This window comes from Raphanus sativus, chromosome 7 (genome assembly GCF_000801105.2).
Source record: "Raphanus sativus cultivar WK10039 chromosome 7, ASM80110v3, whole genome shotgun sequence".
Taxonomy (NCBI): domain Eukaryota; kingdom Viridiplantae; phylum Streptophyta; class Magnoliopsida; order Brassicales; family Brassicaceae; genus Raphanus; species Raphanus sativus.
Window position 1 is genome coordinate 22,403,468 of NC_079517.1, and position 72,089 is coordinate 22,475,556.

Genomic DNA, 72,089 nt, shown 5'->3' on the forward strand with positions numbered 1-72,089 from the left:
TAAAGTCATGTATGATCGGAGACCGTGGAAGTGGACCATGGATTGCTGGGAAGTCACTGGTACAAAACCTAAGTTTGTGACTCAATCGAAAAGAGCCAAAGAGATGGTTGTGGTGGAGGTGGAGGAGGAGGAGGAAGACAATCAGAGACCTCGGAAGAAAGCTCGTAAAGAGGCTCCTAAAGAGGCTCCTAAAGAGGCTAGAGAAGAGGCTCCTAAAGAGGCTAGAGAAGAGGCTACAGAAGAGGCTAGAGAAGAGGCTAGTTGGCTAGTTGGGCTACAGAAGAGGCTAGAGAAGAGGCTCCTAAAGAGGCCGGAGGATAAAGCAGATGGTGTCACCTCCAAAGAGATTGTTCCTCTCACTTCCACTGACCAACCGAGCTTCGCTTCCAACGATCAACAACCGAGCTTCGCTTCCACCGATCCAAGCGTTCCAGTTTCAGAACCGAGCCTGGTTGTATTGGACAAAACAGCTCCCACTGCTTCTGTGCGTGCAAGGAGTGAACGAACGAAGAAACCTGCTCCCACGCAGATATCTCCTTATACGGCAGAGAGAAGGAAACTCCTTAGAGTGGGAAAGTATAATCCATTTCCCACACTAAACAGACCTAAGATGAAGGAGCTCGCTGATTGGTTGAAAACTGATCCGTAAGTGATTGCTTTACCCATAATAGCTTGATTTAGTCTACCAAAACTGATTGCTTTTTTTTTGCAGTGATTATTTCACTAAGCAAGAGGACAAACCACGTACATCACCAACTTGGTGGTATCAAAAACTCCGGACACCCAAAGCATGGCTGGAAGACGTAGTAAGTCTTCTGCTTATCTTTAAGTCGTCTGGTAACTTGTCTTTGTATAGATTTGTAAATATATAAGTCGTCTGGAAGGTTCTAACTTGTATTATTTTATATGCAGCATATAGATGCTTGGATGAATGTGCTGAGGCAGAGGTATCAGGAGAACCCACAAGCTTTCCGGAGCGAGCGAATGTGCTTCCTGGATCACAACTTTTCCCAGTCTTGGAGAGACCAGTATCTGTTCTTCAAAGCATCGTCGTCTGATCACAATGGTTTAGGAAGAATGCTACCTAGTGGGGCGGCGAGTTTGTATGACGGATCATTGCCTTCATTTTGCCAATCAAACAAGAAGTGGGGGGAGGACATTGATGATATCTATGCGCCACTGAACTTGGACAACAAACATTGGGTTGCTATTTGGATATCGATCCCTAAGAGGCACATAGTCGTCTAGGACAGCATACCTTCATCTACCATACCAGAAAGATGGGATGATATAATGGAGCCTTTTCTCGAGATGGTCCCTTATCTGCTTGTTGAGTGCGGAGACCAGATGCATGGGTTGGAGCGATACACATATGAGAGACTGCTGAAAGATGTACCCACGGCCAACAATGGTGATTGTGGCGTGTACGCTGTAAAGTACATTGAATGTCATGCTCTCAGGGTCCCCTTTAGCCCTAAAGACTTTGCTAGGTCCAATGCAAAGACTATGAGGGATAATATGGCTGTGGTTATATGGACGGAGCTTGTTGATCAGCATTTGAAAGATAATGAGGATGGTGGTATGTTTGTGGGTATGTATGATTAGATACACAAATCTAACTTGTATAGATTTTCTAACTTGTATAGATACACAAATCTATTTGTATATTTGAACTATTTGTATACACAAATCTATTTGTATATTTGAACTATTTGTATACACAAATCTATTTGTATGTTTGTGGGCATGTATGATTTATTTGATTTTCTAACTTGTATAGATTTTCTAACTTGTATAGATTTTCTAACTTGTGTAAGGTTTTCCAGCTGGACGACTTACAAATAAGTCGTCTGGAAGGTTTTCCAGCTGGACGACTTACAAATAAGTCGTCTGGAAGGTTTTCCAGCTGGACGACTTACAAATAAGTCGCCTGGAAGGTTTGGACGACTTACAAATAAGGTAGTCTAAAAATAGTAGAAGGTAGTCTAAAAATAAAATACACTGGACGACTTCGTAAAAGGTCGTCTAAAAAAATACACTTGAAGGGATAGTAGAAGGTAGTCTAAAAATAAAATACACTGGACGACTTAGTAGAAGACTTAGTAGAAGGTTATCTGGTAGACAAAACACTGGACGACTTAGAAATTAGTCGTCTGGACGGGTAATCAAGACTGGACGACTTAAATTTAGGTCGTCTGGACAACTAGTCAACTGGTTGTGTACATTGTGGTTTCGTATGGCCAGTTTCCTTGCAGTTTGAGCATCTCTGTGCCCTGTGTTTCTTCCTGGGTTTGTGTCCTCTCATCCTAGATAGCTCCAACCAAGATTGCCATCTTGATTTCTTCTGTCTCCCCGGACCACGCTTTACGTTTGGAGGAAAGCATTCTCGTTCCTCAATATGTTGTGACACGATAGGATATATATTCTCTCAGTATCCTGCATACAGATGATTCTTTGAGTAAAGTGAACATACAAGTGTGTCGATATGCACACCAGCATGTGTTCCAGCTGCTATAGCATGAGAGCAAGGTATTTTCTCCACTCCATAGACACCACAATCACACTTTACATGTTCCAAATCAACCACACAGTCCATTTTGCCACCTTTGACAAAGAAACACCATCCATCAATTGGTTCGACCGTCATCGTATCCGCTATCTCTGATCGAACAGCAAGCAAGTATTCAACACCCCGGCTATGTTCAGTTGGGAGACTCAAAGCATCTTGTCTCCTTTTCCAATACCATTTTCCTAACTTCTGCCTTATGAACTCCAGCAGGAACGGAATCGGAAATCCTCTTGCTCGCTTCAGTGCGGAATTAATAGATTCAGCGATGTTGCTTGTTTTTATGTTGAACCTGTTCCCCTTACAATAAACCCTTGACCATAGCCTGGCGTCGGCCTTCTCCAAATACGTTGCAAGTTCCGGGTTTGCACTCCGTATCTCAGCCATGTACCGGTCAAAATCGTAAACCGTGTGCGCATAAGCAGCCCCTTTCACCAAGTACATGAGATGTTTCCCTTTAAACTTTTTGACAATGTTATCTTGAAGGTGATAATAACATATTCCTCGGGTTGCCCAAGGAAACACCTTCTCACACGCACTTTTAATGGCCGCGTACCGGTCAGAGACTATCACCAGAGGCTTGTCATGAGATATACAACTAGCCAATTTTGTGAAAAACCATTCCCAAGAAGGTTCATCTTCAGCATCCACGATCTCAAAAGCCAATGGGAATATCTGAAAATTGCCATCTTGTGCGGCTGCAACTAACATAACACCTCCATACTTTCCACTTAGGTGAGTTCCATCCACCACAATGACCCTTCTCTGATACTTAAAACCTTTGATAGAAGCTCCAAAAGAGAGAAATATATACTTAAATCTTTTCTTAGAATCAAGTTCTATAGCCGTGATAGAATCAGGATTTGCAATGGAGATTTGCTCGAGATATGAAGGCAGACGCGAATACCCTTCTTCTGCTGATCCTCTCACCAATTTCTGTGCATATAACAGTGCTCTGTATGAAGTGGTGTAATCAAGCGTCATGCCAAACATGTTCTTCATTGCATCAGTGATATGCTGTGGAGTTATCCCATCAATGATCCCAACACGATCAATGAAAAGACTACCAACATACTTTGGAGTACAGTGTCTCCGCTGAGCGATTCGGTCTCCAATTGAGCATAAATGTTTTTCCACATACTTTGTTACCCAAAACGTGTTTGGCCCATGTTTCACACTCGCTCTGATCTTCCATCCACAACCGCTAACCCGACATATTGCCACAAGGAGAGTTTTTGTTGATTTGTATATTCTGAAAGAAAACTTACCCCTCACTGCTGTCAACCGCAGCTCTGAAAGCAGTGCATCCTTGCTAACAAAACTCTGGTTGACATAGATGCTGGTACAATCCGATTTTCCTCCTTCAATAGCATTTGTCTTAGCATATGTCTTTTAAATTTCTTCAAAACAAATATTATCATCATCTTCCTCGTCCTCATCTAGAACCTTTCCATAAAGACTGTAATCCCCACCATTCTGATCCGTTTCACCAACAATAGTGTTATCAGCATCCTCCTCCCCATTTTCCTCCTCCCCATTTTCCTCCTCCCCATCTTGATTTTCATCTTCAACAGACTCATTATCACCAACATCTTCAAAACATTCATCAGCTTCATCATTATCACCAACATCTTCTTCCCATTCACCAGCTTCATCATTATCACCAACATCTTCTTCCCATTCACCAGCTTCTTCTCTTTTCTCTGAAACCGTTTCCACCTTGCTGCGGCTTGATACACAAAGACATACTCTATGCGTTTTGAGTATCTCGAGCAAGTTTCGAACTTGTCTATCACTTGTAACATGAATGGGAGGACTGCCTGGAGTCATCATCATTTCTGCTGGTAATGAGTAGCTAATCTCCACAGTCACTGATCTCATGTCCAGGTTATAATCTTCTTGAGCCATTGCAACAAGTTCAGCATGTGTTGAATCTTCATTCAATAAAAACAATCTTGCTCCTTTGAGATCATCAACCACAAAATCCCAACGGAAATCTCTCAACAACCATTCTCCATACACTGCATGTAACTTAAAAATCATCTGCAAATATTCAAAATAAAACACATTAGTAAACATAGAGAAAATGAAGAAGTTCAATAAACATTATCGCAGACGACTTAGATTTAAGTCGTCCAGAAGACTTAAAGGTAAGTCGTCTAAAGAGGTCACTTTTGCAATTGAAAATTAAAAGGGACGACTTAATTCTAAGTCGTCCGGCTTTGTTTGTTAAAAAAAAAATTTCAGACGACTTAAATATAAGTCGTCTACGAAAAACGGGCTAGTTTTGCATTTGACCGAATCGTGTCAGATCTTTGACTATTTCTGGACGACTTATAATTCAGTCGTCTCTGGAAAGTAAAAATTTCAATATTTTATTCAAACTAGACGACTTACGTGTAAGTCGTCCTATGTTAGTTTTGTAATTGAAAAATAAAACTTGAAATTTAACTTTCTCCAGACGACTTAACTAAAAGTCGTCCAGCTAGACGACTTAATTTAAGGTCGTCCGGGATAATTAAGGTTTGACCAGAAAATTGGGAAAAATTCTGGACGACTTTGCTTTCCCCGGACGACTTTAAATTAAGTCTTCTGACGGGACGACTTTATATTATGTCGTCTGGTAAAAGTTAAATTATGAAGTTTTATTTTTCAACTACAAAACTAACCTAAGACGACTTACACGTAAGTCGTCTAGTTTAATAAAATATTGAAATTTTAACTTTCCCAGAGACGACTGAATTATAAGTCGTCCAGAAATAGTCAAAGACCTGACACGATTCGGTCAAATGCAAAACTAGCATGTTTCTCGTAGACGACTTATATATAAGTCGTCTGGAGTGTTTTTTTTTCAACAAACAAAGCTGGACGACTTAGTTTAAGTCGTCCGTTTGACCAGAAGACTCATCAGTAAGTCTTCTACATACAGATGACTTACTTGTAAGTCTTCTACGCGAACAGATTTTGAAAAAAATTCAAATTCGTACCTTAAACTAGGTGAGATGACTTCGTTTGCACACAGGGTCTTCTCCAACCACCCAGAACCTCAAACGAAAGCAACCGTAAGTCAAAACGAAAGAAATATGGCTCTGTCAACCATCGCCCATATTTTGAATCAAAAGCTTCAGTTTTTTGGATGAATATGGAGAGAAAGTGAAAGAAATGTTGTTTTTAGTTCATAACAATTGAAACAGAGAGAGTGTAAAGAGATTTACGTGCATCAAACAGTTCGTACAAGGTTGTTCCCACTATTCATGGCAGTGGCAATATTGTAAATACTTGAAGAAAATGAGGTTGAGACAGTAAAGAAGCCATTTTCGAAAAGAAAAAAAAAAGGTTAATGGCATTTTCGTAGATAAAATGCAGATGTGGGGTTAAAAACTCAAAAAAAAAATGAGTCAAAAGAAAATGTTAGTTTTCTGTTTGACTTCAAGTTTTGAGTCACTTTTGCAATAAGCCCATTTTTTTATTAATAACTTACTTTATTTTCATTGCGGACTACTTGCGCAACTTAGTATCATATTTATTGCTTTGTTTAAATAATTTAGCTTTAGTTAATTGGGTTTTAATAACTTACCTTATATTGAATATAGATTACTTTGGCAAGTTGATATCATATTTACTACATTCCAATTTATGACAATATAATAAGTATTTTAATGTTGTAAGATCACTATTATTAGCCCATATAGCCCATCTTTTAAATATTTTCAATTAGTTAATTTATTTATAATAAATTACACCGGTTGCATAATTTGAATCCCAAGAGTATTTACTTCACGATTTTAAATGTAATTTATTAATTTTTTTTATTAATAACTTACCTTATTTTAATTGTGTATTACATTCGCAACTTGGTATAATATTTATTGCTTTGTTTAACTAATTTAACATTAGCTAATTCGGTTTTAATAACCTACCTTATATTGAATACGGATTACTTGGGTATCTACTGCAGACAAATTTATGACAATATAATAGATATCTTAATGTTGTAAGATCACTATTATTAGATTATATAGACCATCTTTTAAATATTTTTAATTTGTTAATTTTTTATAATAAATTACACTTGTTGCATAATTTGAATCACATGAGTATTTACTTCACGATTTTAAATGTAATTTACCACGTTTGTAATTTCTTATTTTTTAATAATAACTTACCTTATTTTTATTGAGGATTACTTGCGCAACTTGGTATCATATTTATTGTTTTGTTTAAATAATTTACTTTTAGTTAATTTTGTTTTAATAACTTACCTTATATTAAATACAGATTACTTGGACAAGTTGATATCATATTTACTGCTGACCAATTTATGACAATATAATAAGTATCTTAATGTTGTAAGATCACTATTATTAGCCCATATAGCCATCTTATAAATATTTTCAATTACTTAATTTTTTATAATAAATTACACCAGTTGCATAATTTGAATCTCAAGAGTATTTACTTTACGATTTTAAATGTAATTTACCATGTTCATAATTTGTTAATTTTTGTTAATAACTTACCTTATTTTGATTGCGGATTATTTGCGCAATTTGGTATCATATTTATTGCTTTGTTTAATTAATTTACCTTTAGTTAATTCAGTTTTAATAACTTATATTACATTGAATACGGATAGCTTGGGCAAGTTGATATCATATCTACCGCAGACCAATTTATGACAATATAATAGGTATCTTAATGTTGTAAGATCACTATTATTAGCCCATATAACCCATCTTTTAAATATTTTCAATTTGTTAAATTTTTTTATATCAAATTATACTTGTTGCATAATTTGAATCCCAAGAGTATTTACTTCACGGTTTTAAATGTAATTTACCATGTTTGTAATTTGTTAATTTTTTTATTAATAACTTAGCTTATTTTTATTGCGGATTACTTGTGCAACTTGGTATCACATTTAATTCTTTGTTAAAAATAATTTACCTTTATTTATTTGGTTTTAATAACTTACCTTATATTGAATACATATTACTTTGGCACGTTGATATCATATTTATTGCAAACTAATTTATGACAATATAATAGGTATATTAATGTTGTAAGATTACTATTATATATATAGCCCATCTTTTAAATATTTTCAATTAGTTAATTTTTTTATAATAAATAACACTGGTTGCATAATTTGAATCCCAAGGGTATTACTTTCATGAATTTTAAATGTAATTTACCATGTTTGTAATTTGTTAATTTTTTTATTAATAACTTACCTTAATTTTATTGCGGATTACTTTGCGCAACTTGGTATCATATTTTTTGTTTTGTTTAAATAATTTACATTTAGTTAATTCGGTTTTAATAACTTACCTTATATATTAAATACAGATTACTTGGGCAAGTTGATATCATATTTACTGCAGACCAATTTATGACAATATAATAAGTATCTTAATGTGGTAACATCACTATAATTAGCCCACATAGATTATATTTTAAATATTTTCAATTAGTTAACTTTTAATAATAAATTACACTGTTTGCATAATTTGAATCCAAAGAGTATTTACTTTACGATTTTAAATGTAATTTACCATGTTTGTAATTTGTTAATTTTTTTATTAATAACTTACCTTATTTTCATTGTTGATTACTTTTGCAACTTGGTATCATATTTATTGCTTTGTTTAAATAATTTACCTTTAGTTAATTCGGTTTTAATAGATTACCTTATATTGAATACGGATTACTTGGACAAGTTGATATCATATTTTCTGCAGATCAATTTATGACAATATAATTTTACTATCTTTCTTTAAACTAATTCATTATTTATAATGAAAAATCCCTCTATATATTAAAAGAGAAGTCACTTTGTCAGATGACACTCATACAGAGCTTCTGAGAAGAATTCTCTTAATCTTATTGGCTGATTTTTTAGATTTTTTTTTTTAAATTTTAATCATCGACTACACTAAAAAGGAAAGTAACACTAAATACTAACATTATTATATATTACTTGCGCAAGAATATTAATTAATACAAATGTATTAATAAGTTTTCTTATTACAAATATGGTAAACCATTCACTCTTGCTATCATATTGATTACATTGCTTAATGTGATTTAACGATTTGTATCTAACTAGGTTGTTTGTTTTTATTAATTTATCTTAGTAATATTGATTACTTGCGCAAGTTAAAATCATATCATATGCATATCATTTTATGACAATACAAATATAATATATTTCCCTAAACGATTTCGTTATGCAAATTAAATATATAATTTTAATTATTTTATTACAAAATAATTAATATATAATTAAAATATAATTAAATATAATTAAAATATTTTTAAAATATAATTAAAATAATTATTTTATTAAAATTTAATATGCCGGTCCCGCGGATTACCCGCAAATCTGGGTGGGGCGGGTGCGGGTATTTTAATCTTTCATTGTGGATCATGCGGGTCGAAATTATGAGTCAAAAAGCTAGGTGATCCGTGGGTTGACAGGGCAGGCGGGGCGGGTCGACCCGCAGACCCAGCTCTATCCGCACAGGGTGCGGGCCGGTCACTTATAAAATTTGTTACTTCTAAAACTTTTTACTATTTAATCCATAATTTGAATCTGTACAATGCTCGCACAGGGTGCGGGCCGGTCACCTAGTTGACTAATATAACAAAGTGCAAGATGCTGTAAAAAAATAAAACTTATTTATATGAAAAAATATGAAAAATAACTCGTAGTTGCTTCTGGGGTTGAGATTGATGCAGTCGGACTTGGTAAGACAATCGAACATGCTGTAAATTACAGTAGAACCGTCACTGTTTGATGGTTTAGAATCCTCAGATGATGGAGATAACAGAGGTGCACTTGACGGTGATACAATATGTAACTCTGACAACACAGGTGCGTCTGATGGTGATACCAAAGGTGACTCTCAAACCAAAGGTGACTCTGAAACCACAGGTGCATCTGACGGTGATACTAAAGGTGACTCTGAAACCAAAGGTGTCTCTGACGGCGACAAAAGCTCAGCTGCAACATACGAGAATAGTAGTAATACAGTAAATAAAATAAACAATTGCTTCATTTTTTCTTCTCTTTGGAGTATTCGCTTGAAATGTTTTTTGGGAAGAGTTTAACAAGAACTGAAGAATCTGACGTCTATATATTAATACCGACTATGGAACTAGTTACTTCTCATTCATTTTTAATATAGTTATGGAAGTTAAGTTTTTTCTTTTATTTGGTATTATCTGTAGTTACTAAAGTAAATTTTCTGCATTAGATAAATTTTAAAATTCAAAATATTTTATTTAAATGCAATAATTTAAAATATAATTTTCTATATTTATCAATTATTAAAAACTAAAAAAAATCATTTATTTTTCATTGTTTTTCTCTGTTATCAGCCCCATTAAAACTTCTTACTATTAGACATAGGTCTAAGTGGATGTATTCAATTTAACATTTGATATGATTGATTTCTAATAAGGTTTTAGATGATGATTTTTTTTTTGCAAATTTGATTCAAAACTCAAAGTCAACCCTAAAACTAACCCATGATTTTTTTGAATTTTTTTTTCTGCCATATTCACCCTACAAGTTCACATCATTTACGAAAATGTCATTAGCTTTTTTTTTCTTTTTTACGAAAATAACATTTTTACTCTCTCAACCTCATCATCTTCAAATATTTACAAGATTACCATGTTTGTAATTTGTTAATTTTTTATTAATAACTTACATTATTTTCATTGCGTATTACTTGCGCAACTTGATATCATATTTATTGTTTTGTTTAACTAATTTTCCTTTAGTTAATTTGGTTTTAATAATTTACCTTATATTGAATACGAATAACTTGGGCAAGTTGATATCATATTTACTGCAGACCAATTTATGACAATATAATAGGTATCTTAATGTTGTAATATCACTATTATTAGCCCATATAGCTCATCTTTTAAATATATTCAATTAGTTAATTTTTTTTATAATAAATTACACTAGTTGCATAATTTGAATCCCAAGAGTATTTACTTCACGATTTTAAATGTAATTTACCATGTTTGTAATTTGTTAATTTTATTATTAATAACTTATTTTATTTTCATTGCGGATTACTTGCGCAACTTGATATCATATTTATTGCTTTGTTTAAATAATTTACTTTTAGTTAATTCGGTTTTAATAAATTACCTTATATTGAATAAAGATTACTTGGGCAAGTTGATATCATATTTACTGCAGACTAATTTATGACAATATAATAAGTATCTTAATGTTGTAAGATCACTATTATTAGCCCAAATAACCCATCTTTTAAATATTTTCAATTAGTTAATTTTTTTATAATAAATTACACCGGTTTCATAATTTGAATCCCAAAAGTATATGATTCACGATTTTAAATGTAATTGACTATGTTTGTAATTTGTAATTTTTTTAATTAATAACTTACCTTATTTTCATTGCGCATTACTCAACTTCGTATCATATTTATTGTTTGGTTTAACTAATTTACCTTTAGTTAATTCGGTTTTAGTAATTTACCTTATATTGAATACGAATTACTTGGGCAAGTTGATATAATATTTATTGCAGGCCAATTTATGACAATATAATAGGTATCTTAATGTTGTAAGATCACTATTATTAGCCCATTTAGCTCATCTTTTAAATATTTTCAATTAGTTAATTTTTTCTATAATAAATTACACTTGTTGCATAATTTGAATCCCAAAATTATTTACTTCACAATTTTAAATGTAATTTAACATGTTTATAATTAGTTAATTTTTTATTAATAACTTACCTTGTTTTCATTGCCGATTACTTGCGCAACTTGGTATCATATTTATTGCTTTGTTTAAATAATTTAATAACTTACCTTATATTGAATACATATTACTTGGGCAAGTTGATATCATATTTACTGCAAATCAATTTATGACAATATAATAGGTATCTTAATGTTGTAAGATCACTATTATTAGCCCATATAGCCCATCATTTAAATATTTCAGTTAGTTATTTTTTTATAATAAATTACAATTGTTGCATAATTTGAATCCCAAGAGTATTTACTTCACGATTTTAAATGTAATTTATCATGTTTGTAATTTGTTAATTTTTTTATTAATAACTTACCTTATTTTCATTGCGGATTACTTGCGCAACTTAGTATCATATTTATTGCTTTGTTTAAATAACTTACCTTTAGTTAATTCGGTTTTAATAACTTACCTTATATTGAATATAGATTAATTGGGCAAGTTAATATCATATTTACTGCATACCAATTTATGACAATATAATTTTAATATATTTCTTTAAAATATTTTATTATTTATTATGAAAAATCTCTCTATATATTAAAAGAGAAGTCACTTTGCCAGATGGCACTCATACAGAGCTTCTGAGAAAAATTCTTTTAATCTTATTGGTTGATTCTTTAGAATTTTTTTTTAATTTTAATCATCGACAACACTAAAAAGGAAAGTAACACTAAATACTAACCTTATTATATATTACTTTCGCAAGAATATTAATTAGTACATGTATTAATAAGTTTCCTTATTACAAATATGGTAAATCATTCACTCTTGCTATCATATTGATTACATTGCTTAAACTATTTGTATCTAACTAGGTTGTTTGTTTTTATTAACTTACCTTAGTAATATATTGATTACTTGCGCAAGTTAAAATCATATCATATGCATATCATTTTATGACAATACAAATAGAATATTTTTCCTTAAACGATTTCGTTATGCAAATTAAATATATAATTTTAATTATTCTATTACAAAAATAATTAATATATAATTAAAATATTATTAAAATCTAATTAAAATAATTATTTTATTAAAATTTAATCTGCGGGTCCCGCGGATTACCCGCAAATCTGGACGGGGCGGGTGCGGGTATTTTAATCTTTCATTGCGGATCATGCGGGTCGAAATTATGAGTCAAAAAGCTAGGTGATCCGCGGGTTGACAGGACGGGCGGGGCGGGTCGACCCGCAGACCCAGCTCTATCCGCACAGGGTACAGGCCGGTCACCTATAAAATCTGTTACTTCTGAAACTTTGTACTATTTAGTCCATAATTTGAATCTGTACAATGCTCGCACAGGGTGCGGGCCGGTCACCGTTGACTAATATAACAAAGTGCAAGATGCTGTAAAAAATAAAACTTATTTATATGACAAAATATGAAAACTAACTCGTAGTTGTTTCTGGTGTTGAGATTGATGCAGTCGGACTTGATGCAACATCTGCAAACATAATTTAGAAAAACAATAAATATATGAATTCATTCAAAACTTAACCAGACAAATAATTAAAGGGCTAAAAGAATCAAAGAGTACTACCACAATGAGGATTAATGGGAATATTGCAAATAGAAGGCATGGCAAGAGCTTTTCTATTAATTAACTCAAATCCCATGTCACGGCTGCTCTCCAATGCTATGCACAGAAAATTAGGATTATATTCAAGAACTATTTTAACACCATCACAGCACGATTTAGTTGGACTTAGATCCGTTGATCCGACTGTCAAGAAGGAAAGACAATCGAACATGCTGTAAATTACAGTAGAACAGTCATTGTTTGATGCTTTAGAATCCTCAGATGATGGAGATAACAGAGATGCACTTGACGGTGATACAATAGGTGACTCTAACAACACAAGTGCGTCTGATGGTGATACCAAATGTGACTCTGAAACCACATGTGCATCTGACGGTGATACTAAAGGTGATTCTGAAACCAAAGGTGCCTCTGACGGCGACAAAAGCTCAGCTGCAACATACGAGAATAGTAGTAATACAGTAAATAGAACAAACAATTGCTTCATTTTTTCTTCTCTTTGGAGTATTCGCTTGAAATGTTTTTTGGGAAGAGTTTAACAAGAACTAAAGAATCTGACGTCTATATATTAATACCGATTTTGGAACTAGTTACATCTCATTCATTTTTAATATAGTTATGGAAGTTAAGATTTTTCTTTGATTTGGTATTATCTGTAGTTACTAAAGTAAATTTTCTGCATTAGATAACTTTTAAAATTCAATTTATTTTATTTAGATGCAATAATTTAAGTTATAATTTTTTATATTTATCAATTATTAAAAACTAAAAAAAAATCATTTATTTTTCATTGTTTTTCTCCCTTATCAGCCCCATCAAAACTTTTTACTATTAGACATAGGTCTAAGTGGATGTATTCAATTTAACATTTGATATGATTGATTTCTAATAAGGTTTTAGATGATGATTTTTTTTTGCAAATTTGATTCAAAACTCAAAGTCAACCCTAAAATTAACCCATGATTTTTTGAATTTTTTTTCTGCCATATTCACCCTACAAGTTCACATCATTTACGAAAATGTCATTAGCTTTTTTTTATTTTTTTTCGAAAATAACATTTTTACTCTCTCAACTTCATCATCTTCAAATATTTACAAGATTACCATCGCCATCAGTACACCAACCACCATGAACAACTAATTTAAAGCTCTTAATGCACCTCAAATTGATTTACACTTATTATTTCTCAATTCTTATGAACTAAAAACAACACCTCTTTTACTTTCTCACCATATTCATCCCAAAAGACCCAAGATTTTGATTCTAAATTTTTTATGGTTCATAGAGCCATTGAAGCTTACAATTCTTGGTGGGTCACTTTTGTTTGAGATTATGGGTGCTTGGAGAAGACTTTTGTGTGCTAAACAAGTTATCTCACTCGTTAAAACTATGAAATTGAGTTTTTTTTTTCAGATCTGTTCGTCCAGACGACTTACCTTAAAAAAAATATAAATTTTTTTTGATATCTCAATTGCAAAACTAACCTAAGTCGTCTAGAAAATTAAAATATTATTTTTAAATTTTCTACTGGACGACTTGCAAGTAAGTCGTCCTAGAAAAGTCAAATTTCTTACACATTCCGGTCAAATGCAAAACTAACCCGTTTTCCCTAGACGACTTACATATAAGTCGTCTCAAGTTTTTTTTTGTTTATCAAACAAAGTTGGACGACTTACATGTAAGTCGTCTAGGTTAAAAATCAATTGCAAAACTAACCTAAATTTACGACTTCCTAGAAGTTGTCCAGACGACCTCCAATGTTTAATAAACTTTTATTTTCTCTAAACCTATAAAACAATTTTAATATTTCTTCCTAATTCATGTATATTAGTCAATATTAGAGCTACTGAATGAATATAACTTAATTGGTGATATTTATGAGGTTACCAATTTTCATGTTAATTAAAGTTTTTAACTGATCCAAGAAGACTTCCACGGAAGTCTTCTATGCTAGTTTTTAACTCTTCTACACTAGGTTTTAAGTCTTCTACTTTTGAGAAGCTCTGTATGAGTGTCATGTGGCAAATGTACTTCTCTTTTAATATATAGAAGGATTTAAAGTTAGATTCAGTAAAATATTAACTTATAAATCACATATATATATATATATATATGGTTAGTATAACTATAACCACTATTCGTAAACTAACGTATGGTTAGTAAAATTCGGAAAGCTCCTATCTTTTTATTTTCCATAGAATATTCCCAATATGTATAATATAGTTAGTTTTTAACCGTCAATTTACCTAATTTATAGCTACCGTATAAATTTATAAGATTGCAATCTTTCATTTCCTAAAATAAAATAAAAATATAAAAGCAAATGATTGAATATTATTATAGGAATACCAAAACATAAACATGTAGTCTTATTGTATTTCATTGAATTAAGAATTAGTTACAGAAAAATCAAAAGTAAAGGCAAATGATTGATTTTCTTTTTTGTTTTTTATAACCACGGGGATCCCAGCGACCAATGTCAACCGAATCCAATGAGTCCCGCATCAACCATATATTCTTAACATTTAATTTTTTTTTGATAAACAGTGGAAACCAAAATACGGGTTCGTCGTATCGGGGACAAGCCCACTGATTTAAATGATCAAATATTTTAATACTAATAACAAAACATATTATTTATCAATTAAATTATATATTCTTAGACAAACCATATATGATTTACATTTATTAATAGATTAATCGATAATAGGAAAATTTAAAAGTACTTTCAATAATAATGTACATGAATTTAAGAAAAAATATTTAAAATCTAAAAAATTATCTAAAACTAATTAAGTATTTTAGTTAAATATTCTATACAAAAAAATATATAAGTAATAAATGTTTTATAGATAATTGGCCTCTATACCATCATTCCTTACCGTAATTTGCAGTCTACCCTCCTCTTTCTCTTCACTGATTTCGTTCCGATTTTACCCCTATCGCAATAGACTCAACCCTCATATAGGGAGTCAGAGGGTCAGGGAGTCAGAGAGTCAGGGAATCAGGTGTATAAGTCAAGTTGCATGTGTACATAAAATAAAGTAAATTGTGTAAATTGATGCTTCATCTTTATTCCTTCTTCTTGTGCTTGTTGAAAATAACATTGTGTTTTAAAAATTAAAGAACCAAATATAATTTTTATTTTCTTCGTAACCCAAATAAAAGATTTCTTATTCTAGCAGAAAATAATTCATTGATTTAAAAATTTATGAATTTCATTTTGAAGTTTGTACTCTTTCAGTACACAACAAAATGTATTGCATATATAAATTAATATTTTTTCTATATGCATTTTTTATTTGTGTCTTGTATTTACAAAGGACGTTTGTACATGGAATTGGCCATATTCCATCTTCTTATTTAACAGATTTATTCAAAATTATTTTTGTTCTTTTTGATTTGCAAGATGAAGAAATGTGGGTGTCTATGAGAATATTCACATCAAAGAACTAAGCCACTGAAGAATAGAGTCAACTAGTACCCCAATTACAAAAATCAAGTTCTTTTTGCGCACATAAATCATATGATAAGCTTTTGCTAAGTTTTTTTATCACTTTGGTTGAATATTGTAGCTACTTATTTTTTCCAGTTAACATATGTATTTATATGCTACTATTATTATTAACACTCTAACTTATTTTATAACATACTAAATTCTTTTTATTTTGCTCGTTAAATTTAATATTAGTTAGTTAACTTTATGTTTAGCAGTTAAATAACGTGTTAGACCAAAAATAATATTGAATTATATAGTATATTGTTAAGTTACTGACTTGTTTAATGCGTTATAAATCAACATAACTCGATAATAACATTTGTAACATGTTAAGAGTTTGTTAACTCGCTAACAAATTATGTAACATGTTAAAAAATTTGGTAACTCGCTAATAAATTTTGTAAAAGTGATGATGGTCAAATTTATTTATGAGTTCTAGTGTGGTTCTTTAAAAATAAAAAAAAAATTGTAGTTCATCATGTTTTCATTTTTTTCATAATTTCACTACCATATGTTTAGCTTTTCATCAAATGCTACAAAGTTTAAGGAAAAATCAAATCTCCATCTCAAACTAAAATGATATTATGAACAAAAAGAGAAAATGCAGTGTTTTACAGACAAAAAAAAATATAGGAAGAAAAAAAATGTAAACAAAAAGAAGAAATAAACCGGTGGTGGTGGCCTAGTGGCGCTTGAGGGAATTGAGAAACCCAATAAGGCGAACCCGGGTTCAAACCCCACCGGCCACACGGATATGAGTTATTGCTTTCGACTCATTTGAATGCCCAGGAGAGAGTCTATCTGTGGGCTGTACCTCCACCCGGGGTTAGGCTTGTGTCATTATTGACCCGGGTTTAACCCTTTTTTTAGCAAAAAAAAAAAGAAGAAATAAAAATTTGAAGAAAGATAATATCAGAACAAGGAAAAGAATGCAGAGGCAAGAGAGAGGAAAGAGATTGCCGGATGAAGGAATCAATATTAGGATAAGAGAGTTAGTGACAGAGAAGAGATTATGGGCATTTGGGGCAATCCAAGGCATAAATGGTAATATGGTATAGCATTTTGCCTGTGTTAAATCATGTATAGACTCCTAATTTTGACTTTGATTAGGGGTATTGAGCAAATTTTCCCAATATTTTATAGTGTTGTTTAATGTTTCATGCATATTTTATATAATTACTTGCCAATGCAAAAATGATACTAATATATATAAACAAACGACTAACGTAATTGACTATTCAAAATAAGAAATTACTGCATATGAGCAAGAAATTAGTTTTGTGTAGATATCCCCTAGACATTATTTGCGAAGTGATTTACCACATGTCTTCTCTACAATCGTTTTCACAAAAAAAAATGTGACGTGTCTATTAAGATTGATGACATGTCATATGGTTAAATATGACATGGACAATTACATTTAATGCTGAAATATATTTTTGGAAATCTTTGTTAAATATGGCAATAACTCATATATTACGTATAATATTGATTTATATTTTTGTAAACTTTGTAGAAAATGGTAATAACTCATAAATCATCACTAAAATAAATATATTCAAATATGACATTTAGAATTTCGAAATATTATATAAGTTTACTTTTATAATTATAAAATTTTTATTATCTAAAAGTTTCTAAATTTTCTAAATTAAAAAAAAATTAAATCGTAATATCATTAGTTTCTTTTAGATATCTACAAATTATTGTAACTATACAATTTTATATGATTTTTATTAATTTAGTACAAGTTGATTTAATACATTTAACCAAATGAAATAAATAATTTTTTTTATCTAAGATTTTAACTTTATATATATACATATATATTCTTAAATATAATTTAAAAAAAATATTTTCTCTTAATTTTATGCTTAATTAATGATATTTATATTAATTATTGATAAAAATAATAAAATATATAATATTAATAAATTACATTTGAAAATATAAAATTTAACTTTCGAAATTCTTTCTTCTTTATTTTATTACAATATATATAGTAATATATATAACTATAGATGTACATGTAGTAAATTCATCACTACACATAGTGCAGGAAAACACCTAAATTAATAATTGTGACATGGCTACTAAAATTGTTGACATGTTTTAAAGATTAATATGACATGGAAAATTATATTTAATGTTAATTTATATTTTTGGTAAAATTTTTTAAATATGATAATAACTCATATATTACATTTATTGTCGATTTATATTTTTGGACTTTTTTAAAATATGGTAATAACTCATAAATCATCATTAAAATAAATATATTAAATTATGGCATTTCAAATTTCGGATTATCATTTAAATTAAAAATATTTCAAAAATATATACATATTTTTAGAAAATTATAAAAAATCTTAAAATCAAATTAAATCGTAAAATCATTAGTTTCTTATATATATCTACAGATTTTATAAATATTTTTAATTTTAATTTTTGACAATAAAGCAATTTTACATATTGTTTAATATATTTAATTAAAATAAATAGATAGAAAAATCTACCTAAGATTATAATTTTAAATATATACATGCACATTCTTAAATATAATTCAAAATAAATAAAATTGTTTTTATCTTAATTTTAAAGTTCAGTTAAATCAAATTTGTATTAAACTATTTATAAGAAAAAGAAAATTTATAATATTAATAAAATAATTTAGACATTTTTCTATAAGATAATGATATTTCTAGAATATAAAAGATTGATTATACATAAACATATATAAATTATCTATCAAATTTTAAAATATAGACTTATATATTTTATCAAAAACATATATAAATTATACATAATATATTTATGAACCTAAGGTAAACTAAAAATAATGTAATTAGCAAAATCGTTTTATTTTAATCTAATTATAACCAAAACATTATGATTAAAAAATGATATAGCCCAATATACCAAATGCAAGTAATGATATCAATCAAAATATGAACAACTAAATCAACCAATTATTATGACGTATCTATTTTGCATATATTCATATACGTGAATAAATTTTCAATATTTTACAAGTTATGTTTATTAATGAATATCTGACTTACTTTTTTCTATTTTCTAAAATAAGATATATCAAATTATACAAAATTTTATGAAATATATTTACAAATATAAGAGGATAAACTGAATTACCTACTAATACGATAATTTTAACCTAATGAGAAAAATTATCATTAATTTAACCGTCTATATACAACTCAAAAAAAAAAGTTGAAATAATACAAAATATCATACTTAAAACATAAAGATATTTAATACAATTTTTTATACATACAAATAAAAGATTACTTAAAACATATAAACAAATAAAGTAAAGTACTTATTTGTAAATATTTATTCCCGTGCATGAGCACGGGAGAATCACCTAGTGTCATATTAAATAAATATATAATAGAGTGTGTTATAAATATATATACTACCAAAACTATATTAAAAGGTATTGATTTTTATTAGAGCAAAACATGTATTTGTTTTAACAATATAAGTGACAAGGGTTTAATACCAATTGAAATGTATTTGTCTAATCATGTATTTTTTTTTAAAAAAATCAAATAAAATAAAATATGACTTTATATATAGATTTAAATCAAAATGTTTGAAATATAATTTAATAAAACTTAAAATTATATTTAAATTTTTTAATATTTACATTTTAATGTTTAATATATCAAAATATTAAATAGAAGTCCTGAGAACACGAAAAAATCTCATATATTAGAAGTTTCAGATGCTAAATGCAAAACATATCAACATCAAAACTAAATAACATATTAATCTAAATACAACATGAACAAAAACAATCAAGGTGATAGGCATTTTCAAAAGTTAGAAATATGAACAAAACAAAAATCTCCGCGCGGACGCGCGATTCAAACTAACCCGGCTACTCTTCTCTCTCGTATCCCATAGAAAAAAAAGAATGAAGAAGAAAGCGGTTGGTTGCAAAACTTCTGACCGGATTCTTTGAGTTTTGCTCAGAGAAAAAAGAAGCGAGAGTTTGGATTCCGTCCTACGAAGAGGAAATCGTTGGTTACTATCTCCATCACAAAATTTTGAGAAGCAATATAATCTCGTCGATGGAGTCAACACTCAACAGAGAGATCAACATCTGCAGCTTAGATCCTTGGGATTTTCCTTGTAAGTTTCCATCTTTTTCCAATTTATGGTTTTTTTTATTTTCTCTGTGACGGCTTTGGTTCCTGATTTAGGGTTTATGTTCCTTGTCTATGTGTCTGTTCAATCGAAAATCGAATCCAAAGATATTGTTTGGTATTTCTTGTCCCGTAGAGAAATCAAGTACGGAAACGGGAATCACCAAAACAGGAGCAAGGATTAGTGAAGACATTTGTCTGGATTTTGAGGTTGTATTGGTCATAAAAGAGTTTTGGTGTTCTTGAGGGAGTCAAGCGACATCTCCTCTAACCAAATCAAATCAGAGTGGGTGATGCACGAACTTCACTACACCCTCTTGCCTAAAAATAGGTATTCTCTTCTTTAATGATCCTCAGTCCTCATGTTTGTTGAATGAAACTGTTTGTTGGTCTGTATTGTTTCTAGACTGTATCTCTCTGGTTTATGCTCTGATTCACATAGTTTACAATATGACTTGCTTTTGGATTGGTTGTTCGTGTCAATAGGTGATGTGTTAATTACCCAGTTATGTTTTAAATCATATATTGCGTTGTTTTGTTTCAATATATATGATGTTGCGAAGGTATGTATGTATCGACAAAACAAAGTTGTAGTTTTAAATCTCTGTCTGACTTAGCTTTTGACGCTGATAAATCTGATGTGCTTTGTTACTGGATGTTTTGTACAGAGGACCTATAGCCAGTAGGGCAAGCTCTGTGGTTAGTAATTCTCTTTCTTTGCTCCTCTTTAACTTTGTCTCTGCTTGAGCTTTGGCGAGATGAATTGTTAGAATCTGGATATGATATTAGTGTTGTATTGCTATAGTTTCCTTGTTGATACTCTATTTGAATCAAATATATTAAATTTTGTGTATCATTTACTAAATGGATGTGCCCTGTTTGTGTATCATTTACTAAATGTTGTAAGATTACTGAAGTGAGATGTTTTACTTTCGCTTTCACTGAGATTGATAATAATATCATGTCTCTAACTTCAATATCATCGACTTTGACTTTCAGGTGGATGTCCAGTGATGAAATGAAAAAATGGTTATCCACGAGATGGTTCCACGTCCACGAGTTCAAGATCTAAAATAAAAAGAAAAAAACTGAAGAAAAGTCAAAAGAGAAATAAAAAAAAAAGTAATTGATGGAAGAGGGAAAAAGGAAGATTTTTTTATTGTTTTGTACTTTGTCTAAATGTATGAAAAAAAAAGTGGATGACAAAAAAAAAGAACTAGTCTAAGTGTAACTTAAATTTTGGATGTTTGATGTTTGTTGTTTAGAACATCTTGGTTTAGAATATTAGTTATTAGTATGTAGAAAAAAATATTTGGTAATTTAGTTTTCCAGGTATTACTAAAAAAAACTAATTCTTTAAAACAATGTATAAAACTTAAATCATATTGAGCACATTTTAAAAGAATTATTAAAAGAATTCAGAAATTTAAAACGTAAATTCGTTATATACTTGTGTAAATAAGACCCCTGAAACATGTAAAACATATTTAAAAGGTGTAAAATATATTTAAATACATGTTTGAAAAAGTACTTATAAAATATTATATTTATACTTAGTAATACTCAAGAGAGAAATTTACTTCTTAGGTCATTTTTCTACTTGTTAATATCAAGTAAGTCACTTTCTTCTACAAAGACATTTTCTTTAACAATATAGCTGATTCTTAACTAATTTAGGGGGTGTTATTGGATTGTTAATTTACAAAGAGTTATATAGATTTATAAGTTTTGATAATTCTAGTGTTATTCATTTACAACTTCTCAAAAATATGTTGAAGTATGGTGTTATTGGTTTATAAATTTGTAATAAGTAGTTAAAAGTTTATAAAAATCTAGAGTTATTGGATTCATTATTTTACATAGTCATTACAAGTCTTGTGTTATTCAAAAGAAATGAAAGTTAACTGATTATGTCATATTTTGAAGTCTGTCGTTATTGGATTATTGATTTGCCAAACTTTTCTTCATAAAATCTGTTTATCAAAGTATTGCAAGTTGATCAAGATTTCCAAAGTCTTTTTTTTAACAAAACACAAATCTGTAATTGTAGCACGTCTATTTCACTAGCCGCCGAAAAATTGTAAAACACCACTTCCTTTTTCCCTCACCCACTCACCCCCACCGTAACGTGTAGACAAATATATGATCTAATTAGTGAAACCACCATTTTTGAGAGAAAGAGGTTATAAATATCACCACAAGATTCTCTGGCACAAACAAAAGTCTCCTCATAATGAAATATAATCTGGGACGAAGGCCAACAACATTGAATGACACCAAATATTTCATAATTCATCTTAGAAATTCACAAGTTTCAACGATAAAACAATTTGAAAACCAGTAATGATCAAATTGACATAAACATACAAAATGTAGTTTCAGAAAGTTCATATAAAAAATTTGACGATGGCATAAAGATTTTGGATAACAACACAATATTGCAGTACTTAAAAATAAAAAATCTACAAAAGTTTATAGTTATCCTCAATTAATAAATATATAACAATCTACAAAACTCTTTAACTAATTTTATAAAAGTCTAAAAATCAGCAAAACTCTTTTTAAATTCAGGAAACTGTTTAATTTTAAAACTCATCAAAACTCTTTGTAAATTCACTATTTAATAACACCCCCTTAGTTCCAAACAAAAAGCATAGTTTCCTAACTAAACAACACAAGTGGCGGGATTTATTCTCAGCCATTGATTGTATATGCCATTTCAACGGTCTGGATTCACAGTCACAAATCTTGACAAGATAGATATCTATCTTAAATTACGATCTTTGGATCAATTCTTTTCCTTTTCACATTAATGTTCCAGATTAAAAAAAAAATTGTTTTCCTTCTTAAAATACAGGGTACAAAGCAGAGTAATGGGTGGCTTCCTGATGGCTATCAAAAAGAGGAAAGTAGATTCTCATCAAATCCATTGCATTAGCACTACCGACATATGTAATATCTTAGCCTATTTCTCCCTTTGGACATATGTTAGAAACTTGCGAGTACCATTGCAAAAAAAATTTTGTGTTCTAACCCACCAAAGAAAGGAAGTCATTCGAAAAAATGGGAGAAGCTCTGTTTACCCCGAGAAGAGAGGGTTATTTGCTTTAGGATGATCCATGAGATTAATCTGGCACACTTACCAAAACAGTTGTGGAGGTTATTTCACTATCCTGACTCTCTGCTGGCTCTGGTTTTGCATGGAATGAAGAAGGAATGGCCAACGAAAAAAAGTTATTGAAGACTCAAGGCAGATAGAAGAAAATATGCTCTGTAGGTTTGAAAATGAAGCTGGTTCGTACGTACTTGATCCACAAGTGACCAAGCTGACCTAACTTACATTACAAAGCAAGAAAGGAGTGGGAATGCCAAATGAGACTTTGCAGCCTCTCTTTTCTTTTTTTTTTTGTTCAACTGCTAATTCATTAATAAGAAAACATAATCTGGGCTTTTAGACCCTAGAGTTTACAACAAGAAAAGACTGAAGTTGGGCTTTCGCCAGATGGTCTGCAGGCCCATGTGCCCGACGGGAAATGAAAACAACATTACAGGAAGTAAACGGGGAAGAAGGGGAGAAGACAAGAGAGTCGATGTCAGATAGCAATCCGAAGAGTTCCATCGTCGATGATCTCTTGTTGATAGCTTGGGAGAGCACTTGTGAGTCTGTGCGAAGACAGATATGAGAGAGATTGAGAGAGGCCGCATGCAGTAAGGCTTCTCGTATCGCTAGGGCTTCAGCCATACAAGGAGATGAGACCCGATCTTGAGCAGAGGAAGCGCGAGCGATCTCTGAGTTGGTTGCATCGGTGAAGATCCAGGCGAGGCCGGCTGCGTTGTGTTCCGATTTCCAAGCTGCATCAGAGTTGCAAAAGATGATCTCTGATCGTGGGGGCGTTGAGCGAGGGAAATCAATCGTTTGGGAGGCGATAGGGATAGTAGGGGCAGTAGTGCCAGCAAGGGCAGCAGGAGTAGCAATAGGGCGTCTAGGTTGGGCAGTCTCCCATTCTTTCATGGCGCAAACAGCCTGAGTGATAATTTCCTGGGGAGATGTAGTTCTAGATTCGAAGATAAGCTTATTCCTCGAGCTCCATAGATACCAGCAGATCCAGGGAAAGACGTTCCCGATGATCCCATAAGGTGGTAGAGCTTTCCATTGATAAGACGCTTGGAGGGTGTTTGCAATCGTCGCTTCAGATGACGGAGAGAGGATCGTGGTCCAGGGGCCTAGGTTCCACACTTCCTGCGCAAAACTGCAGTGGAAGAAGAGGTGCTCCTGAGTCTCCATACCTCCGCAGCGAGGACATAAAGAGTTGGTAAGTACTCCACGTTTTTGTAGATTGTCTCCTGTAGGAATTTCTCTGTGTAGAACTTTCCATAAGAAAAGTTTCAATTTTGGCAGGAGTGGAGGATTCCAAAGATACTTCTTCCAGTTCCAATTCTCCAAACCGAGGCGTATCACTGAAGTGGAGTTAACTGCAGATGATGCGAAATATCTGGACTTCACTGTGTAGGAGCCTGATTTGTTGAGAGGCCAGACGTAGGCATCGTAGGCACCGAGGAGACTTGGTCTGATAGCGAGTATATGATTGGTAAGTTCCGGCATCAGATTCCCAATTCTCACTATGTTCCATTCCTTGGTTTCTCGTGAAAGAATATCTGAGACCATGAGATCCTTATCTTGCAGGAGGATGGGGTCGTACGGCTTGAGACCAGACTCCGGGTGTATCCAAGAATCAGTCCAAAGATTGGTGGACTCGCCATCACCAATAGTCTTCCCAAGATGTTGGAGTAGAAGATATCTACCATGTAATATCCCTCTCCAACCATGGGAGATAGTCGAAGATAGTGTGATCTTAAGGAAGGACGTTTTGTGGCAGTATTTTCCTAGTACGATTCTGGAGAAGAGGCAGTCAGGAGCTGTAAGCAATCGCCAGGCTATCTTAGCAAGAAGTGCTTGATTAAAGGCTTGTACATCTCGGAAGCCGAGTCCTCCTTCGCTTTTTGGTAGAGTGAGAGTATCACGATACCCAGCAGATCTTTTTCTCGCCAGGTTTGTCATCCCACCAGAATCTTGTAAGTTCTGATTGGATTCGCTTGCATAGGCTGACCGGTAGTAGAAAACAGGTCATAGCAAAGGTAGGTATGGCAGAGAGGACCGACTGCAGCATTGTGGCTTTACCTGCGGAGGAAAGGAACTGTGTCGACCAGCAAATGGATTTCACTCCGTGGAGACCACACCCATACCTGTCACATTCTCTCCAACTCTGAATATGTCATCCTTGGTCTCTACTAAATGACTCAGTTTATATTAAAGATAGAAGATCACATGTGCATAAGAAAGTGTAGCTGACCTGTCACTATCATCAATTTGCCTATTTAAAGGCTGGTTGTAACCTAAGGCAAACTAAGAGAGAGGTAAGTCTCTCCTTCACCAATTCTCCTATTATCTGGTTCATGTACTCTCTCAAGTCTCTTACTCTCTGGTCACACGACCTCATACTCAACCGATCTCTCAATCTCACTAAACTCTCCATAATCTCTCATACTCTCAAATACTCTCATTCTTGGTTACATATAATCTCTGTTACTCATTCTCTGTTTTCACTTATTCAAACACTCAAGTCTCATCATCCTCACCTCATTTACTCTATATTCTCACATTAATATGTATGGACTAGCTTATCAGCCGCAAGGAAATTGCCGTCATTAGGGACTAGACAGAAGATCCATAAAGGGTATTAGGTAAAGGCATGCGAGGATCTTTGGATTCCAACTTCACATGCACGACCGGTCAGGCATAATGCTCCGGTTATCCATCCCAGAATGATAGTTAGCAATTTTATTAGAGATGATCCAAAGAAATGGGATGTAGAAATGCTTGAAATTTTTGTTGTACCAGAAGAACTATCATTGATTCATAGCTTAACTATAATATGAACTTCACATTGAAAAACTTATTGCTGGATCTTTATAAAGAATAGTCAGTATACTGTTAAGTCAAAACACGTGAATGTTAGACATATCTTAAAGTTCGAAGAAGATTTTGTTTATTTGGAGCCTAGTATAACAAAGTTTTAATCTTTGATTGAATTTGACCAAAAAAAGCTTTGATTGAATAATAAATGCATCTCTAAAGATGCTTCATCTTATATGGTAACTAGTCACATAACATGTGGCTGTCACAAGAAATTTGATACGTCGTCATATGCAATGTGATAAAACTTGTCCTAAATTTTGGGAACCTTATAAGTTGGTGACTCATGCTATGTTTTAATGTCCCTTTGCTTTGAAAGCATGAGCCTTATCAGCTGTACTTTCCATGTTTCCAACATATACACCAATATGGGTTATATCTTTTGGCAGAAAACAGTTTGAAGATCCAGAACTGGATATAGACTTTTATTTGTGGATAATTTTGGAACTTTCCAAAGTAATGATAAAATATTCAGAGAGAATGACATGGACCCACTTGAACTAATCAGATATGCCGAAGGAGAATTTCATGCTTGGTTCACGGTGAATGCATGAGATGATAGTTTGGCACAAACAACATCATTTATTTCCCAAGCCTTAAGCTTACGGAACATATATTTGGTAAATGGTTCTTGCACCTCCACATCAAGCTTTACTGGTTGTGGTTGGGTTTGAACAATCTTTATGGATAAAATCAGTTTATGGGCAGGGGCGAAGCTAGTACAGCCACTGTGGTGGCACAGGCACCCATAATATAATTGATAAAACTTATTTTGTATGTAAATATCCACAGGAATCTGTTAGTTGTGGTGGCTTAATGCATAAGTGCACCCCCTTAAGATCTATGTTTGATTCCCTCTTTGAACTTCCAATATTTTTTTTTTTTTTTGTGCACCCACTAGAAAATGATCCTGGTTTCGCCCCTGTTTATGGGTACTTGAAATCAAAGAGGGAGACAATCTGCTTTGCATTCAGAGATAAGAGCACTTGGCTGGAAAACGGAAAGTATTCTAAATCACTATAAATGCCAGAATCTTGAGACGGGCCTGTAAATACTTGAGAGCAATGTTAATGGAACTTCAGGTATGACCGACATTTTTGACAGAATTGAAAGAAATAGCAGTGCTACAAAGAAAAATTTATTTCTTTAAGATATCCTACATACTTCGTGGTTCAAATGTGATTGTTGGTTCTTTAATTAAAACCGTACAATTTTTTTATAAAGAGTTTTGTTATTCTATTCCGGTGTACCTTCCTATACCACCTTTTGTTTAGGTGATATAATGTATTATTAATGAAAAATAATAGTGAAATATCAACCTGTATATTTATAAAGTGTGTGTTTACTGGTTCTCAACATTTGTTTAATGTCTTTTATTGAATTAAAATGGGTTTTTAAGTCTTTTAGTTTTATGAAAAAAATTATGTCTAGATTCCTTTACAAGAGATTTTTGATGAAAACAAAGATATGTGGATTGAGTACATGTCCACCAATATGACTGAAATCTATAAAAAATAATAAACTCGTATAGGATGTAAAATTTATTTGAAGCAATTATCATTCTTTAAATATTTGATACACTAGTTGATTAACATAATACTTAGTTTATTCTTTGCAGGAACAGTGCATTCCTGTTTTCGAGAACATAACTCAACTAACACTATCCAAACCTTTTTTGTTTGTAAAGTTATACTGTCTTTTTTTTTTTCCTTACTTTCTTACCCCTACATTGATTCAAAAACTAATAACCATCAAAAGATAACCAAAGAGAATAAGCGATTTATAAATTACATATTTATAAATCAGACATTTGACAATCCGATAGAAAATGTCTCTGAAACGTAAATCCAACTAGAAAAAAAGACAGACAATAGACAGGAAGATGCGTACAAATTTTTATATGAATGTTTTAGAAAAAGAAATTAAGCACCGGTGAAGCTTGGTGGCTTGTAAGCAATAAAACTGATGCATTGGACTTGACGGTTGTTATCGAATCCAATGATTCTAATGAAGGCGTTAGGGTACTCGTTCTTGCACTCTTGAACTTCTTTTAACACTTGAGCAGAGTCAGTGCATCCGAATAAGGGGAGCTTCCACATTGTCCAGTAACGTCCATCATAATATCCGGGTGTGTTTCCGTGCTCACGGTATACAAATCCATGCTATTCACGCATAAAATTTTTATTAAACATTAGGATTCAACTTGTGTAATAATGAACACTGAGAATTTTTTTTTTTTGTTTTTACTACCTCCAACTCAAATTCAACGCAAGGAATCCACTTGTTGCGGAGAAGATAGTCAACTTCTTTACCCAATTCAACGTCAGTAAGGTCAGGAAGGTAAGAGAGAGTCTCAAATTTCTTCTTTCCCAATGGTGGCCACACCTATAAATAATATTTCAAATTAATAAATATCAACTTTTATTTATATATATTGATTACACACCTTATCAATCCAAGCTACATTATATATGTTTTTCAATCGGACTCATGTTTCAAATGTACCACGTTCACATCATAAATGAGGGGAGTACAATAATTTCGAGTGATGTTTACCTTCATGCAGTTAACTCTTCCTCCATTGCTTACGATGGAAGTTATGTCAGTGTTGGTCTTGCGAGTAACTGGGAATGTGGCGGATGACTTCAAGCCGGTGAATGGAGCAACCATGGTTGTTTGAGCCGGTGAAGTAGCCACAGCGGCGGAGGAGAGCATAGAGGAAGCCATAAGTAATCTTCTTTTTTTTTCTCTTTTCTTTTACTTGTTTGTCTATTGCTTTGGTCATACATATATAGTGGAAACTGCGTTAGGCAAAAAGCCCTAGTGAACAAAAGGTCCAGGATTGATGATAACGTCGTTAACTGCCACAGGATTAAAGAAAGGTGTTGACACCCTTATCAATACAGACCACTGTGATGAGGCCACCTGGCAGAGAATTTTACTATCTTATCTGTTTCTTGTAAGGGAATGAGTGAATGTGTATGATTTATGGTCTCTCTTTGACGCCATACTTGTTTGGCTTCCTACCTTTTGGGAGAAAACAAATCAGACTTATGGCCTTTCTTTTAAATTTTAACTAGATTTTGACCCGCTCGACCGAACTGATGTCAATTTTCATTTTTTCTTTGTTTATACTAAATGTTATACATGGTTTGCAATGTTTACTAATATAACATATTGAAAAATAACAATGTACTTAATTACATCGAATAACTTTTTTTGCTTTTTACAGTAAATTATATGACCGATATTTATTGGACATGATATAAAAAAATCAAACATTTGTATAATTAGATCATAGAAACAAATCAAACATTTATATGATTAGATATATTTATAAAATATCTAGAAAATAAATTTTCTAAATTAAAAGCAGGAAACATATACAAACATAAGTTAGTATGGTGTTAAAAATTGATACATTAGTTTTAAAATTTGTAAGAAAATAAAAATATTATAGGCAATTTTCCATAGAATATTCAATTGGTATAGTTGCATAGTTGCATCCATAGTTTTCAAAATAGAGAAAGTGTGTGCACTGTGAAAATATTTTAAATCACTTTAGCAAAACTTTCAAAAATATAGATTTTTTGAAAATTTTAATTAGTTAAAATAGTTAGGAATATGATGTAAATTTGTAATGACTATTTATTTGTATAAGTGATAATATATATTTTAAAAATTTACCCGATTAAATAATTGATTATATGACATTTTAAACATAATAATTTATAGTATTTAAATTTTATCATCCATACTTTTAGAATATGATCCGTATATCCGCACAAATGTATTTTTATTTTTATGGATCAAAATTTATGATAATATATAATAAAATTGTTGTATATATTATTTAAAATATTTGGTGCTATATATTTTATATTTTCAACATTTATCATACTGAACTTACATTGTGGTATTATTTATATGAAAAATATATATGACATAATACATTTATATATTATATATATTATTACTTTAATGTGACTTTTATTTTTAGTTATTACAATAAATAATAAAAATATAATTACATAAGTTTAAAAATAATATTTTCATTAAATATTTAAAGTTATGTTTATTAATTATTTCTAAACACACATATATAATAAAATAGGAAACAAATCAATGAATACTATAAGTTAGGTTTACCAATTATTTTTGCCAATTTTTTTTATTTAGAATTCGATTTTGGAAATACATTATTTAAACAGAAAAAACAAAGAATCATAAAAGGTAACACACATTAAATAGAATTTGATTTTCAAAATGCATTAACTAAACAGAAAAATACAAAGATTTTTTAGGAACACACACTAAATAAACCGGAAAAGACAAACATTAATCTAGAAATATTAATTTTAGGAAAATACATTAAATTAACTGAAAAGACAAGCATTAATATAAACAGATTAATTAAATTCCAGTGGCATCCCATTGTAAATAAGACTGAAAACTAAGGGATGTTTTTAAAGTGTACTTTTATTTTAATAATAGAGACTAGTTGTATTTTATTTTAATAATGATGCAGTGTATCGTACTCGAAGAAGAAGGCACAGAGTTGATGTTCTGAATGATATTGAGAAGGAAATAAATTCAATCAAAGATAGTGGTGGAGGAAAAAATGAAGATATTAAGCTGTGGAGATGGGACAAGGGGTACAAGCATGGCTTCTCAACAAAAGAAACTTGGGATGTATTGCGAAGTAAAAAGTCTATTTGTGATTGGGCTAGGGGGGTTTGGTTTTCTTATGCCACTCCAAAGTATGCATTTATGGCTTGGCTCTCTGCATTGGATAGAATGTCCACAATGGATAGAGTGGTGAAATGGAGCCATGGAAGTGATACGATCTGTGTTCTATGTAACAAGGCACCAGAATCTCGTAACCACTTATTCTTTGAATGTGATACTTCAGCTCAAGTTTGGGAATATGTTGTCAAGGGTATTCTGAAGCATGAATTCACCACTATCTGGTCAGAGATTATTCACATCATTTCAGACAAGAAAAGGGAGAAGATGAGCCTTTACTGCATCAGATATGCATTTCAAGCTGTCTTATATGCTATATGGAGAGAAAGAAACCAAATTAAGCATGGGGAGAAGATGATTCCTATTTCTACTCTCAAAAGAGTTATTGAGAAAGGAATAAGAAACAAATTCAGCTTGGTTTGCAAGAAAAGAGCCAAAGGCATGGGAGAGTTATTGCAGTTTTGGTTCTCAACCAGAATCTAAATCAGTTGGCGGGTTAGCTTTGAGGAGTTGGTTTTGCATTGAGGATTTGGAAAAGTTGATGTTTGATTTTTGGAAGAAGATTATGTCCCTAGCTATGGGATTCTTACTCTTTTTCCCTATTAGAGTTTTGTCCCATTTGGGTTTTCTCTAATGTGGGTTTTAACGAGGAGAATCTCATAGCATTTCCAAACTTGGCTTGCTCATAGTCAAGTTTGAGGGGGTTTGAAGTTGAGTATAAGATAGATTTTCTTATTTGGTTTGTTTTTTTTATTTAGCTTGTTGCACAAGCAAAGAGTAAGCACTAGTTTGTATAAAGGCTTTTTTGATGAATAAATTTAACATTCATTCAAAAAAATAAAAAATAATAGAGACTAGATTTTGACCCGCTTGACCGAGCGGGTGTCAATTTTCAATTTTTTTTTGTTTATACTAAATGTTATACACGGTTTGCAATGTTTACTAATATAACATATTGAAAAATAACAATGTGCTTAATAACATCGAATAACTTTTTTTGCTTTTTACAGTAAATTATATGACCGATATTTATTGGACATGATATAAACTAATCAAACATTTGTATAATTAGATCATAGAAACAAATCAAACATTTGTATGATTAGATTTATAAAATATCTAGAAAATAAAATTTCTAAATTATAAGCAGGAAAAATATACAAATATAAGTTAGTATGGTGTTAAAAATTGATACATTAGTTATAACATTTGTAAGAAAATAAAAATATTATAGGAAATTTATTCCATAGAATAATATTCAATTGGTATAGTTGCATCCATAGTTTTCAAAATAGAGAAAGTGTGTGCTCTGTGAAAATATTTTAAATCACTTTAGCAAAATTTTCAAAAATATAGATTTTTTTTTGAAAATTTTAATTAGTTAAAACAGTTAGGAATATGATCTAAATTTGTAATAAGTATTTATTTGTATAAGTGATAATATATATTTTTAAAATTTACCCGATTAAATAATTGTTTATATGGCATTTTAAACAGAATATTTATAGTTCTTATATTTTCTCATCCATACTTTTAGGATATGATCCATATATCCGCACAAATGTATTTTGATTTTTATGGATCAAAATTTATGATAATGTATAATAAAATTGTTGTATATATTGTTTAAAATATATGGTGCTATATATTTTATATTTTTAACATTCATCATACTGAACTTACATTGTGGTATCATTTATATGAAAAATATCTATGCATAATATATTTATATATTATATAAATGATTACTTTAAGGTGACTTTTATTTTTAGTTATTATTAATAAATAATAAAAATGTAATTAACATAAATATAAAAATAATATTTTCATTAAATATTTAAAGATATGTTTATTAATTATTTCTAAACACACCTATATAATAAAATAGGAAAAAAATCAATGAATACTATAAGTTAGGTTTACTAATTATTGTTGCCAAATTTCTTTATTTAGAATTCGATTTTGGAAATACATTAATTAAACAGAAAAAACAAAGAATCATAAAAGGTAACACACATTAAATAGAATTCGATTTTGAAAAAGCATTAACTAAACAGAAAGTTACAAAGAATTTATAGGAAACACACATTAAATAAACTGGAAAAGACAAACATTAATATAGAAAGATTAATTTTAGGAAAATACATTAAATTATATGAAAAAGACAAGCATTAATATAGAAAGATTAATTAAATTCGAGTGGCATCTCATTGTAAATAACACTGAAAACTAAGTGGTATTTTTAAATTGTACTTCTATTTTAATAATAGAGACTAGATTTTGACCCGCTCGAATTTCCATTTTTTTCTTTGTTTTAAATGTTATACATGGTTTGTAATGTTTACTAATATAACACTAGGTGACGACCCGCGCCTTGCGCGAAGTGAAGTATTTTATAAAAATATATGTTACATACATATATGAATGGTTGTTCGGGTTTCATACGGCTTTGGTTCTGATCTATTCGGTTTTCGAGTTTTCGGGATCAAAGATTTTATCCACATTCAGTATTTATAAGTTTCGATTCAGATTTAGTTCGGATCTTTGCAGATTCGATATGTGTTCGGATAACCCATTTAAATTATTTAAATTTTTTTAAAATTCATGTTATACATTAAATTTCTAAAAATCTATAAAAAATAAAATTACATATAAATTCATGAATAACATATGTCATAATACCTAATCTTAGTATATATATTGGTTTAGTTTGAATATTTGGATAGAGAATAAATAGATATTGTAAGTATTTTTGGTGTTTTGAGTATACTTAAATTTAGTGCACATTTACTTTTGACTATTTGTATATATTTTTATATATGTTGGACAACTTAAAAGTATCTTATCTATTTTGGATGTTTTTAGTATACACTAAAATAATTAATATATTTAGGTATATAAACATATTTCAGATATTTCGGTTACCCAAAATATTTCAGTTCGGATCGGTTTCGGTTCTCTAAATACCAAAAAAATTAACTTGTTCAGATATTTAATCAATTCCCGTTCAGATTTAATACTATCTTCGGATTGGGTTCGGTTTTTTTTTTTGATTAATTTTTTTTTCTAGCCTTACATACATATATGTATCAATACTATTAAATATGGATCATGTCTCATTGATATTAGTTCAGTCCAATTTAAAAAAATAAAGAAGCAATATATAACTGCTTATATGCACATATATTCTATAACTGATATTTCCTAAGAAGTTACACGGCAACAATAAGGAAGTTATATAACAAATAAATTTATATCTTTTAGGGCTATGCAGATAGCAACCAAAATGTTGGAAAATATATGTTCTATCAACTTAAATTCCTATTTAAAGGTCTATGATCTATATCGACACAAATTTCAAATTTAAGTATATTTATCTATTTATATCGAACTCCTACTTAAGTATATTTATATATTTATGTATATTTACTTGTGTAATGGCTATGACACAATTGTATAACTATGCAACATTACAAATTTAATTTCAGTACAATTGTCAAAACCTCTTACTAATAATTTTATTTAAAAATATTATACAGAAACATATAAATTAAATTTTTTAACATATAAGAAACAATTACAGAAAATGTTACATGTTTACAGAAACAAACAAAAAATGAAAAATTAGAAACCAGCATTATACTTGTGGGTTAAGATCTAGAACTGACAAATATGTTACAAAAAACGGGCATATATGCATATGATTACAAAGAACCTAGCATATACTGAGTCAACTTTTGAATTGATATTATTTTATAAATAGATTTTGAGTAAGATTTATACACAAAATGATTACTAAGAAAAACACAATTATGATTACAAAAAAATACACAAATATAATTTTTTAAAAATAATTAAAACAAAAAAAACATTTGTGTATACTGGTTTTTATCTGGCAGTCAGATTCTAGGTTTTAGCGGGGTTTCATGGGTTTTACCAGATTATTAAATAATGATTTTTCCAAAAACTCAAATTAGAACACTGGGTTTACCGGTTCAACTGCGGGTCTGGATCAAGTTTCAAAATACTGGGTAAAAGTCTATAATTATGCAACATCATAAATTCAATACAATGATCAAATTCTCTTACTAATAATTTTTTTAAAATGTATACACATATATAATAAATAAAACACAAATATAAAAACTAAAATTTTAAAATATATATATATACATATAAAATGCATTTATTTCATACGAAGTATATATATATATATATAAGATACTGTAAAGAAAATTGTAAAAAAGGGTTTAAGACACCATAATTTATTTTAAAGTATATACCTAAATTTTGTGTATAGTCAGATATAAAATTTAAAATCCGGTATAATATTTAATATTAATTTATAGTCGTTTAAAAAAAAATCAAAATATAACATATAAGAAAAAATCTATTTTTTATTATATGGTTAATGTGGTTGTTTAATATCTTTTAATAATATAAAATCAAACAAAAAAAACTAAAATACAAAAAATGTTATCAAATATTTATTATTCATAATCATTAGTTGTCATATATATGTCAATCATATTAGGTAATTCTGTAGCTTTTATTTAATGAAAATAAATATTCTTCTCCATTGAATTAACTCTCATTTATTTAATTATTACTCTCATCGACATTATATTATATTATATCATATAGTTTTGTATTGAATGATTCTAGGGAGAAATAAAAAATCGAATTGGACCTCTTTCTTTTTTCAATTTCAATATAATGATGCCACATAAGATTAATTAACATTCCAATTGAATGACACGTAGGATAGATGATTTTTTAACTAATACAAACATGAGGTTCTAATTTTCAAAATGTTCCTCTTTTAATATATAGGGGATATTAAAAAATAACAATGTGCTTAATTACATCGAATAACTTTTTTGCTTTTTACAGTAAATTATATGACCGATATTTATTGGACATGATATAAACAAATCAAACATTTGTATAATTAGATCATAGAAACAAATCAAACATTTGTATGATTAGATTTATGTATAAAATATTTAGAAAATAAAATTTCTAAATTAAAAGCAGGAAACATATACAAATATGAGTTTGTATGGTTTTAAAAATTGATACATTAGTTATAACATTTGTAAAAAAAATAAAAATATTATAGGCAATTTATTCCATATAATATTCAATTGGTATAGTTGCAGACTTCATCCATAGTTTTCAAAATAGAGAAAGTGTGTGCATTGTGAAAATATTTTAAATCACATTAGCAAAATTTTCAAAAAATATAGATTTTTTTTTGAAAATTTTAATTAGTTAAAACAGTTAGGAATATGATCTAAATTTGTAATAATTATTTATTTGCATAAGTGATAATATATATTTTTAACATAATAAAATTGTGTATATACTATTTAAAATATATGGTGCTATATATTTTATATTTTCAACATTTATCATACTGAACTTACATTGTGGTATTATTTATATGAAAAATATATATGATATAATATATTTATATATTATATAAATGATTACTTTAATGTGACTTTGATTTTTAGTTATTACTAATATATAATAAAAATATAATTACATAAATTTAAAAATAATATTTTCATTAAATATTTAAAGATATGTTTATTAATTATTTCTAAACACACATATATAATAAATTACGAAAAAATCAATGAATACTATAAGTTAGGGTTACTAATTCGATTTTGGAAATACATTAATTAAACCGAAAAACAAAGAATCATAAAAGGTAGCACATTAAATAGAATTTGATTTTGAAAATACATTAATTAAACAGAAAAATACAAAGATTTTTTACGAAACGCACATTAAATAAACTGGAAAAGACAAACATTAATATAGAAAGATTAATTTTAGGAAAATACATTAAATTAACTGAAAAGGATAAGCATTAATATAGAAAAATTAATTAAATCTAGTGGCATCTCACTGTAAATAACACTGAAAACTAAGGGGTATTTTTAAAGTGTATTTCTATTTTAATAATAGAGATGCTTATGGACCTTATATTTCATTATGTATGATTCGATTTCGCATGTATTGTTCTCCCACGAACAATACTTAGGTTCACCCTAGGGTGAACTTTTTAAATTCACCTTACTCTTAACAGCCAATCAAATCGTCACGTAGATTAATAAATATAAATTATTAAAAACATTTTTAAAAGCCAAAAAACCTTTTAAAAATAAAATAATGTCAGTTTTAAAAACGCTAATACCGCAAACTAAACTCTAAATCCAAACCATTACCCTAAACCCAAACCCTATACCCTAAACTCTACACCCTAAAATAAAAACCTATACCATAAACAGTGTCTCTCCTCGTTGCTTGATGAAGATTGATATATCTAAGGCTTTCGATTCAGTTCAGTGGGGGTTTGTTCTGCATATTCTAGAGGCAATGGGGATACCAAGCAAGTTTATTCACTGGATAAAACTCTGCATTACTACTCCGTCATTCTCTGTTCAAGTCAATGGTGAGCTTGTAGGCTACTTTCAGAGTACAAGAGGGTTGAGACAAGGATGCTCCCTCTCTCCGTATCTGTTTGTTCTCTGTATGAATATCCTTTCTCAAAAAATCGACAGAGCTGTGTGTGAGAAGAAGTTTGCCTTCCATCCTCGCTGTAAGTCTATCTCATTAACTCATCTCTGCTTCGCAGATGATTTAATGATTTTTCTGGAAGGATCAAAGCGATCTATTGAAGGAGCGTTGGGTGTTTTTGATGAGTTTGCAAAGTGGTCGGGTCTTAATATAAGCATCGAAAAGTCTACTGTGTACATGACTGGTGTCAAGGAGCAGAATCTTGAGGAACTTCCCGTTTGCAGAAGGTGCTCTCCCTGTGAAGTACTTGGGGCTTCCCCTAATGACTAAGGCTATGAGGAGGAATGATTATTTACCTCTGGTGGAGAAAATCAGAAGCAAGATAAACACTTGGCAATGTCGTTTTCTTTCATATGCTAATAGGCTGCAACTCATCAGGCAGTTATATTAAGCATTGTGAATTTTTGGGCTGCTGTTTTTCGATTACCAAGTCAGTGTGTGAAGGAGGTAGAGAAACTTTGTGCATCATTTCTCTGGTCGGGTCCTTCTCTGAAATCTGCGGGAGCTAAGGTAGCGTGGAAAGACATTTGTAAGCCTAAAGAAGAGGGAGGGTTGGGCATTAGAGATTTAAAGGAAGTGAATGTAGTTTATGGTCTCAAGATCATCTGGAGGCTGTTGTCGGGTGACTCTCTATGGGGTAAATGGATTAAAAGCTACTTACTCAAGAGAAACAATTTTGGGGAAGTTAAAATCTCTACTCAGGGAGGCTCATGGATATGGAGGAAAGTATTAAAGCTTCGTCATATTGCAAAGGAGTTCTATAGAGTTGAGGTGGGAAATTGTTGGAATACCTCCTTTTGGTTTGATAAGTGGTCAAGTAAAGGTATACTTCTTGAGACTTTAGGTGATAGAGGAATCACTGATATGGGAATAAAGAGGAATGCTTCGCTTGCGGAGGCTGTTTTGAGAAGAAGAAGAGTATGTAGGCATCGTATCCAGTTATTGAATGAAGTTTAATCTGAGTTATCAAGTGTTGCAGGGAAAATGCAAGATAATATAGAGGATACTTGTCTTTGGCGAAGAGCTTCGGGGTTTAAGACAAAATTCTCTACAAAAGAGACTTGGAATATTGTTCGAGTTGCTTCTCCTCAAAATAGCTGGTCGCGTGGTATTTGGTTCTCAAAGGCAACTCCTAGGTATGCTTTTGTAACTTGGCTGGCGGTATTGGGTAGGTTCTCAACCATGGATAGAATTGCAAGATAGAACCAGGGGGTTGATCCAATGTGTGTTCTTTGCAAGAATGATCCAGTAACCCGGGATCATCTATTCTTTGAGTGCTCCTATTCCTCTCAAATTTGGGATCACCAGGTGCGAGGTATTTCTGAAAATTTCTTTTACTAATCAATGGTCTGAAGTGATAGAGTTGACTAGTAAATGGAATGGCGATAGGATGAGCATGTTCTGTTTAAGATATGCAGTCCAAATCTGTTTGTACACGATTTGGAGGGAGAGAAACAAGATTAAACATGATGAGTAACCTTTCCTATGGACACAGTTCAGAAGCTTATTGACAAAGGGATTAGAAATAAGCCGAGTTTGATGAGGAGAAAAGGAGTTAAAGGTATGGAGGAAGTGCTTCAGTTCTGGTTTAGCACTAGAATGTAGATTTTTTTCTCTCTGAATTTTGTAGTTTTTTGATTGAAATGTCTCTCTAAATCAAGGTCTACACTTGTTGTAAAAAGGCTTTTTTGATGAATAAAATTTAACATTCATTCAAAAAAAACCTATACCATAAACTCATACACTAAACCCAAACCCTATAAAATCCTATACCCTAAAATCGATCCGATACCCTAAAACAAAGCTCTAAACCCTAAATCTAAACCCTATACCCTAAACTCTAGACTCTAAACCCAAACCCTATATCCTGAACCCAAATTTTATACTCTAAAGTTTTGGGTTTAAGATATAGGGTTTGGGTTTATAGTATAGAGTTTAGGGTATAGGGTTTGGATTTAGGGTTTAGAGCTTTGTTTTAGGGTATAGGATTTGATTTTAGGGTATATGAATTGGGTTTAGTGTATATGATTTTATTTTAGGGTATAGAGTCTAGGTTTAGGGTTTGACTTTAGGGTAACAATTTGGATTTAGAGTTTAGTTTGTTTTTTTTTAACGCTGATTTATTATGATATTACAATTACAATTATTAAGAATATTACATAGACGATTCGACAACCGACAATGCTATCTCTCTTATAAAGATCTACACCTAACAGCATCATCTGAGCCGTCCTATGAAGATCCACACCTGACCAGATCTACTTGCACCATGTTGAAGATCCCTTGTAATATTTCTTTCCATAATCTGCATAATTTCCTGTAACCCTTCCTTCCATAATCTGCATAGTTTCCTAATAAATCGCGCTCTCTCCGGGACTTGAAACCTGGATTTGAGATAATCTGCAATAAATTGCATAGTCTGGGAATCGAACCCCAGACCTGGGTGTAGAAGCCTTTAGACCTTAACCACTAGGCTACGGTGCTTCCACAAAAAGTGGCTGGAAAAAATATTATGATTGGAGGGTGAGTCGAACTCTGGTTTGGATGGTCATGAACAGTAGCCTTTTAACCACTACACTAAAGAGAACTTTTTTAAAATTGACATTATTTTATTTAAAAAAGTTTTTTGGCTTTTAAAAATGTATTTAATAATTTTTATTCATTAATCTACGTGGCGATCTGATTGGCATTAAAGGGTGAGGTGAATTTAAAGGTTCATCCGAGGAGTGAACATAAGTATTGTTCTCCCACAATATACTATTTAGCAAATGTTTAACTAGTAATACAAGGTTGTCACTGATTATTTTTCATGAGCTTCTTGTTAGAAAAAAATCGTAATCTAAGAGTTGCGAGAATTAATCGTTATGTCCAATCTCAAACGATGAAATCGAGGATTAGGATATTAAAAAAGATTAAGATATATTAATTAAATTGGATGGTAAAACAAATATGTATGTTAGAATATTCCCACAATCACCTTGATTGATATATCATTAATCCTCTATAAATGCTTTATATACTCTTTCCTTGTTATCTCTCGATGTACTCATATATAAGTCTATTGCGTCTCTATCAATAAAATCATTCCTTCCATATTCATTATGGTATCAGAACATTGACTCCGTAGACCTAATTTTTTTTCTCTGCGCCTCCATTCTCTTTTCTTCTTCTTTTACGCTTCTCTCTGTTTTCTCTGCATCCTCTGTTTCCTTTTCTCTTCTGTTCAACTTTGCAAATCACCATGAAAACTGCAAGCCCAGCATCCATTGAACAAACCTATGTGTTCAATGCTCAAAACCCTCAAACACGTTGCTTTCGGTGAATATGTCGAGTGTCACTGAACTCACCAACATCAACTATTTAATGTGGAGTAAACAGGTTACTGCTCTACTTGAAGGTGTTGCATACCTTCCTTGCTGAAACAGATCAGGCTCCTCCTGCAACGATCACTGTTGACGTTAAGATCGTCTCCTCTTCAGTGCCATGATAAGAGCCATCTCTCTTCCGGTGCAGTCCATTGTCTCCAGTGCCACTACATCAGCCGAGATCTGGAGCCTCTTGGCTACTGCCTTTGGTAATCCGACACGGGGTCACATCCGACAACTCAAGCACCAGATCAAGAGTTGTACTAAAGGCACCAAAACCATATCGGAGTACTTACGCACTATCAAAGCTAAGGCTGATGATTTAGCTCTCCTTGGGAAACCGATGGATCCCGAGGATCTCACAGAGCAAATCCTTGCGGGACATGGTGAAGAGTATAAACCAGAGATTGATGCTGTTAATGGCATAGATCAACCAATCTCGTTCTCTGAACTACATGAACGCCTACTCAATAGAGAGGCTATGATCCTTTGTGCAGAAACTCCCCACCCAGCACCCATGGTGGCAAATGCAACTGACACTCGATCATGGAGGCAAAACCACAACCACCAAGCTCGCGGAAGTCAGCAGTATCGCTCCAACAACAACACAAATAATCGGAACCCTTACCAACAACGTGGAGGTCGTGGACAGTGTCATGGGAGGTGCCAAGCGTGTGGCATTCATGGTCACAGTGCCAAGTTTTGTCCTCAATTTCGTATTGGTCCTGGCTCCCAAGCTTCTCACTGATGGCAGTCATCTCCTTACCCACAGCAGTGGCATTCCTCACCACAACCATGGCAGCCTAGGGCAAACCCAGCAATGCTTTCTGACTCCTCTACTTGGCTGCTTGATTCCGGTGCTTCGCACCATATGACATCTGATCTCGGAAATCTATCTCTCCATTCACCATACAGTGGCAACGATGATGTGATGCTTGGAGACGGTTCGGGTCTCCAGATATCACACACGGGTTCCTTCTCTACTCCAACTTATTCTCGTCCTTTTTTTTTTATTAACAATGTTCTATGTGTTCCATCCCTTGAAAAAAATCTTATATCTGTTTTTCAACTGTGTACAACTAACGGGGTTTCTGTGCTGTGACGTTTACACCGACTTATTACCAGGTGAGAGACCTTCAAACAGGGAATCTTTGACTGGAAGGCAAGCCTAAGGACGGCACATACGAGTGGCCAACTCCGAGTTCACCACCACGCCCTTCTCTTGCTTTTGCTTCCACCGCCAAAACCAACCTCTCGGATCGGCATTCTCGTTTAGGCCACCCTTCTTTTCCAATTTTAAAACACACTGTTTCAGCTTTTAATTTACCGGTTTCATCAAATGTTTTACTTAACAAGCCTTGCAATGCTTGTTCTATCAATTAGATGCATAAGTTACCTTTTTCTACATCAACCTTGCAGTCCAATCATCCTCTTGATATTCTTTTCTCTGATGTTTGGACCTCACCAATGGTTTCAGTAGACGGTTTTTAAATATTACGTCATCTTCGTGGATCATTTCACAAGATACACTTGGCTTTATCCATTGAAACAGAAATCTCAAGTCTTTGATGTTCTTACAAAAATTCGGTCTTTGGTTGAAAACCAGTTTCAGTTCAAACTTAAGACCTTATGCTCTGATAACGGTGGTGAGTATATTGGTCTTTTGCATTTTCTAGCTACTCATGGGATTTCTCATTTTACAACTCCACCGCACACACCTGAGCACAATGGACTTGCTGAGAGACGCCACCGACATAGAGTTGAAACTGGCTTATCTCTTCTGTCTCATGCTTCAATGCCCCGGTCATATTGGACTTATGCATTTGCAGCAGCGGTTTACTTGATCAACCGCATTCCCACACAAGTTCTTCAGCTCACATCTACTTTCCAAAAACTGTTTTCTCGTAATCCAAATTTTGAAAAGATGAAAGTTTTTGGTTGTCTGTGTTTCCCTTGGCTCAGGCCTTATACCTCTAACAAGCTTGACAATCGCTCTACACCGTGTGTGTTCTTAGGCTACTCCATTACGCAGAGCGCATACTTCTGTCTTGATCGCAGCACGTCTAGAATTTACACATCTCGTCATGTTTTATTCCATGAAACTGTTTTTCCTTTCAGTTTTTCAGGCAGTCTTACTACTCCTGGTTCTGGTCTAGTTGAGGATGTCTCAGTCACCACCTCATCATTAACTCATACTCAGATTTATCGACAACCACAAGCACCAACAGCTCAGCCACCAGAAGTCACACATAACGAAAATACTGCAACCACAGTGCCATCTGCAGCACAATAAACAGCGTCACCTGAACCAACACCATCTACAGCTCCTACTTCAGAAAACACAGGCACAGCATCATCTGTGGCACCACAACAACAACCAACACGGATGGGCACCAGAAACCGCAAACCTGTCCAAAAGCTTAATCTTCATGCTACTGTCCAGCATCCAAATGAAACAATACCAACATCAGTAGCACAGGCTCTCAAATACCCTTGCTGGAGGGCTGCAATGCAGGCTGAAATTGACTTTATTTCGAAATAAAACTTATTCTTTGGTCACACCTGAAATTGCTTCTAATATTATTGGATGCAGGTGGTTTTCCACCATAAAACGATTGCCAAATGGAGCTGTAGACAGATTTAAAGCACGGCTGGTTGCTAAGGGGTTTCATCAACGACCGGCATTGATTTTTCATGACACCTTTAGTCCTGTTGTCAAACCCGCTACCATCAGACAAGTCCTCAGTGTTGCTGTTTCACGCCACTGGCCACTCAGACAACTAGACGTGAACAATGCATTTCTGCAAGGCAAACTTGAAGATGATGTTTTCATGACTCAACCCCCGGGGTTCGAAGATCCCTCAAATCCAACGGCAGTGTGTAAATTACACAAAGCCATATATGGTCTTAAGCAAATCCCTCGTGCGTGGTACACTGAGCTCAAAACATTTCTCCTCCAATCTGGCTTCACCAACTCTTTGGCCGATGCTTCTCTCTTCGTCTACAATCACAGCAACGTCCTCCTCTACATGCTGGTTTACGTCGATGACTTGATCATCACAGGGAGTAACACTGATCACCTTAATCGCTTCATACAATCTCTCTCAACTCGTTTTTCTCTCAAAGATTTTGGTGAATTGTCATATTTTTTAGGAATGGAGGTACAACGTAACTCACGAGGTCTTTATCTAACCCAGACTCGTTATATTGCAGATCTCCTCCACAAGACAAAGATGTCAGATGCCAAACCCATGCCCACACCAATGTGCACATCGACAATACTCACACTTCAAAGTGGCGTTCCATTACCATCAGGAACAGAGTACCGCGCTGTCATAGGCAGTCTCCAATATCTCTCCCTTACACGGCCAGACATCGCCTACTCAGTCAACAAACTCTCCCAGTTCATGCCTCTCCCACGTACTGAACATTGGACAGCAGCAAAACGGATACTGCGTTACTTAGCTGGCACTATCTACAAAGGCATCTTCTTCTCATCAAACAACACACCATCACTTCACGCGTTTACTGATGCTGACTGGGCTGGAAATCGAGACGACTACACCTCCACTGGCGCATATATTGTTTACTTTGGCAAACATCCTATCGCATTGTAATCTAAGAAACAAACTGGTGTGGCTCGCTCATCTACTGAAGCTGAGTACAAATCAATTGCTTCAACAACTGCAGAAGTATGCTGGATTTTATCACTCCTATGAGAACTGGGGATCAAATTCACAACAACTCCTACCATTTACTCAGACAATAAAGGTGCAACATACTTAAGTGCCAACCCAGTTTTTCAGTCTATGATGAAGCACTTGGCCTTAGACTATCACTTCGTACGTCAACAAGTTCAGTCACGCAACGATCGGGTTACACACGTCTCATCACATGATCAGTTAGCTGATATTATGACAAAACCTCTCTCTCGTGCTCGCTTCAACGATTTGGCTATCAAGATTGGAATCACCACCAGTGCTTCATCTTGAGGGGGCATGTTAGAATATTCCCACAATCACCTTGATTGATATATCATTAATCCCTCTGTAAATGCTTTATATACTCTTTCCTTGTTATCTCTCGATGTACTCGTATATAAGTCTATGACCTCTATGTCAATAAAATCATGTCTTCCATATTCATTAATGTAAACCAGTTATCGTTGAATGTAAAGGTTAATCGAACAATAAATAATGATAGAAATTGGGTCAAGAGATTTCGTTTAGGAATTGCATAATCTCGAGAAATAGAAGTTTTACCTCTCGAGAAATAATAGAAGTTTTAGTTGTAGTCATTCTTTCTAACTCCCTTCCATGTAAGTAAATGCAAAAACTATAACACGAACTAAATCACAGTGTACACCAAAAAATATCTCTTGAAAGATATATGTATTTAATAGTATCTTTTTCACTACAAGAAAAATGTGTTTTAATAGCAGACCAGAATAGCGTTTTTTCGCTTTCTGCTATAGTTGACATATCCGTTAATTTTAGATAGCGTTTGTATTTTTGAAAACGCTATGATAGAGCGGCATAATTGGAAACGCTATGATAGCACATGGTTTTATATGTAACACTTATGTTTAATAGCAAAACACAGTTAAAAACGTTATGTTTAGTATTTCAAATCCCTAAACCCTAAACACGTTTTTAAACTCTAAACTCAAACTTTTAAACTCTACTATTTTAGCATCATATCTTAAATTAATTTTCAATTCTTAAATATAAACTTAAAATTAATATTTTAAAAAAATTCATTTCTAGTCTAAATCAATACCCTAAACCTTTATCCCTCAGACCATATACTCAATATGAACTTTAAAACTATAATATACTCATACTATAACTTCAAATGTTAAACTTAAACTCAAAATTAATTATTTTTAATTTTAATATATAACTTCCAAACACACAAACTTTAATTCTTCAATCAAACTCTATACCTTAAACCTTAACACCAATCATATATAAAACACACATTTACTAAATATAAACTTCAAATCTAAATTTTAACTATTTAAAAAATTCCAAATCTAAATATTAATCACAAAATCTTTATATAAAAATTCAACTTTACACTCTCAAAACTATAAACCCTTAAATCATACACATAACCTCTGCACAATCTTACTATACAAACTTTATTATGCAGTTTAAAAAAACATATAACCACAAAATTCTAATCAAAATTTATATTTCAAATGTTAAATTATAATATTTTATTTTTAAATTTAGAAAATTTCTAAAACAATTAAAAAGAAATGTTAAAACAATTTTTATTGTTTTTTTCAATGGCATTGATTGATTCTAGTCTAAAGTCTAAGGTTTTTCTTTTATCAATCCACAACTTTTTTTCTCATTGGTTAATTTTCTTTTGTCAAGGATTACAATTTTTATCCATTGATTGTTTTTGATCTGAAGGCCTAAAATCACTCTCTCTCTCCTCACTCCCCTTAGATCTGAGATCTCATATTTTTAATTCTTTTTCGTTCTACGGCCTTTCTTCTTCCTCTACAACTTTTTTACGCCTTTGTTCAATATACTTGTCTCTGTACATTCATGAAAATAACACCAATATATCTGATTTTGATTTGAGTTTGGGTCCAGGAGTTGAGAGAAGAAGAATATTGGAGAGAAGACGCCTCTATACAATAGTTTGGAAACGAAACATCTCTGCACATGGCCTCTTTACGCCTCCTCTCAAGTTCTGCGGTGAAAACGACCAGGAAGACGACCAGGAAGACGACCTGGATGCGATGACGCGTATGCCTCCTCTCTGCAACTTGACTTTCAAATCCCACAATGAAGAAGAAGAGTCATGGCTGGATGCAACGACAATGACGAAGGTCACAGAAAAATACGACGGCGAAGGGCGAAGGTGTTGGTCGGCCGGTGAGGACTGGAAGATGAAGAAGACGATGGTGGTGGTGCGGCGCATACGTTTTGTTAGTTGTTAATTAGGTTTAAGTTTGGTTTAGTAGGTTTAAGTTTGGTTTATTTGGTTTAGTAGGTTTAAGTTTGGTTTAGGTTTTTGGTTTATTTGGTTTAGTACCTTTTTATTTAATTAGATTTATTATATTTTTGTAAACCAATTTAAATAATAAAGAATTTTAAATATAAAAATATTTTTAAATTTTAATTATTTTTTATTTTAAATAATTAAATTTAAAATAATTAAATTAAAAATAATTTTAAAATAAAAAAATTTAACATAAATTATAACAAAGAAAACACGCTATTAAAGAGTATTTAATTGCATACCAAAAAACGCTATGATATATAACAATAAGATAGCAACACGAAAAACCGCTATCTAATGTGCTTGACCTACTATGACGGGCGATGATAGAGCGTTTCTAAAACCGCTATTGTATCATTAGATAGCGTTTTTCGTCCGCTAATAAAAGCCATTTTTCTTGTAGTGTTTAAATCGAATTTACAAGTATCTCTTTCGATAGAATTCCAACAAAATCAAGATATATTTGACTTGTTGATCTACTCTCACACGCCATAAAGTCAAATACAAGACCTTAGAACTTTTCCCGTTACTCTTTAGTACTTTCACTCGTTTACAAATTTATGACACCCACTCTTATGCTATCATGACAACTCTAATACATAGGTCATGTGTGACTATATATACTTTATAGCCAAATCCGCTACCCAAGCCATCTACCCAATATATACAGTGATACCATGGATTTGACAATTTTTACCCCATGGTATATATGCTTTATTGAGTCTATTATATATGTTTGAAGTGTGTTTTAGGGTATTTCAAGTTAATGTACGTTCTGGAGAACTTTTATGATTATGGGGTTTTTTGAGGTGCAGAGTTACGCAAATGCATCACAAATTTAACTATGGATGGAAATATTTCCAGAGTGCAATTGAGCTGATATTTTGCCACAAAATGCATCAGAAGTTTAGCTAGGTTGCTTATAGATTTATACACCAGGATAACTTGTAATACTAGGATCTAGAGAGTAGTTGAAATAACATGGGAGTGTGACTAATTGATTGAACCTAGAATCACAAGATAATCGAGAAGCAGGAGACTGCGATCAATTAATGGAACCTGAATCCTGCTGGATTAGATACCTAGGCGCAATAGAGAGTTGGTCTAGGAATCTATTTGAAAAAATCAATCTGATCATTAACGCCTGTTCGAAAGAGGTATCAATTGACACCATATAGGTGTATCGATCGATACTAGTTCCCTGCTGAATACGAAAGTATGAGTACTGATTTGAACATGTAGACTCACAGAGAGAGCTGAAGATCTTACAATTGTATACGAGTTCTAAAATTAAATCTATAAAGCCTTTAGAATCCTTGATTAATGTTTTGAATCCCTTTAATGATAAATCCCTAGATCTAGCGCTTTCTCCTTATAACTTACGAACAACTTCTTTATTTACTGCTTTGCTTGTTTACTGTTTAATATTGATTATCTAACTTAATCTCGATTTCTAAAGTCTATTGTACGCCTACGCTCCATGTGGATTCGATCCTCAAGTACTATGATGAGCCTCTTATTTCAGAGAGTAGCTTGAAGGTTAATTTGAGCATCAAATTTACCGTTGTTGCCCGGGAGCATTTTATTCGCCATTAGACTTGATTAATAGGTTTAGTCTAAGTTTTTTTTTTTTTTTTAGTTACTTACATAAATTTTTTCTTTTTGTTTTCAGGTACATACATACAAGTACTAGAAACAAAAAAATAGGAAGGGATACTAGATCTGGAGTCACGAGTTGCAATTCTAAGACTCAAGTGTCGATCGATACCCTTAGAACGTCGAACGACACTATCCGGACGCAAGTGTCTATCGACACTGCACACTACGAGACAAAGATGGATGCGAGCCTTGTGTTGATTCAGGATGTTAATGGAGACCTGCATGACCCTGAAGGTCATCTATGTAATGAAGCAGGTCAGAATTTATGCCCGTTTTACTGAATAATGGTACGTTTGACTCGCGAGAGGAAGGTATCAAAAGATGAAGGAATGTCGATCGACGGTGCACCCTTGGTTTTGATCCACAATGATCCCAGAAGATGGGCCAAGTCTATTTTATGACAAACTTAAGCCCAGAAGTTATCACAAATTACCAGAATGCCCAAGGATGACCTAAAACCCTATTTTCACTGTTTCTAAGCCATTGTTGACGGCTATGCTTATTCTATTGTGGAGAGAGATAGCTTAGGATTGGAGAGAGAGAGAGAGAGAGATCTGAACACCTTGAGAGAGAGAAGATCTTGAACTCCCTTTGTTTCTTTACTCTATTCTCTTATTTATCTATTGCAGTATTTTTAAGACCATCATAATGCTTTCTATGAATATGTTTGAGTAGTTCTTTTGTTAGATTTAGGGTTCTTCAAAGGTTAACTTATGGTTTTCTAAATCTGTATTTGTGGGAACCGAAATTCGCACCGTCAATAAATCGTATAAATTAGGAAACTAGGAAAATCCTAATTTCCCAGAGGTTCCAGATATCTGAGAAACCACACGCCAAGCAATCAAAATACGAAAATAAAACGAGAATAAAAAGAAATTATAAAAATAAACGGAGAGCAAAGAAAGATCTTATTTCCGATTTCACGTTTGAGCGTAACAACAATGTAACGTGCGTTCGGCTATGAGAGCTGTCGGCGAGATTCCTAGTCTAATACCCGAAGGTGGCTAAACCTAATTGAGACGCAGCTCGAATAACAAAAACAGAAAATTGCCTAAATTGCTCTAAGTGCTAGTTTGCTCTGAGAAAAGTCTCTCCTTATGCATCTCGCCTTAAACTCCTTATATACTCCCTTCTAGGTCGGTTCACGCCTTCCTCTTTTGCCCTTAAGCCGTCATAGTCCAAAAAATGGAGATATTCCATTTTTTCCGATCTTCAGGATTATTTGCGGAAACTTTCCATTTATCCGCGGAAACTGATGTTTATCCTCCAAGCATAAACCGTCGCAAGGTCTACGGGTTTTTAAGAAATCGTAAGTGGGCCTCGAATCGAGTTTAGGACCCTTTGGGCCGTCTTTTGATTTGAGACGTTTGTTACGATTTCTCCGATAAAGTTAATTTTCTGCGGTTTTATCGTAAACCAAACTGATGATCCCATTTGATCAAGAAATCAAGAAATGATTAGTCATGGTTTGCGGAAGATCGTAATAAGGATAGTCGAGAATGCATGGTTTTACGTCGTATCGTCGTTTCGGAAGACTTTGGACGCTTCCGAAGATGGTTGGTGTAAGCGTGCTCGGTCGCTATAGCGACCGAGCTTGTTTCCGGGATAGCGACAGGGCTTTGTTTGGAGCTCGGTCGCTATAGCGACCGAGCTTTTCCTGTAGCTCGCTCCCTATAGCGACCCAGCTTTTCCTGTAGCTCGCTCCCTATAGCGACCCAGCTTTTCCTGTAGCTCAGTCCCTATAGCAACCCAGCTTTGTTCGTAACTCACTCCCTATAGCGACCCAGCTTTGTTCGTAGCTCACTCCCTATAGCGACCCATCTTTGTTCGTAGCTCACTCCCTATAGCGACCCAGCTTTGTTCTTAGCTCACTCCCTATAGCGACCCAGCTTTGTTCGTAGCTCACTCCCTATTGATATACCATGGATTTCACCTATTTTCTACCATGGTATAATAGTATTTTTATTATATAACTAATGTGTTTTCTAGCATGTTAGGTATGTTTTCAGGTTCAGGAGTGTTTCGTGATAAAGTGATGCTTTTGGAGCATTTTGGAGTACAAGAGATAATACACCCGAGTTGACCATTTAAGACCAAGTCGGAAGTCAACATTCAGAGAAGAATTGATCGATACTCATCCAGAGTTGTCGATCGATGTAGCTGTGAAGATCCGCGTACTAGAAGATTATAATCGATCGATACACATCTAGTGTTGTCGATCGATATGGAGGACGAAATGGTTTAGCCGACTACTTCACCAAGACTTCACCAAATTACGAGATTGCCCCTGACGAGTTTTTAACCTAATGGAAATGCTTAAATATCCTGCTAAGTGTTTTTTGACGGCAAGCTTTAGCAAGCAAGCTTTTGCAACCAAAGAGAAAAGCAGAGAGTGTGAGAGAAAGCTAGATTGTTATATGTTTTGAGAGATTGGAGAGATCATTGAGAGATTTGTGATTGAACTCCATTTGTTTTCTATTCTCTATCTAATGCAATTTCTTTACCTATCTTGTGTTATGAATTGCTTAGCTATGTCTGAGTAGTCTACTTGTTAGATCTAGGGTTTAAATAGGTTTGTGGGATTAGCCCCAAACTATATTTGCTAAGCTGTGATATTCATCAATTAGATTGCACCCTATGCTTGTTCTAGAGTAGCTAACTAGAACATAGATCACTAGGACCCTTATATCTTGAATTATCTGTTTGAACTAGTTGTCTCCTTGGAGAAGAGCTAACCGCCCTCCTTGAGACCTAGTGTTCATTATCGGCTCGCGCCTAGGCATTTCTAGAAGCCGTCGATCGATATCCTAACTGGACTATCGATCGGCGCTGCGAAAGGTATATCGCTCGATATCTCTAAAGGATATCGATCGACTCTTTTTCTGGTCAACAGACGACAGTTGAGATCAGAGATCTAGTTATTTAACCAGTGAGACATCACTAAATGTTAAACGGCTGAGTTCTTTAGTATCATGCAAACAAATTATTAGGCATTTATAGATATTATAATCTCCATTCCTGAATAAAAGCCCTAAGTCTAGCACTCTTCATTATCATTTAAACAACCATCATATTGTTAGTTAGAGCAATTACCTTGCTCATTTTAATATTGTCATTTATATTTCCATCTTAAAAACCAACTTCACCTAGGATTGATTAATTGATTAGATTTAATTGGTTCCATAGCTCCTCGTTATTTGATCCCTAAGTACTACAGCTGAACCTCTTATTTGAGAGAGTAAAGCTCTATAGGGTAATTTGAGCAGTATAACCTATAGCGACCCAGCTTTGTTCGTAGCTCACTCCCTATAGCGACCCAGCTTTTCCTGTAGCTCACTCCCTATAGCGACCCAGCTTTGTAGCAAGCGAGCTTGTAGCGAGCGGGATTGTAGCGAGCGGGCTGAAGTCTTTGTTTCGAGAACCCGTTGTCCGAGTATTCAAGCTTCAGTTTTACGATGAAAATATGATCTTGTCGCAAAGTTCTTCGTAGAGATTCGGAAGCTTGGATACCTTTCGTAAAGATGCCGTCGACCGTTTTTATGAATGTTTGGATCAAGGATAGTGTTTTTCTGTTGTTTTAAGAAATCGTTGTTTTAATTTCGATACTGATCTATATTTTAAAACAAGATTTCTCCGCAAAATTCCTCGTAAAATATTTTTTACGAATGTTTTTATTTCATAAAAATATTTACGCTAATTTTTATGGACGTTTGGACGTTAATTTCGTCGTGGCCGTTTTTGTCCCCAATAGTATTGTTGTTAGGTGATTTAATTAGTTCTTTATCTAATTGTTCTTACTGCTAAGCTTAGGATTGATAACCCTAACTTAGATCTTAGGATTGATGTGGCGCAAGTGAGAGCTTCGTCTGTTGCCTTAATAAAACTAGTATGATCTGATTAGCTAGGCGCACACGAAAGTTGGTCTAGGTGGTTAGAGTAAACATAAAACCCATTCGCTAAAGCTTGCTAGAAGTAGTATCGATTGACACTCTGTAGGATACATTGATCTACAATCAATACGAGACATATATCGACAATCTGTAGGAACCATCGATGGACACTCCCTTGGGACTTGCATACGAGAGTTGAATACCTAGGTCTAAGCATTAGATAATATATACATACAAAAGTTGATAGATTATATTCCAAGTTTAAGTTCGAGAATAAGTTTGTTATAAATCCTTAACAACTCATTTAGTTTGCATACCTATTGAAACCTGAGAGTTCAATTAAGTCTAGCTCTTTCCTAATCTTGATAACCAACAAGCAATCTCTATCTATTTACTTGCTTAAAATCATTACTGTCTATCATTACTTCGAAAACAATAAATCTATTGTGTAATCTTAGAGTCCCTATGGATTTGATCCCCAAGTACTACAACTGAACCTTTTATTTGAGATAGTAAGTTGCTCTAGGGTTAATTTGAGCATATCAAATTTGGCGCCGTTATATTTAGTTTATAATATTGCCTAGATTTTTATTTTTCTGTTTACTAATATTTTTTTCTTCTTTTCCTGCGGACACATGTACTTTAGAAGAAGGTCTGGAATTCAGACATCGAGCGCCGATCAACAAGATGACAAAATAATTGATCGATTCTTTGCAAGAAGAATCAACCGATGTTGTGCTAACATTATCGATCGACACCGATCGGCCAGAAGCAGGTAAGTATGTGTTTACCAATTTCAATAATGGGAAAGTAGTTCTAAGAGATCCAAAGGGCCGAGTATGCAAATCAGTTATAAACATAATCTGCAATTTCTGTTGGAATAGCTGTTGTTATGAATGCTGCGCTGGAGCATCACCGAATGCTTGGAGATTACAACACGCCTGATCGGTTCTACACTAACAGGTCAGCGATCCGTCCACCAGAAATTCAGAGGAAGGACTTTGAGCTGAAACCCAAATATTTATCTCTAGTGGGTCAGAACCCCTTTCATGGTCTTCCTCATGAAAATCCCATAGACCACATCGAAGCACTTGAGGACTTTGTGTCTACCATCAAGATGTACGGAGTCTCTGAAGACTACCTATTCAGCAAGCTCTTCCCACACTGTCTTGCTGGAGATGCAAGTTACTCGCTGAAACAATTGCAGCCAGGATCTTTGACTTGCAGAGTGATATCAATAGAGCCTTCCTCGACAACTTCATCAATGATGCACAAACCGAGGAACTTAGGAATAAGATCTATAATTTTCTTCAAGGCACTACTGTAGCATTTAAGGCTTCTAGGATAAGATTCAGAGCCTACCAACGAGACTGCCCACACCATGGTTTTTCCGAGATTTATATACTTAATATTTTCTTCAGAGGTCTCGATTGGACATACCAAGCAACTTTGGACGCTACGAGTCAAGGGAACTTCAAAACCAGGAGCACTGAAGAAGCTATGAGGCTCATTGAAAATGTTGCGACTAGCACTAGTGCCAAGAAGACTGATCTTGAGAGGAGGATGTTGGAGAATTGGAATGGAGATCGGATATCTAAGACCTTTCCACATGAAGGAGATGAAGAAGAGCATGTAGACCTCATCAATGAGACTGGTTTCGCGTACAGAGACTTGCTGATCCGCAGAAAAATATGAGGTTTACAAAAAGCTACAAGGCAGCACAGACTCACTAGAGCAAGGTGGAATCTATGATGGGAGAAGTTTTGAAAGGCCAGCAGAAAATGAGTGTGAATTTCGATGTAAGATTGGATTCCATGTATTCTGATTTAAATAAAAAGTTTGAGGCTTTGAGTGATCATGTCAAGAAATTGGATAGCCAGGTTGGGCATGACGATGGGTTTGTCAGAAGGGAAGAAAGATTCCTTCGTAGAAGAACTGACTTCCAATCCAAGGCATCCTGTTAATGCTGTGACATTGAGAAGTGGAAGACAACTCACCCCACATTTGCGAAAAAAATTGGAGGAATTAGACCGAGCTGAAAAATTAGAAGAAGTTCAACCCGATCCTGATGACAAGGAAGCTGAATCAGAGAGTCATGAGAGTATCGATCGACAACAGCAAGAAAGTTTCGATAGACACCACACCCATCCGGATCCTCAACTGTTTAAGTCTTTCGAACCAGTTGTATCAAGGGTATATGAACACAAAGCTCCCTACCCTCCCAACCAAGTGAAAGTGAGAAGAGAACTGGATAAAGCCATATGCAAGAAAGCATTCGACAAGATAATTGTCGGGATGCCACTCACTGACGCCATACAAATTTCTCCTCCAATCAAAAAGTACATGAAAGATATGGTGACCGGAGGTTTCTGAGCAAGTAAGCATAATGATTCAGGAAAGAATACCAGTTAAAAAACCAGACCCCGGTAGAGCCGATGAGTACGCTCGACTAATGGATGCCAGTAAGGAAGCCATGCTTGTTAACAAGGAAGAAGATGATGAATCCGAAATAAATGTCGATTGATACCTATCAGATAGTGTCGATCGACACCCTCTTGCATCGGACAGCTGGGTTAGGAAGAAGTACCAAAATTTGAATTAAAACAACTTTCAGCAGGACTCAAATACGATTTCCTCTACGATAACTCATATCCTGTCATAGTTAATGCTAACTTAACTACCGGAGAACTAAATTTGTAGCTAAATAAGCTGCGCAAGCATCACAAAGCTCTTGGGTATTCTCTCGATGACATTCCAGGAATCTCGCCCGATTTATGCATGCATAGGATACACCTAGAAGACTAGTCAAAGTCATCTATTGAGCTTCAAAGGAAACTGAATCCAAATCTGAAAGAGGTGGTGAAGAAAGAGATAATGAAGCTTCTGGAAGCAGGAATTATCTATCAAATTTCAGACCGCAACTGGGTAAGTCTTGTACATGTCATGCCTAAGAAAGGAGGAGTAAAAGCAGTAAAGAATGACAAAGATGAACTTATTTCTATGAGGACTGTTACTGGACACCGGATGTGCATCGATTACAGGAAGCTCAACACTGCTACAAGAAAAGATCATTTCCCTCTACCCTTCATAGATCAGATGTTAGAAATGCTTGCAAACCACAAGTACTACTGTTTTCTCGATGGGTATTCAGGATTTTCCAGATTCCTATCCATCCGGATGACCAAGAAAAGACCACATTCACTTGTCCATATGGTTCATTTGCATACCGCAGGATGCCCTTTTGGGCTTTGTAATGTTCCTCCTACCTTCCAGAGATGTATGATGTCCATTTTCACAGATACGATCGACGATTTCATTAAAGTCTCCATGGACGATTTGTCGGTGTATGGATCTAATTTTACATCATGCCTCAACAAATTGTGCAAGGTACTTTCCAGATGTGAGGAGAAGAATCTTGTCCTGAATTGGGACAAATGCTACTTTATGGTTAACGATGGGATTTTTCTAGAACACAAGGTAACAACAGTCGATATCGAGGTGGAGAGAGCTAAAATAGAGGGGATGATATGTTTGCAACCGCCCACCGATGTGAAAGATGTTAGAAGTTTTGTGGGGCATGCTGGATTCTACAGGAGATTCATAAAAGATTTTAGGAAAATAGCCAGACCCCTTACATCTCTCATGTGCAAAGAAGTGAAATTCGACTTCACTCCTGAGTGCCTAAAAGCTTTTGAAGAGATCAAGAAAGCTCTATTGACTACTCCCATTGTGCAAGCTCCATATTGGAGTTTACCACTCGAAATAATATGCGACGCAAGCAACTTTTTCGTAGGTGCAGTACTTGGCCAGAAAAAAGGACAAGAAGCTACATGTTGTCTACCATGCTAGTAGGACTCTCGACGATGCGCAAAGAAGTTATGCAACGACCGAAAAGGAGTTACTAGCAATTGTTTTGGCTTTCGAAAATTTTTGCCCCCACTTAGTTGGCTAGAAAGTAGTTGTGCACACCGACCACACTGCCTTGAAATACATAATGCAAAAGAAAGACGCAAAACCAAGACTTTTGAGATTGATCTTACTCCTGCAAGAATTCAATATCGAAATAAAAGATAAAAGAAGAGTAGAAAATGGAGTTGCTGATCATCTTTCACGAATTAGAGTCGAAGACGATGTTCCAATTGATGACTCCCTACCAACAGAAAATGTCTATCAAACAGACTCAACGTTTATTGGAAACATGTGTTTAAATTTTGGGAAAAAATTGATCGATACACTACAATAATTATCGATCGACACCTTAGACAACCAGCAATCCCACATGGAAAGCGACAAATTTATAGTTGAAATTAACGTCAACATCGATCGAGAACCAGACAAGACAATCGATCGACAGCGACAACATTCATCAAACGATTGACGGAAAACTCGAAGCATCAATCGATAGTGCCCCTGCGAATGCGACCGACGACTGGCCAGAACACTGCTAGCCGAGTTTTACAGTAGACACTGCTATACCTTCAATGCAGTCTGTGAGTATGATGAAGAATACAGAGTTCTCAAGATTTCCCATGAGAACAGGGAACCAAAATCGATCAACAGCAACTACCGGCCATCGATCGATACTCATCACGAGACAGAGTTAGACACAAGAGTAGAAGTTGATGCAGATTATGGTTATCTCAGACCAGATGAATTTGGTACCTCCAGAGATCTAGAAGGACAAAAAAGACCTATGGATGGACGAGTTCTACATGTTTCTAAGAAAAATTAAGCAGAAATTCTTGCAATGACTAATGGATCAGGGAACCTCTTCAATCAGCAATACAATGCAAAGGATCCATCATCAATTGATAGGACAGTTCCAACACCAATCGACGCCCTTTACGAGTGTGGCAAGAGAGCTTATGATCACTCAGGCAAAATAAGATTTCATTGGGAAAGGAGAGATGAATATGTCATTCACAGAGATGAGCATGGAAATGCATGAGCCGCAGATGGCAAAATTATTCATGTGTCAAGGAGAGACATCAGAGAAATCCTGAAAAGAGCTGAGATGGATGGACATAATCACATTTGTCTACCAGAATATGTAGAGAAATTCAATACTACACATGCCAGAGCCAGATACTTACAGCAAAGCAGAAATTGATGACATGGTACATAAAATCTACAAAGCCCAGGAGATGACACTGGGTAACTACTACAGGAAGCTTAATGATGTCTACTACCTATTCAACAACAGTATTATCTGGTTGACTACATGCAAGCACGAGATGCAACATGAGATAGACATGCTGCAAAGATAGAATGCGATCAGAACAGAAACATCAACATCGATCAACAGCCGTATTCGACCATCGATTGATACTCATGACACAATATTCCGAGGAAAGCTGATAACCGAAAGTTGTTACAGGACAAGCTTGATGAGATTATTTTTTTCTCTAGACTTGATGAAAGAGGAGATCGACCAAGAATTTAAAGATATTTCAGAATCAACAGATGTTGGAGTTGGAATGCAGCAGTGCAACATTGTAAACCCTCACTAGAGGATGCATGCAAATGAGGTTGCTAAAGAGATAAGGAAAAATCAGTGGACCATAGGAGATGAGGCCATAAGAAGCTTTAATGGTACATGGTTTCAGCCGAGAGAAGAAAAAGTTGACACTCGTATCCAACCGAGTAGTCACTTTCTTCCATACTAGCCAAACAACCTCCAAAAGGTAAAGCTAAATGACTATAACAAACCGCTGAGTGGGAGGCAGCCCACTATTAGATAATTTCTTTTAATTTAGTTTAAATTGTTACTGATTTTCTTTTTTAATTTTATGCAGGTAAAAAGAAGAAAGAATCGAGAGACAATTGTTCCTAGTATTGATCGACGAGACCAGACCGACATCGATCACAGTAGTACAACATCCGAAACGATCAATTGCAACTTAATTATGTCGATCGATACCCATAACATCGATCAGGTAGATCGCTTTCCTTGTTAAATTGTGTCCTTATGATTTATGTTCTCACCAAACTTCAACTAGATAAACACTAGGGACAGTGTTATTTAAGTCCGGGAAGAGGTTTACTACCAATTTTATTTTTGAAGTCTTATAAAATGTTTTAAAAAGTTTTTATTGAGTCAAGAAGGAGATTATGATCAAATACAATTTGATTGCTACTCTAATCACTCTCTAGCACCATCTAGATTTATTGATTGTAGGATGTGTTAGATGGAAACACCGCAGTGTGTAACGTAATGCTAACATCCACACCTGCTGAGAATGTCTGGAGAAACCAAAGCTGATTACCAACCTTAATTAACTTAACTTGCTTGTTTTGAGGTTTGGTATTCATTGGATCAGAGTCCTATTACAAGTCTAGAAGGTATTAAAGTCTGTGTGTTCTTGATTCCCATTTCACCTTTCTTTAGCATCCATTAGAATAAAAAGATAGAGATGATTTCCTAGAAGATGTAGAGGGATATGTAAATTCCCTCTGACCCCATTATTTTAATTCAGAAGGGAATGATCACACATCGTTTGAAGCGAGGGATAGGTAAATTACATTTGATTCCATTATTCCCTTACACTTTGTCAAAAGCAGAGAAATTTGAAAAAAAATTAATAAGATGAACAAGATGTCTACACTAGTGTCACTGTTCATTGGCATTGAGATAGATTGGATTCAGAAAAGAGAAAAAAGAGAATGGAAAGAGTCAGAAAAAGACTAGATGTAGGTCCAGATACTTGCTTGAGTTGATTTCATTTATTCAGTGATCGATACTCTCAAGATGTAGCCTACATATCTATTTTATGCAGAAATGAGGTCAATAGAAGGGTATGTCAGGCACTATCAATGGAGTTTTGTGTTGTATGGTATAATGACTAAGCTAGTGTATAATACATTGAAAGATTTTGAGGTTAGTAATGAGTTATTTCCACCTATCATATTTGCAGAAGTGAGTAGTGATTTTAAATTCTATGAGTCCCTACTGTTTTCAAACCTCTTTCATAAAGACTACTCTTTGTTTTGCTCGAGAACAAATAAAAAGGTAAATTTGGGGGAGTTGATATATCATGGATTTTACCCATTATTAGCCATAGTATATAAGTGTCTTATGATATATATATATAGTCGATCAATGCTATGGAATGATCGATATGCATTGATCATTCCATAGAATAGGCTTGATTCGCATGCGGAAGCTGGAATAAGTCATCATTAGAATGATGTTTTTCTGAATAAACTGATATTTACATTTTTAACTAATTATATTTACTTTAAAATGTTTTTGTAAATCATTATTTTATATTTTAGCATATAAAATATAAAATATAAAAGTGTGTGTGTGTGTGTGTTTTAGAGGCTTTTTAGCATATTTATAGGTTCATGTGTGATTTGGAGTAAAGTGGTGATTTTAGAGCATTTTGGAGATAAGGATAGAAGAAACTCGTAGCTTATCATCGAACAAGTCTAGAGGTCGACATTCATAGTCAATAGTCGATCGATACACATTGTCTCTCGTCGATCGGCGGTAGGGGTGTCAAAATGAGCTATAGCACATGAGGTAGCTCAGCTCAGCTCAATTTTTCATGAGTATGATCAATATATTTTAGGCTCATTTAGTAAATGAGCTTATTGATCGAGCCTAAATTAGATCATGAGTTATATGATCGATCTTTAATGAACATGAGCTGGCTTATGAGCTTGTTCATTTTTATACTTACAATTATATATATATATATATTGATAACTTATATTTTTCTTATGTAAAAATGGATAATTTCTCTATTTATCATATTTATCTTCTAAAACTAAAATGCCAAACCAAATCTTGTTAAAAAAAAAATTTCTATATTGATCATATTTATCTTCTTAAATTAAAGATGATATTGAAGATGAAGACTATCACGAAGAATAGGGATTTAGATCATTGGTTTGCTTTAATTTAATTTATTGAGCTTTTTGCAAAATTGACTCAAAACATGAAGTCAACCACAAAACTAACCTTTTTTTTTTTGATTTTTATTTTGCCCTATTCACCCTACAAGTTCATATTATTTACGAAAATGCCATTACTATTTTTTCTTCTGAAAATGACATTTTTACTCTCTCAACCTCATCATCTTCATTTATTTACAAGATTTTCATTGCATCAATACATCAACCACCATGAACAACCAATTTGAAGCTCTTAATGCACCTCAAATCAATTTACACTTCTTCTTTCTCAATTCTTATCAACTAAAAATAATATCTCTTTCACTTTCTCTCCATATATAATTTCTGAGGTGATAGACATCATTCAAATAATTGTTTGTAATGCTTGTGTTCTAGAGTAGCTAACTAGAACCTTTAACTTAGGATTGTGGACAACCACGACGGTAAGTTCTGCACCAGAATTTATTCTCTTGAACTAGGATTGCTAGAAACAAGCGACAGCTGATTTAGTTAAGACTAATGAAGCATATCGATCATTCCATAGCATTGATCGAATCTCGCACCATATCAACAAGCGACAACTGAGATATTGTAGTCAATAGGCTTGATTCGCATGCGGAAGCTGGAATAAGTCATCATTTGAATGATGTTTTTCTGAATAAACTGATATTTACATTTTAAACTAATTATATTTACTTTAAAATGTTTTTGTAAATCATTATTTTATATTTTCCACTTGAAAAACGTTTTTACAAATCTTTTAAATATATAAAATAATTTGAAACTTATACAAGATTTATCATAAAAACAGGAAACAACTGTTTTAATTATTTTTACAAACTTTCAATTTGTTTTTGATTTTTTACAAATTTTAAAATATATTTAGTTATTTTTGAACTATTTAAAACAATATTTGTCATTTGGATTCTTAAAACTATTTTCATAATTTTGAAGTATTTTATCCAAATTTATTATTTTTAAAAATATTTTTCTATTAATATATATATTTAGTGTTATAAATATTTTAAAAACATTTTATAAATTTTCTATTTTAAAATTTAATATTCTTTTTAAACTTTGTTAGTTTTATTTATGATTTTTATTTGTATATTTTAAACATATTTATTAATTTTTATATAATTTAAAACTTTTTTATAGTTTTATTTATATTTTCGTAATTTTTTTTTAAATATTTATTTCACATAATTTTTTTTTAAATACTAAGAATATATTTTTTTGTAGATATTTCAAATTCCCGACGGATTTGATTCCAGTGACTTTCCAATAAACATTTCCCAACGTATTACTTTGATAGGAATCCGGTAGGTATTTTCCCGACGTAATTCCGATGAAAATTCCCGATGAATCTTGTGCGTTAGTAATCCGTTGGAAAATTTGACAGATTTTTGTTTCATGGCGCTCAAGTACCGGCGAATGTGTTCGTCGGAATTTTCTCGGGATTGCAAGTCCCCGATGAATTTCCAACGGCTTTCTCCGTCAAGATTCGTGTGTTTTCTTCTAGTGCTCATCCTCTCGGGTTCCTGGTGATCGTGCACTTGATGTTTCTTCATGACTATACCAATGCTCTTTGGGCTAGTTTTTGACATTTGTGCCTTTTCTTTGGTTTTAGCTTGGTACGAACTTGACTGGTCTTGTGTCAGCCGCTCCAAATCCTTCATACCCGAGCCCTCTGGAGGTCTTCTCATGTATTATCAAACTCAGAATATTGTCAGTAAGTATTCTGACAGTCTTGTAATGATCCTCCAATGTGTCTTATAGTTCAGACGACTTCTTTTCTCAGTTTGCACTTCCTTCTCAAGTATGTCAACCCTTGTAGCAAGATGGAGTTTCTCTCTCTTTATACTTGTGTTGCTTAGATCCATCTTCCTTTCATGATATAGCTCTTTCCTAATATTTACGACGGTTTCCTCCAACCAGACTTTCTCGTTCTTCTGACAAAGATTCTCCTTCCCTATATGGATCAAGGTCTGACATAGCTCTGGATAATCACCTGCTATGTCATCATCAGCTACAGATTGATGGTCTTCTGAGTCCGTTTTGCCTTCCACAAACTTTGTGATCCCAATGAAGGCTACCAAATTGTTTAGTTCCTCTTCCTTATTGTCTTCTTCAGAATCCTCTTCACTGATTCCATTCATTGACTACTTCTCATGGCATCTCTTTTGATCATTAATAAACTCAAGTTGTGTATGGCCAATACCCTTGCATCCAAAGCATTTGATGTCCCTTCTTCTCACAGTGGGACATTCGGTTTTGTGGTGTCCAAAACCTTTGCACTCATGACATTGCACATATGATTTCTTGTCACCTTTTTCTATTTCTGATGGACTTCTCAGTTTCTGTCACATGTCTTGATGAATTTTTGTTTCTTTGAACCTGCTCAACTCTGCGTAGTACCCTGTTTAATCTTCTGATGATTAGACTGAATGGGTCATTGTCCTATTCTTCATCCTTTGTGAGTTCTAGTGACACAAGAGAAATTCTCTTTCCTTTCTTGCCTTCATCCAGTTCCATATCATGAGCTCTGAACATTCCAACCACTTCATCAAACCCGAACTCGTCAGTGTTGAATGAAACTGAGATAGTAGCTTTGTAAGCAGTGTATTTGGCAGGAAGACACCTCAAGAATTTTTTAGCCAATTTCTTGTCCTTCAATCTTTTCTCAAAGAGTTAAGGATTCATGAGCTATTCCACGGAACTGCGAGCTGAATTCTTCAATCAACTCATGTTCCCCCATCTTCAGATTTTCAAACTTAGATGCAAGATAATTCATTCGTGAGCTTTTTACCTTTGAGGTTCCTTCTAAGTGATTTTCTAAAATATCCCATGCTTCCTTAGCTGTCGCACATCCTTGAATCAGTTTGAATTTCTTCTTGGTAATGCTTGCATGTATGGCAGACAGTGCTCTTGAATTAAACTTTGCCAGCTTCAGTTCTGTTTCAGTCCAGTCTTCTTCTGGTTTGTTGGATTCAACGCCATTTTCATCTTTGACCTTTGGCTCAATCTATCCATTCATGACCGACTTCCAAGCCATGGCATCAATTCCTCGAATGATTGATCTCATCCTCAACTTCCACAGTCCATAGTTGAACTAAGACAGCCTTTGTTTACCTACCCCTTCTTGTTGAGAAGCCTAAAGTTCTAGAATTATCCCGATAGAGGTTTAAAGCAAAGCCAGCCGCAAGATAGTAGTTTCTCCAGTCTGGAACATTCATCTAAGTATTGAGATGGGTCTCGGTTAAGGATTGTAACTTTTGAGTGTGTGTTTAGCGCCTGGAAAAAAGAGTATTGAATGACACATTGCTAGGTTGTGCGTTTATAAATATGATCATATGATAATGATTGATGCTTGTGAAATGTATTGGGTTATATCATTTGGCCTCGGCAGGGGGTGTATAACATGTTTATGATATATTGTTGTTGTGATGCATATACTTGTGTGACAGTGTTATATCGTTTGGGACTCGGCTCAGAGAGAATAGCATTATTGAGCATGTTGTAAAAAACCCTAAAGCCACAAACTTCCGGTTAGAATCGGGTGGAGTATCCGACAACCGGGTGGAGTCTCGTGAGACATTGGCGTCCACTCGAGGCCAGTGCCTTGTCCGACGCTCACCAAAATTAGGTTTGGGCAGGACACAAAGACACGTGTGATAGGGCTAGCTACCCTCAGCCATGTAGCTGCATGACTATCAAATTTTTAGACTTTGTGTCTGAAGTTGAGGTGTTCAATACATGATGGACTTTGTATCGGGTTGGAGACAATGGCAAGAGGCATGAATCGTCGATCTATGAAGATCTAACCACTCTTGAAAGAGATAATTGAATATCTGATTTAATAACTAGCACATTAAATTGTCAATAACTGAGAATCCTGATAAAAAATTTACAGTAAACTAAAGAGGATCTTTATAAGCGCTGAAATGGAAACTTGGTCACATTTGAAAGACAAGAGTGGGGCTCTTTACTTTGAGGACTGATTCTTGTTAATTCATCGAGATCGACTTTGTTTCTCATAATGAACTGGGAGACTTATTGTTGGAGATGAATTACATCATTTGACAAAAACCATCAAGTAAAAGGAAGTCGGTCCAATAAAGGAGGGACAGTCAAAGGGAGAAAGAGTAACTTAGAAAGAAAATGAAAGAAGTTATATACATAATAAAGATACATAGTCCCAAGAGGAGACATTGACAATAGTACAGAGTTAGTCTGCACAATAACTAAGAGTATTCATAACTTTATTGTTCTTGTTGAATTCATTGCTTTGACGAGTTCATCATCTTTTCTCTTGTAATTAAATCTTTGATTTCTCAGAAACGTCTTTCAAATAATTTACTATAAAATATGTGCTTATATTTCCAATTCAGATTGAACACCATCTAATGCTAGATATTTTACGTAACAGCCGACACTATAATTAACTGAAAGTGTTTAACTGAAATAGTAATTAACATGTTATAAACAAATACCATTATTCATTCATATCACAAATGTTAAAGCTGAACATTGAACTTTTTATTATCAAACGCGTTACACTTTAATTAGATGCAAAACAGCAAAACGCGATAAGGACACGGAAATAGCAAAAGCGAAAAACAATTAAACGGATTCATAATATTGGTCAAAATAAAGATGTTCAAAATAGTTAAAACGGAATGAGATCGTCCATATGTAATTTTTTGTATATAAATATGTGCATGGTGCCTCTTAATTATCTACAAATTACTATAAAAGAATTATAGAAGACGGTCATTTCGACCAGCCAACAGAATGACTCGCCTCTCTTGTTTTCTGCTCGTTGTTGGATTGTGCGTTGGGCTGAGTAACGCAAAATGGAATGAGAAAAACTCTGTACACTTCAAGAACTCTCTTGGTCGAAATAATATCTTGAAGATTAATTGTATATCAAACGACGACGATCTAGGCTTCCATTTTTTGCGGCCTGGAGAAACCTACGAATTCAGTTTTCATGATAGTGTTTTTAAGACAGAATTTTTCTGTGACCTATGGCAAGGGCCTAATTTCAAGTTCCATGCAGGGTTCACAGGATATGAAGGTGGTGGTCTCATAGTTCATTATGGTAAACAAAACTTTTGGGATGCTAGAGAAGATGGAATTTACTTCACACATGGCCAAAAAACGCCCAAGTTAGAGTATAATTGGGAATAAAATTGGCTCACTTTTCTTTTAAATTCACTTCACACATGGCCAAAAGTAATTAGTTTATTTTGCATTGTGAAAGGATACCTTTTTCATAAATTATCAAAGGCACCTTTATAATATGTCTTGTTTGTATGATTTAAAAATCGTCATCCATCATCTAAGATAATCTCAGTTGATCCAATCTGAGAAGGTTTTAAAACATAACAGATCGTCACTTCTCAAAAGTCAATGTCTTATCCTCATTTGTGGTATTCGAACCAAAATAAATGGGCTAAATGTAAGGCTTCAGAATTCGTTTCTGACAAAAAGTATTACATTTTCTAGTTGTTCTGCTGAAGACGTTCACCAGAATAACATGATGTTATATTGTTTCCATTAGCATGAGATTATTTTCTCAATTGTTAAATTAAGTCGGTGATTTTGGATATTCGGATCGGCTTAGGTAAAACCTGTTTGGTTACAAGTAAATCGAATATAGAGAAACTATTTCCATACAGTACCGGGTAATATTTTAGTTCGGATCCAGATCGGTTTCCACCGTTTCCGGATCTAGAATTTTAAACCCGAAATATTATACTTTTATCTATTTTACTGTGTCTTTTTAGTTAATAAATAAATTGTGTATATGTTAGTAATACGAAAGTAATTACAACAAAGTTGAAATAGTCTAGTTGTATTGCTTCTATTTTTTCATTCTCCCAATCCAAGTTCGACTCAAGTACATACAATTATGTGTCCTTTTTTATATAGACTTTGGTTCAAACGCATACCCAATCAGTAAACAGATCAGAAAAGAAATGAACCGATACTCATGGACAATCATAATAATACTTTTTGGATAAATTGGGTTATACCGAACCGAATCGGTCCATTTCAAATCAGATCCGGTTTGGATAATCGATTCCATTTGAAGTTCAAGATGGGTGATTTGAAAAACTTAATAAAGTTAAAATTTTGACAAAGTATTAAATTAGGAAATATCTCACACCATTTATTTATACTGGAATAATTTAGTATATAAAGGATAATGCCCATGATGCCAGTTACTAGATCACCAGATGACTGGAGCTCCATCAATCGTGCCGCTTAAGTCACTAATAACCCAACCACGATATATGTATCTTTAAAGGAGTATATCTTTTTACCCAAGAAAGATAAACAATCAAATTAGTTTCTCTCCCCCAAAAAAGTTGAACTATCTCAAAGGATCACACGAGGATCACAAAGATGTTCTCTTTCTCACACTTCCCATATTTGTACCCATTTGCATGCAGACTCCTAAACTCTTTCTTCTTCTATTTGCACACGGCCTTGATGCATTTCAACCATGCTAGAAGGTCCCAAGACATCAAAAATACATGAAAAACTATAAAGTTACAATAGCCCTAAGATTTCGCTACTTTTGGCCGATATCATAAAGCTCCAATAGCTAGTTTCTTTGAAGTTTAAGGTCTTTTATATTTATCATTGAATATTTTGTGTCTTTATTTACATGTAAGATTATTGGGCTGTTAGAACTTCCTAGAGGCCAAGCCTATTGAAAATTTGATGACACTCATTGACCATTGAAAATAATAGAAATGGTTTTCTTTTCACAAAGCTTGCATTTTTTGTGCTCTTATTTCTTCAATGTGTGATTCACTAGATAGCATGAAGCCTGTGGATTAAGTTTATTGAGAGATTCTTTGTCTGTTCCAATTATTGAGCGAGTCATTGTCCTTCACCATATATCTCTACCATTATCCCACCTTCAACAAGTAAAGGCTTGTAATTTTCTGACATCAAGTGATCTAAGGTAAGGTGGATGCAAAAATTGTATCAGTATCCCTTCGTTTAAAAGGCTAAGGTAAACAATATGGTGTATTGGAGACTTGGAGTCGACTGGATTATGTTAGGATTGAGTTTAGGTTTAAGATAGCGATTCACTGATTGACCGGTATAATAACTTGTTTTTTTGCTTAAATAAACTTTGTATTTTTTTGTTGATTTAGGGCCTGACTGGTGTAACCTCAGCGGTTGCGGTTGCGGGAGTTTGCGGGTGCGGGTGGTTGCGGTTTTAAGCGTTTTCTAGAGATTTATACGACTGACACAACTGTTAGAAATTGTTGCGTTTGCGGGACTCTTATGACTGGTAAACTATCAAACGCAATATATGTTAAATAATAATTTTAACAATATTTACATTTTATATAATTATAAAAATATTAAAATAATAATAATATAATAAATATAAAATTTATATTTATAAAATCATATTATTAAATTTTAAAAATTTATAGAAAATATTTTGGTTTTAATTTTTTTATAATATAAATTGAAATATAATATGTATACATTTTACAATTTCTATTATTTTAATTTAAAAATTTTATTGGATATTTTTAGTATTATTTTTATTTATTTTGTTTTTAAAGAAAAAAAATTTACCCTCCCGCAACCGCCCGCAACCGCAAACGCTAGCTGGAATCAGCTTTTGATTTTAAGAGGTTCGGAGCGGTTTGAAACGATTTGTAGCGTTTTCTGTGATTGTTTCGAAACGCCAACAACCGCTATGAACCGCAAAATCTGCGTTTGCGGGTGGTAGCGGGAAAACCAGTCAGCCCCTTAGTCAGAAAAAATAGTTTTATGTCTTTATACTTTCTTGTGTTTCAAAAATTTCTTTATACTTTAATAATATCTCTTACCTCGTACAGAGAATAAGTTTTTGGAAATTTGTTAAAATAAAACAAAAAACAACTACATTGTCTATTTGGCATAAATATTTTTTTGGTCCATTTTGAAATTAGGATATCTCTCGCCTACTTTAAAAAAAAATCATATAAAATATTGTAAGAAGTCATAAAAATATGTAACATTATACATAATGTATATAACAAGAAGCAATCATATTAAAAATATTTTGGTTTAATGATTATTAGTAAAACACAATTTAATTTTTTGATATATGGATAGCAGAAATCTCAAACTACTGTCTACATGCTGATATGTATCGACATTCCAGAAATCTATCAATCAAGTCCAACTCAAGCTGCTGTATTTTTTTCTCTAGCTCTGGTTTGTTTTTACTCCCAGACTGTTCAAGCAGAATCATTTCTCGGTCACACCTGTGAGGATTGTGGTGTGTGACCTATTACAGCAATCCTCGAGTATGGGCCTCGGCCCAATTGCATCCTAACAAACGGTGAAACAGAAGAAGTGAGAAGCTGGACCTCGGTGATTGAAAGCGGCCCAAGAGAAGATTAGACTTACTGATATAAAGTCTGCAGTAAAGGTTGTTATGTAACAACCTTCTTCCTCTTCTCATCATCGAGCTCTCTGAAACTGTAGAGTCAAGAGGTTAGTTGATCTTCTGTAAATCAAAGATACACAGAGAATAGTGAATTACCAGGTCCCGTCCTGAAGGAGATGTACCCAGAGATTGACGGGGAACTCTAAAACTTGCTTGTGTTGATCGCTTTAGATTCTTTCTCTTCGTTCTCTTTACGTTTGACACACGAGTGATCGAAGTCGCGATTCGTTTGTTCGTGAGTGATCCTGCGAGAGATAACATTAGAGAGTTAGAGATCGTACAAAGTAGCCGATACGGAGGTGGATCTCGCACCGGATCTTCTACAATTGGTATCAGAGCTTCATTAGAGCTAAGGAGAAGAAGATTCAAGGAGATCGGAAGATCGGGAAGGAAGTAGAACGAGCCAGTTCTATGAGGAAGGGAATACACGAAGATCACTGCAAATTCAATCGATCGATCATTCTCAAGATCGAGTTCAATAAAGGAAGTCTCTAGATCTAAGTTTTCTTCTCGATCGTTTAGCGTTATATTGTGATCGGACGGACTCTGTGGATTGGTATCTTTGTTATCTGCAGGTAACAAGGAACAAGAAGGATCTACAAGTTCGACATGGATCCAACGCGTGGGAAGTTCGAGATTGAAAAGTTCGATGGGAAAGGGGACTTCGGCTTATGGAAGTTCAAGATGGTAGCGCAGCTTGAGATTCAAGGCTTGCTGTCAGTCTTGAAGGAAGAGGAGGAAGATGCATCCACGTCTGATGGAGGGAAGAAGGAAGATGGTACTGAGGCCAAGAAGGACCTGAAGAGAGCAGATAAAGACTTACGAGTTCGAAGCTTGTTTAGTATCAGCTTGAGTGACGTGATTCTGAGGAAGATCATGAACGAGACGTCAGCACTAGGGATGTGGAAAGCTCTAGAAAGAGACTACCAGACGAAGTCACTGCCAAACAGAATCTACCTAAAGAAGAAGTTCTCATGCTTCAAGATGGAGGAGGATAAACCTATGGAGGAGAACTTTGATCAATTTCAAAAACTGGTTGCGGACTTAGCAAGCATCAAGATTGACATCTCAGACGAGGATCAAGCGACACAACTACTCTCTGGATTGCCACAAGCCTACGAGCCGTTAGATCATACTATGGAACAGGGAGAGACACTCTAACAGTAAATGAGGTGATGACAGCAGCTTACTCCAAGGAGGTGGAGTTGAAGCAGAAAGGATCTACACACAAGGGTAGATCATCAGAAGGCTTATACACGGAGTCAAGAGGGAGATCAACAGCAAGAGGCGAATCAGGGGGAAGTAGATCGTGGAGGAACAAGGGAAAGGACAAGTACAGATCAAAGTCAAGAGGAAAGACTCCAAACAAAACAGATAAATCCTGTTGGGTTTGCGGAAGCGAAGGACACTGGAAGAGAGATTGTCCAGAGAGAAAGAATTATTCTCAAGATAAAAAGCCACAAAGCTCAGCCAGTGTTGCAACATACAACCTTCCAAAGCCAATAGCACTTACTGCTAGCTTGACTGTTCTACAAGACGAGTGGGTATTAGACTCGGGATGTACCTTTCACATCACACCAAGAAGGGAACTTCTAACGGAGTTTGAAGAATTTGATGGCAACAAGGTGATGATGGGAAATAACACGTTCTGCATGGTTCGAGGAATGGGGAAGTTGACGATAGACAATCCAGACGGTTCAGTTGTTACTCTAAGCAATGTCAGATACATACCGGAGATGGGAAGGAATCTTATTTCCTACGGTCAACTAGAGCAATCAGGTTGCAAGTATAGTGGACAAGACTACATGGTTCACTTCTACAAGGGGAACAAGAAGGTCCTATCTGGAAAGTATATCAATGGACTGTACTATCTTCAAGGCAACGTCAGAAGAGCTGAAGTAAACTCAGCAAAGGAACAAGTTGATCTCACAAGGCAATGGCACACAAGGCTTGCACACATGAACATAAGATCTATGGAAGTGTTAGCAAGGAAAGGTCACTTGAAGAGAGAAGAAGTGGGGAAGCTGGAGTTTTGTGAGTCATGTGCAATGGGAAAATCACACAAGCAAAGCTTCCCAAAGGCCAAGCACGTCTCCAAAGAGATTCTTGACTACGTTCACACAGATCTTTGGGGATCTCCAACTACAACAGAGAGCTTATCAGGGGCTCATTATTTCCTAACTCTCACTGATGATTATTCTAAGAAAGTTTGGATATATTTTCTCAAAACTAAAGATGAGGTGTTCTCTTGTTTTGCAGAATGGAAGTTGTTGGTGGAGAATCAAACGGGAAAGAAAATAAAGTGCTTAAGGACCGACAATGGGTTGGAATTCTGTAACCAAAGGATGGACAAGCTATGCAAGGAATCAGGGATCAAGCGTCACAAGACCTGCTCGTACACGCCGCAGCAGAATGGGGTCGCCGAAAGGATGAACCGGACTATTATGGATAAAGTGAGAACAATGCTGCATGAGGCTGGCTAGAAGGGATTTACTGAGCAGAAGCAGCGTCTACAGCCGTGTACTTGATCAACAGATCGCCAAATGCTTCCATTAACTTCGAAATTCCAGAGGCAAGGTGGATGGGGAGTGATCCAGAGTATCAACACTTGAAGAGTTTTGGGTGCATTGCGTATGTGCATCAGGTCAGAGAGAAGATAAATCCAAGGGCAGCAAGAGGAATTTTTCTGGGATATGCTCAAGGAACAAAGGGATTTCGAGTGTGGTTACTAGAAGAAGAAAAGGTCATCATTAGCAAAGACGTTTTGTTCAATGAAGACAGATTCTTTAAGGATCTCAAGAAAGAGGAAAAACAGGAGGTCGTTCATAAGGAGTCCGAAGTAAAGGAAGCTAAAAGGAAGGTTACCTTTAGCAGCAAGC

At 33.8% G+C, this 72,089-nt stretch overlaps 5 protein-coding genes and 1 long non-coding RNA gene across 6 annotated transcripts; 5 read left to right on the plus strand and 1 right to left on the minus strand.

Annotated features, from left to right (window-relative positions):
- Window positions 1-317: 317 nt before the first annotated feature.
- On the plus strand, window positions 318-1,278 carry LOC130497532 (uncharacterized). Its single transcript, XM_056990407.1, has 3 exons — window positions 318-645; window positions 713-806; window positions 913-1,278. Exons 1-3 carry the CDS (start codon window positions 611-613, stop codon window positions 1,246-1,248), a joined length of 465 nt encoding a protein of 154 aa, XP_056846387.1. The 5' UTR covers window positions 318-610; the 3' UTR covers window positions 1,249-1,278.
- Window positions 1,279-20,278: 19,000 nt separating this feature from the next.
- LOC130497626 (uncharacterized) lies at window positions 20,279-21,905 on the plus strand. The gene is made up of 4 exons (XR_008936625.1): window positions 20,279-20,572; window positions 20,723-20,917; window positions 21,255-21,285; window positions 21,586-21,905. It is a non-coding gene; the product is annotated as an uncharacterized LOC130497626 (long non-coding RNA).
- Window positions 21,906-28,319: 6,414 nt separating this feature from the next.
- Window positions 28,320-29,348, minus strand: LOC108829688 (ribulose bisphosphate carboxylase small subunit, chloroplastic 1-like). The gene is made up of 3 exons (XM_018603297.2): window positions 29,117-29,348; window positions 28,811-28,945; window positions 28,320-28,722 (listed from the first exon to the last, which is right to left on the minus strand). The coding sequence occupies exons 1-3, from the start codon at window positions 29,285-29,287 to the stop codon at window positions 28,483-28,485; spliced, it is 546 nt and encodes a 181-aa protein (XP_018458799.1). The 5' UTR covers window positions 29,288-29,348; the 3' UTR covers window positions 28,320-28,482.
- Window positions 29,349-31,366: 2,018 nt separating this feature from the next.
- LOC108829694 (uncharacterized) lies at window positions 31,367-31,789 on the plus strand. Its single transcript, XM_018603300.1, has one exon. It carries the CDS (start codon window positions 31,367-31,369, stop codon window positions 31,787-31,789), a length of 423 nt encoding a protein of 140 aa, XP_018458802.1.
- A 5,910-nt stretch (window positions 31,790-37,699) lies between these two features.
- LOC108829696 (uncharacterized) lies at window positions 37,700-38,857 on the plus strand. The gene is made up of 3 exons (XM_056991445.1): window positions 37,700-37,853; window positions 37,959-38,143; window positions 38,264-38,857. The coding sequence occupies exons 1-3, from the start codon at window positions 37,700-37,702 to the stop codon at window positions 38,855-38,857; spliced, it is 933 nt and encodes a 310-aa protein (XP_056847425.1).
- Window positions 38,858-65,497: 26,640 nt separating this feature from the next.
- LOC108829700 (S-protein homolog 8-like) lies at window positions 65,498-66,040 on the plus strand. Its single transcript, XM_018603304.2, has one exon. The coding sequence runs from the start codon at window positions 65,529-65,531 to the stop codon at window positions 65,925-65,927; it is 399 nt and encodes a 132-aa protein (XP_018458806.1). The 5' UTR covers window positions 65,498-65,528; the 3' UTR covers window positions 65,928-66,040.
- Window positions 66,041-72,089: the final 6,049 nt, after the last annotated feature.

Coding starts and splice junctions, on each gene's coding strand:
- LOC130497532 (XM_056990407.1), top strand. CDS start 611: ATGAAGGAGCTCGCTGATTGGTTGAAAACTGATCC. Junction 646..712: donor GATTGGTTGAAAACTGATCC/GTAAGTGATTGC, acceptor TTTTTTTTGCAG/TGATTATTTCACTAAGCAAG. Junction 807..912: donor AAGCATGGCTGGAAGACGTA/GTAAGTCTTCTG, acceptor TTTTATATGCAG/CATATAGATGCTTGGATGAA.
- LOC108829688 (XM_018603297.2), bottom strand. CDS start 29,287: ATGGCTTCCTCTATGCTCTCCTCCGCCGCTGTGGCTACTTCACCGGCT. Junction 28,946..29,116: donor GAAGAGTTAACTGCATGAAG/GTAAACATCACT, acceptor TATTATTTATAG/GTGTGGCCACCATTGGGAAA. Junction 28,723..28,810: donor GCGTTGAATTTGAGTTGGAG/GTAGTAAAAACA, acceptor ATGCGTGAATAG/CATGGATTTGTATACCGTGA.
- LOC108829694 (XM_018603300.1), top strand. CDS start 31,367: ATGGATAGAGTGGTGAAATGGAGCCATGGAAGTGATACGATCTGTGTT.
- LOC108829696 (XM_056991445.1), top strand. CDS start 37,700: ATGGGGATACCAAGCAAGTTTATTCACTGGATAAAACTCTGCATTACT. Junction 37,854..37,958: donor TCCGTATCTGTTTGTTCTCT/GTATGAATATCC, acceptor TCTGCTTCGCAG/ATGATTTAATGATTTTTCTG. Junction 38,144..38,263: donor GAAGGTGCTCTCCCTGTGAA/GTACTTGGGGCT, acceptor ATATGCTAATAG/GCTGCAACTCATCAGGCAGT.
- LOC108829700 (XM_018603304.2), top strand. CDS start 65,529: ATGACTCGCCTCTCTTGTTTTCTGCTCGTTGTTGGATTGTGCGTTGGG.